This window comes from Mytilus galloprovincialis, chromosome 8 (genome assembly GCF_965363235.1).
Source record: "Mytilus galloprovincialis chromosome 8, xbMytGall1.hap1.1, whole genome shotgun sequence".
Lineage (NCBI taxonomy): Eukaryota > Metazoa > Mollusca > Bivalvia > Mytilida > Mytilidae > Mytilus > Mytilus galloprovincialis.
This window is the reverse complement of record NC_134845.1, coordinates 1,925,574-1,997,662: the sequence shown is the minus strand read 5'-3', so window position 1 is coordinate 1,997,662 and position 72,089 is coordinate 1,925,574. Positions and strand designations below refer to the sequence as shown.

At 33.0% G+C, this 72,089-nt stretch overlaps 3 protein-coding genes and 2 long non-coding RNA genes across 5 annotated transcripts; 3 read left to right on the top strand and 2 right to left on the bottom strand.

The window, feature by feature from the left end:
- Positions 1 to 18,800: 18,800 nt before the first annotated feature.
- LOC143084850 (endoplasmic reticulum membrane protein complex subunit 7-like) lies at positions 18,801 to 26,271 on the bottom strand. Its single transcript, XM_076260904.1, has 4 exons — positions 26,010 to 26,271; positions 21,682 to 21,940; positions 19,369 to 19,449; positions 18,801 to 18,933 (listed from the first exon to the last, which is right to left on the bottom strand). Exons 1-4 carry the CDS (start codon positions 26,246 to 26,248, stop codon positions 18,805 to 18,807), a joined length of 708 nt encoding a protein of 235 aa, XP_076117019.1. The 5' UTR covers positions 26,249 to 26,271; the 3' UTR covers positions 18,801 to 18,804.
- A 29-nt stretch (positions 26,272 to 26,300) lies between these two features.
- On the top strand, positions 26,301 to 49,029 carry LOC143084849 (MIT domain-containing protein 1-like). Its single transcript, XM_076260903.1, has 7 exons — positions 26,301 to 26,409; positions 31,764 to 31,971; positions 37,076 to 37,177; positions 37,532 to 37,668; positions 40,045 to 40,131; positions 47,823 to 47,941; positions 48,820 to 49,029. Exons 2-7 carry the CDS (start codon positions 31,830 to 31,832, stop codon positions 48,989 to 48,991), a joined length of 759 nt encoding a protein of 252 aa, XP_076117018.1. The 5' UTR covers positions 26,301 to 26,409; positions 31,764 to 31,829; the 3' UTR covers positions 48,992 to 49,029.
- LOC143084851 (uncharacterized) lies at positions 33,002 to 37,017 on the top strand. Its single transcript, XR_012981187.1, has 2 exons — positions 33,002 to 33,950; positions 33,994 to 37,017. It is a non-coding gene; the product is annotated as an uncharacterized LOC143084851 (long non-coding RNA).
- Positions 40,524 to 42,770, top strand: LOC143084852 (uncharacterized). Its single transcript, XR_012981188.1, has 2 exons — positions 40,524 to 41,908; positions 42,348 to 42,770. It is a non-coding gene; the product is annotated as an uncharacterized LOC143084852 (long non-coding RNA).
- A 4,516-nt stretch (positions 49,030 to 53,545) lies between the features above and the next one.
- LOC143084839 (TRPM8 channel-associated factor 3-like) lies at positions 53,546 to 58,862 on the bottom strand. The gene is made up of 4 exons (XM_076260897.1): positions 58,689 to 58,862; positions 56,139 to 57,568; positions 54,487 to 54,732; positions 53,546 to 54,129 (listed from the first exon to the last, which is right to left on the bottom strand). The coding sequence occupies exons 1-4, from the start codon at positions 58,828 to 58,830 to the stop codon at positions 53,620 to 53,622; spliced, it is 2,328 nt and encodes a 775-aa protein (XP_076117012.1). The 5' UTR covers positions 58,831 to 58,862; the 3' UTR covers positions 53,546 to 53,619.
- Between the last annotated feature and the right edge of the window lie 13,227 nt (positions 58,863 to 72,089).

Genomic DNA, 72,089 nt, shown 5'->3' with positions numbered 1-72,089 from the left:
AAACTCAGATATGTTAAAGAAGTACGGGAACATTATACAAGAACAGGAACGAAGAGGATTCATAGAGAAGGTAGATGAAACAGATGAACTTAAGAAAAGTATCACTACATTCCTTATCATCCTGTACAAAAGGAATCAAGCACTATGCCTATCAAAATTGTTTACGACTGCATTTGTCGACATCGCATAATTCGCAAAGTTTGAATGACTGATTTGTATGTGGACAACATTTTGTTAAGTTTACAGAACGAGGGTGGGCTGACTATAAAGAAGGGAGATCAATGATGGAGGAAACTGGATTCTATCTACGATCCTGGACGTCAAACCGTGTGGATATACGTAAGCTAGCTAAAACGGAAAAAGTACTACTATATGCGGACAAAATACAAAAGTACTTGGTATGTTATGGAATAGCTGATTCGATGATCTGATGTACCAGAAATTAATACGGCCGCTTTGTGAAAAATTGTGCAAATCATGCTACAGGAATAAAATTTGGCATAGACTCAGCTCAGCTGTTACTCTTTTATTCAAGATAAGGAGGCATTTGAAAAAATGTCTCACATCCGGTAAAAATCTTAAATGGCCGACATCATACTTAAATCATCCAAATATCAGAGGCTAGTGTAAGTGTGTGAAAAGCGGTTTTTATCATGCTGATATAATAATATTTGGAACAAACCTTTGTTATGTACTACTTTTGGATATTTTATATAGATTAGATGTCTTTTAAAACCCTACTTTCGGTAAAATCCGACATGGCGGACATTGTACTAAAATAAGATTATTTTTAAAGGGGGGTATTGCTACTATCATTAAATTGTTCAGGAACCTTTCTTTGATGCTGCTGATGGATACAATACATAAGACATATGTCTTTAAAAGCATTACTTCCGGTTATAGTCAAACTGGCGGACATGAAACATCATTATTTTACTTTAATATTCAACTTTATTTCAAAATGTAAAGAAACTGGTTTTTTTTTTGTGCTGGTCAGTTACCATTTGGTTTTGGCTTTAAGTTATCTTCTAAACCACCTATTGTATTCTATAGATAATGATTAAATACAAAGCTAACACTTCCGGTATATAAAACCAATTTGGAGTAAATTTCAAAGATGAGTCCTCAGTCCATATCTTCGAAATAGAGGTTTTATTTGGATAGATTGATGAAAATAAGATAAAATCACTGTAGTACTAAAACATCTTTAAAAGTACAGATCATTTATGGCCGCAAATATTCACAATGGGAAAGCTGATTTTCCTCATTTACTAAGACAGCGGCGGTATTGGTTTTTTTATATCAATAATGTACAAAAAATAATCATATGGGGTTAGCATGGTTAACAAAGCAAGAAATATCTATTTACGCAAAAGGGTAGGTTAATTGAGGTTATCAACTTAGTCTAGTCTTTTCCAGCATGCAAACTGTACAATATACTAAGACACGTGTTTAGGGGACGAGCCTGAAATTGGCTCGTATGCTACCAAGTCCAGGCGCTAATGGATGACGACGGGACAAAGAGGATCACTTTTAAAAAACTCTTTCTGAGGGCTCATCATGTTGTCAGAAGCTTGCACATTGTGGATGTAAGAAAGGTTGTCGCGGTTGTTTTTATGAGGTAAATCAAGTCTCCCGTGCCCTGCGTCGTGTGCATGTGGTGGTGACTGGGAATTTACAAGTTTTTTTTGCCAAATAGTGGTAATTTTTAAAAGGTTTAGTACTTAAGTGATTTTATTTTGATTAAATCAATCTATCCAAAGCTCTACATCGAACATATGGAGTGAGGACTCATCTTTGACATTTACGCCATATTGTTTTTTTTTTACCGGAAGTGTTAACTTTGTATTTAAATATTAACTACAGAATATTATAAGTGGTTTAGAGGATAAATTAAAGCCTAAAGTTGATGACCACCACAAAAAAAAACCACTTTCTTCACATTTTGAAAAAAAAGATAAATATCAAAATAAAAAAATTACATATTTATGTCCTCCATATTGAATATTACCGGAAGAAAGGATTTTTAAGACATATATCTTATACATTGTTTCCCTTGGAAGCATCAAAGAAATGTTCCTGTACAATTTAATGATAGTAACAATACGTTAAAACACATTTCAATCCCCCTCCCTAAAAAATAAGCTTATTTTAGTCAATGTCCGCCATATTGGATTCTACCGAAAGTAGGGTTTTTAGAGACATTTTATCTATATAATATATCCAAAAGTATTACATAACAAAGGTTTGTATCAAATATTATTATAGCAGCATGCTAATAGATCCTTTTCACACACTGTGGATTCATTATTATTCGTGGGATACCAATTTTTCGTGGATTTCGTTGGTACAGGCAAACCACGAAATTTGATGTTCAACGAATGACAAATTTTACAAAGGCTTGTACTAGTATGCAGGCTTCGGTAAAACCACGAAGTTAAATATCCACGAATATGTAAGTTTCCCTGAATCCACGAAAATTGGTACCCACGAAAATAAATGAATCCACAGTACTAGCCTTCTATATTGAGCCGATTAAAGTATGATGTCCGCTATTTTTTATTTAACCGGCACTGAGACATTTTTTTCAAATGCCTTCTTATCTGAAATAAAAGAGTAATATTTCAGGAAGGTCTATGCCAATGTTCATGCTTATATCAGGATGTGCACAACTCGTCTGAAATATACTTGTGGCCGCCGGACTAAATGTGATATTCCAATACTAGACATTGTAACAAAAAGTGAGATTTTGAAAATTCTTCGAAAAAATACGATCCACTTAGAATACTTAGCCCGGTCACAATACGAACAAAGAAGCTCATACAGGATCTATGGAAAAGTGGATTGAATTGGGATAAACACGTTTCGGAAAACTCTAAGGATTACTGTAGCAAGCGACTTTGAGAAAGCGACACACAACGTATTTCCGAGATATTATTTCTCCGGTAATTCTATTTCGGAATAGTCTGGTAACAGCGCTTCTGTCTTCTGTTCTACGATCTGACTGATTTCATTTTTTCGAGATCCGGGTCACGGTATCATAAATAAAGATGATAGTTAAGGCAATATGTTCTACAACAACTGTTCAGCCAGTACATTAAATATACATATTCGTATTCCAAGGCGAAGTCACTGACAGTACGACGTCGACAATGGACAAGTACAATAAATCGGACGTTATGTTCCCGCGATAGGTTAACCAATAATGGCTAACGTGGAGAATCTCTTAGTATGGCCAGTCAACAATAGTTAATTTCCATTTTTAACCCTCTTTTGAAAAATCTTACGGGTCTAAGGCATCAGTGCTTTTATCCATTTTTAAAGGTAATAACTACCTTTGTCCCTGTTATCGTGGCCCTAGTGGAGAATCTTTTAGTTTTGCGAGTCGGCAACAGTTCAATAAACCCCATTCCCTTTGCTGACTGACTCGTACGGGTCTAGGGCATAAGTGCTATGGGTCATTTTAAAGTCAATAAGTACCTCTTCCTCTGGTATCATTGCCTACGGGGACAGTCTCTTCGTTTGGCCAGCCGGCAATAGTTCATTTCGAATTTGTGATATACTTGGGTACCCCCTCCTTATCCTTTTCTGACTAACTTGTACGGGTCTAGGGCATAAGTGCTATGGGCCATTTTAGAGGCAATACCAACCTCTACCTCTGGTATAATGGTCGATGTGGAGAATCTCTTAGTTTGGCCAGCCGGCAATAGTTCAGTTCGAATTCGTTGTATCCGGGATACCATATCCCCCCTTTGAACCCTCTACTGACAAACTCGTACGGGTCTAGGGTATAAGTGCTATGGGCCATTTTAAAGGCAATAAGTATCTCTTCCTCTGGTATCATTGCCCACGTGGAGAATCTCTTCGTTTGGCCAGCCGGCAATAGTTCATTTTCGAATTTGTGATATACCAGGGTTCCCCCCCTTATCCTTTTCTGACTAACTCGTACGGGTCTAGGGCATAAGTGCTATGGGCCATTTTAGAGGCAATACCAACCTCTACCTCTGGTATAATGGTCGATGTGGAGAATCTCTTAGTTTGGCCAGCCGGCAATAGTTCAGTTCGAATTCGTTGTATCCGGGATACCATATCCCCCCTTTGAACCCTCTACTGACAAACTCGTACGGGTCTAGGGTATAAGTGCTATGGGCCATTTTAAAGGCAATAAGTATCTCTTCCTCTGGTATCATTGCCCACGTGGAGAATCTCTTCGTTTGGCCAGCCGGCAATAGTTCATTTTCGAATTTGTGATATACCAGGGTTCCCCCCCTTATCCTTTTCTGACTAACTCGTACGGGTCTAGGGCATAAGTGCTATGGGCCATTTTAGAGGCAATACCAACCTCTACCTCTGGTATAATGGTCGATGTGGAGAATCTCTTAGTTTGGCCAGCCGGCAATAGTTCAGTTCGAATTCGTTGTATCCGGGATACCATATCCCCCCTTTGAACCCTCTACTGACAAACTCGTACGGGTCTAGGGTATAAGTGCTATGGGCCATTTTAAAGGCAATAAGTATCTCTTCCTCTGGTATCATTGCCCACGTGGAGAATCTCTTCGTTTGGCCAGCCGGCAATAGTTCATTTTCGAATTTGTGATATACCAGGGTTCCCCCCCTTATCCTTTTCTGACTAACTCGTACGGGTCTAGGGCATAAGTGCTATGGGCCATTTTAGAGGCAATACCAACCTCTACCTCTGGTATAATGGTCGATGTGGAGAATCTCTTAGTTTGGCCAGCCGGCAATAGTTCAGTTCGAATTCGTTGTATCCGGGATACCATATCCCCCCTTTGAACCCTCTACTGACAAACTCGTACGGGTCTAGGGTATAAGTGCTATGGGCCATTTTAAAGGCAATAAGTATCTCTTCCTCTGGTATCATTGCCCACGTGGAGAATCTCTTCGTTTGGCCAGCCGGCAATAGTTCATTTTCGAATTTGTGATATACCAGGGTTCCCCCCCTTATCCTTTTCTGACTAACTCGTACGGGTCTAGGGCATAAGTGCTATGGGCCATTTTAGAGGCAATACCAACCTCTACCTCTGGTATAATGGTCGATGTGGAGAATCTCTTAGTTTGGCCAGCCGGCAATAGTTCAGTTCGAATTCGTTGTATCCGGGATACCATATCCCCCCTTTGAACCCTCTACTGACAAACTCGTACGGGTCTAGGGTATAAGTGCTATGGGCCATTTTAAAGGCAATAAGTATCTCTTCCTCTGGTATCATTGCCCACGTGGAGAATCTCTTCGTTTGGCCAGCCGGCAATAGTTCATTTTCGAATTTGTGATATACCAGGGTTCCCCCCCTTATCCTTTTCTGACTAACTCGTACGGGTCTAGGGCATAAGTGCTATGGGCCATTTTAGAGGCAATACCAACCTCTACCTCTGGTATAATGGTCGATGTGGAGAATCTCTTAGTTTGGCCAGCCGGCAATAGTTCAGTTCGAATTCGTTGTATCCGGGATACCATATCCCCCCTTTGAACCCTCTACTGACAAACTCGTACGGGTCTAGGGTATAAGTGCTATGGGCCATTTTAAAGGCAATAAGTATCTCTTCCTCTGGTATCATTGCCCACGTGGAGAATCTCTTCGTTTGGCCAGCCGGCAATAGTTCATTTTCGAATTTGTGATATACCAGGGTTCCCCCCCTTATCCTTTTCTGACTAACTCGTACGGGTCTAGGGCATAAGTGCTATGGGCCATTTTAGAGGCAATACCAACCTCTACCTCTGGTATAATGGTCGATGTGGAGAATCTCTTAGTTTGGCCAGCCGGCAATAGTTCAGTTCGAATTCGTTGTATCCGGGATACCATATCCCCCCTTTGAACCCTCTACTGACAAACTCGTACGGGTCTAGGGTATAAGTGCTATGGGCCATTTTAAAGGCAATAAGTATCTCTTCCTCTGGTATCATTGCCCACGTGGAGAATCTCTTCGTTTGGCCAGCCGGCAATAGTTCATTTTCGAATTTGTGATATACCAGGGTTCCCCCCCTTATCCTTTTCTGACTAACTCGTACGGGTCTAGGGCATAAGTGCTATGGGCCATTTTAGAGGCAATACCAACCTCTACCTCTGGTATAATGGTCGATGTGGAGAATCTCTTAGTTTGGCCAGCCGGCAATAGTTCAGTTCGAATTCGTTGTATCCGGGATACCATATCCCCCCTTTGAACCCTCTACTGACAAACTCGTACGGGTCTAGGGTATAAGTGCTATGGGCCATTTTAAAGGCAATAAGTATCTCTTCCTCTGGTATCATTGCCCACGTGGAGAATCTCTTCGTTTGGCCAGCCGGCAATAGTTCATTTTCGAATTTGTGATATACCAGGGTTCCCCCCCTTATCCTTTTCTGACTAACTCGTACGGGTCTAGGGCATAAGTGCTATGGGCCATTTTAGAGGCAATACCAACCTCTACCTCTGGTATAATGGTCGATGTGGAGAATCTCTTAGTTTGGCCAGCCGGCAATAGTTCAGTTCGAATTCGTTGTATCCGGGATACCATATCCCCCCTTTGAACCCTCTACTGACAAACTCGTACGGGTCTAGGGTATAAGTGCTATGGGCCATTTTAAAGGCAATAAGTATCTCTTCCTCTGGTATCATTGCCCACGTGGAGAATCTCTTCGTTTGGCCAGCCGGCAATAGTTCATTTTCGAATTTGTGATATACCAGGGTTCCCCCCCTTATCCTTTTCTGACTAACTCGTACGGGTCTAGGGCATAAGTGCTATGGGCCATTTTAGAGGCAATACCAACCTCTACCTCTGGTATAATGGTCGATGTGGAGAATCTCTTAGTTTGGCCAGCCGGCAATAGTTCAGTTCGAATTCGTTGTATCCGGGATACCATATCCCCCCTTTGAACCCTCTACTGACAAACTCGTACGGGTCTAGGGTATAAGTGCTATGGGCCATTTTAAAGGCAATAAGTATCTCTTCCTCTGGTATCATTGCCCACGTGGAGAATCTCTTCGTTTGGCCAGCCGGCAATAGTTCATTTTCGAATTTGTGATATACCAGGGTTCCCCCCCTTATCCTTTTCTGACTAACTCGTACGGGTCTAGGGCATAAGTGCTATGGGCCATTTTAGAGGCAATACCAACCTCTACCTCTGGTATAATGGTCGATGTGGAGAATCTCTTAGTTTGGCCAGCCGGCAATAGTTCAGTTCGAATTCGTTGTATCCGGGATACCATATCCCCCCTTTGAACCCTCTACTGACAAACTCGTACGGGTCTAGGGTATAAGTGCTATGGGCCATTTTAAAGGCAATAAGTATCTCTTCCTCTGGTATCATTGCCCACGTGGAGAATCTCTTCGTTTGGCCAGCCGGCAATAGTTCATTTTCGAATTTGTGATATACCAGGGTTCCCCCCCTTATCCTTTTCTGACTAACTCGTACGGGTCTAGGGCATAAGTGCTATGGGCCATTTTAGAGGCAATACCAACCTCTACCTCTGGTATAATGGTCGATGTGGAGAATCTCTTAGTTTGGCCAGCCGGCAATAGTTCAGTTCGAATTCGTTGTATCCGGGATACCATATCCCCCCTTTGAACCCTCTACTGACAAACTCGTACGGGTCTAGGGTATAAGTGCTATGGGCCATTTTAAAGGCAATAAGTATCTCTTCCTCTGGTATCATTGCCCACGTGGAGAATCTCTTCGTTTGGCCAGCCGGCAATAGTTCATTTTCGAATTTGTGATATACCAGGGTTCCCCCCCTTATCCTTTTCTGACTAACTCGTACGGGTCTAGGGCATAAGTGCTATGGGCCATTTTAGAGGCAATTAAATGGACTGGTAATGTTGAGATTAAAGACTCTTATTGATCTCCGTAATTTTGAAGAATTATGTCATTGAAATAGTAATTGACAGTTTCTATTTTTCTGTTTATTATATTCCTTCAATAAACTATGTTTCTTGTTTTTCTGATCTTTTTAATTGTGTGATACTATCGTATGTATTGTATATTTTAGTTTTAGAATTGGACTATATTTGTAGACAACGAACATATTATGGAATGCCCATATGACAATTAATTCCATTTAATTACCCTATATTTAATCATCTTGTTTTAATTACTATAGTTTACATTGATTCAATAATAACAACATTTTAATGTTCATAATTTTTTTTGTGTTGTGTGAGGCAATGCAATTAAACTTTTCATTTACTTTCATTTTAAATGACGCGGACCTTGCAGAAGACACCTATTGGCTTACTATTTCCTAATTACTTTATATTGCTATAAATAGCATAACCATAATGGATATTAACAGCAAAAGTTATTTTATTGTCACAATCTAATAACTACCCAAAACATTTCATCGAACGCGGTTTTGATCTCATGAATATTATTGACGGCTAGCCTCATGAATATTAACGCCGGCTAGATCCACACTAGTCCATACCTATAGTATTGATCTTGTTCTATTCCGATGTTATCTTTGCTTGTGAATACAACATGCGATGGTTGTCCGTTTATCTATAAAGATAAACCCTTTGGTGTTTTCTACACCATCCTTTAAAGTGGCTTGATTGATTCAAAACTGATTTTCAGAATATTCAGATTTGATGTCAAATTTAAGTACAATTTTGACAGCTAGTATATTGAAAAAAAGAAAACATTAGTTTTTAACAATAATTGCTCTCCCATCTAAAGGCGTCTGATATCTGTTTTAAAGACAGAACTTCTTAATGTGTAATGTAACCATGGGGTTTAACTGGCTATCATACTTTCAACTTGACGTAGATAATAAGAAAATTGTAAAAATTCACAATTGACTTAGAACCTAGTATAATATGAAGCCAATCTGTACTGAATTTAAAACAAGAGTGCACAAATGTCTCGCCTTCTTTACTAACAATTGATTTCGTATTGATAGTCCTAAATATAAAGCTTTACTCCAAAAGAGGGGCGAAAGATACCAGAGGAACATTCAAACTGATAGATCGGAAATCAACTGGCTATAAAAAGAATAAAACAAACAGACTAATAAAACTACACAAGACACAACATACAAAACTAAAGATTAAGCAACACGAACCCAACCAAAAAATGGGGGTGGTCTTAGGTGCTCCGCAAGGGTAAGCAAATGTTATTACAATCTCGGCAAAGTCTAATTCGGTAGGTCACATTCGTGAAAAGGAAATGGGATTGCAGTTACGACATAAGGAACATATCCAATATCATCATTATCAGATATTCCATAACGGACAACCAACTCGTGAAAGCGTAAAATTAACATAGAATGATACAAGCAAGGGAATGTCGTATCGATTGGGAGATATATACTCCGTATACAGCCCCCCCCCCCCCCCCCCCAGAAATGGTGCTACATAATAATGGAGAGTTCACAATTGGGAAGCTGTCGTAAAGTTTTGTTTTCAACAGACCCTCATTGTCAATTTCTCGATGTTAGTCAAGATATGGGACAAACTTTACTGTATCGTATGTATCCTTCATCTTTAGTTCGATGGGATAGATGCGTTCACCATAGTCACAAAATTTTTAATAATTTAATGAGATAACATCATCTATATAACGTAAAGTAAAGTTTAAGAATATTGATAACTTCTTTTCTTTTTTCCTTCTTCAGAAGGATCTGTATGAAATCACCCTCTGACCCTCATTATAATAAGCGAACCAGTCTGCAAGAAGAATAGGACAATTGGTTCCTATAGGAATGCCGATAGTGTGTTGAAAAACACGTCCTACAAATATCACATAAACTTGACATGATCCAAGAAAATGAGGTAAAGGTCAGATAAACCTAACTGGAAATATATAAACAACTTATAATCATTCCATACACCAAATATGCTTTAAATATAGTTGGCCTATTGGTTATATTATCTAAGAAACAAACTTAACCAGCAAAACTTTGAATAATAAACCATGAAAATGTGGTCAGGATTAGGGCAACCCTGTCAGACAAACATGTTTACCTTAAAATCGTTCCATACGACAATTATAGTTAACCTATTGCTAAAAGTATTGGAAAACACAGACCAGAAAAAAATACCAATATACCGTTAACATGAGGTCATGGTCAAATAAAACATACCAGACTGATGTGTACATCTTAAAATATTTTCATACACCAAATATAGTTGACCTTTTGTATACAGTATTAGAAAACAGACCCCAAAACACCAAAACTTTAACCTCTGAACAATGAAAATAAGGTCTAGGTCAGATGACATCTGCCAGTTGGATATGTACACCTTACCATTATCCCATACATCAAATATAAACTATTTCTTACATTATCCGAGATATAGACTTCACCAAGAAAATCTTTACCTTGTTCACTGATCCATGAATGAGGACACTGCAAAGTACGCACATACAAAAGCTAGTTATCCTATTATTCATAATAAGAGAGAAATTAGGAATACTAAAAATCTTTTATTTTTTTCAAGTAAGCACTGAATCCTGAAAATATGGTCAAGGACAATGGACATATGACAGATGGAAATTTCAACAAAATAAATCATTTTTAAACAAAGTATGAATGATCCAAGTCTTCTTACCTTTTGAGCTTTTAAGAAGTTTGTTAACGATGCAGCTGCCGCATCACTATCCATATGTCAAGCTTTCTTAGACATGCGTCCAAGGCTAAACAAAAAGGATCCAAGATCACGTTTTATTCCCTGTTGTATGTATTTTTCCTCATATTCAATCCAGCCGGCTATCTTTTTGATCTGGTTGTCTCTTTAACACATTTCCTATTTTTATTCTCTGTTCTAAACTATTTCTAAATCATAAAAAAACAAGAGTGTATTCTCTGAAATGTTTCGCCTTCTTTACCAACTGATTACTTTTATGTTGTAAGTCTTAAAGGTACAAGTATCTTATTAAACTTTTCATTATCAATAATCTATGACAACGAAGTCAAAGTAAGAAAAAAAAACCTTGCCAGACACACATGTACATATAACACACTTAAATGTCTAGCCTTCTTTACTAATCATTGATATTATGTTGATAGTCCTAAATATAAAGCTTTATTACAACTGTTACATAAGATTACCTTAGCTGAATTTGGCAAAACTTTTGGGAAATTTGGTCCTCACTGCTCTTCAACTTCGTACTTTATTTGTTCTTTTTAACTTTTTTGGATTCGAGCGTCACTGATGAGTCTTTTGTAGACGAAACGGGCGTCTGGCGTATATACAAAATTTAGTCCTGGTATCTATGGTGAGTTTATATACACTTAATATTAACCAAGAAAACTAAAAATTTACCAATAAACAATGAGGTCAAGGTTAGATGAACCATATCAGGCAGATGTGTGTTTACAGCTAACAATTCTTTCATGTAACAAATATAGTTGACCTTTTGTTTATAGTTTAAGAAAAACAGACCAAAACACAAAAACTTAACACTGAGCAATGACCGATGAAAATGAGGTCAAGGTCAAATTTAATCTGAGCATCTGATATATAAATCATAAAATATTTCCATACACCAAATATAGTTGATGTATTGCATATAGTATTAGATAAAAATACCAAAACTCAACTTTACTTTGACCACTGAACCATGAAAACCAGCTAGACATGTACACCTTACAATCATTCCATTCACCATACATAGTGGACCTATTGCATTCGGATATATGAAAAGCAGACAATACACAAAAACTTAACTAAAATCACTGAACCATGAAATAAGGTCAAGATCAGAGGACACCTGCCAGTTGGACATGTACACATTACAGTCCTTCCAAATACCGAATATACTAGACCTATTGCTTATAGTATCTGAGATATGGTCTTGACCACCAAAACTTAACCTTGTTCCCTGATCCATGAAATGAGGTCAAGGTCGCATAAAAATGAAAACTGTCCGACAGGCATGAGGACCTTGCAAGGTACGCACCAACCAAATATACATTACTCATAAGAGAGAAAAAAGTATAATCACAAAAATACTGAACTCAGAGGAAAATCTAATCGGAAAGACCATAATCACATGGCAAAATCAAATGTCAAAACACATAAAACAAGAGGCTCTCAAGAGCCTGAATCGCTCACCTTAATTCTTTTGGTTAAATCTCTCATCAATGATTATTTTGGCTTTTCAATTTATTTAAATGTTTTTTGGATCGTCCTATTTTCTTCAAAAGCCAAAAAAAATAATCATTTTCTCCTATGTTCTATTTTAGCCATAGGAGCTATGTTTCTTGACATACAAGGAAATAAAATATAAAATTTATACTCTAGAGATACTCTGAAACTCATTTAGCCTAAGTTTGGCTGAAACTGATACAGCAGTTTCAAAGGAGAAGATTTTTAAAAGTAAGTCAACATGATGAACAAATTGTGAAAAAAGTCTTTAAAGGGCAATAACTCCTTAAGGGGTCAATTGACAATTTTGGTCAAATTGACTTACTTGAAGATCTTACTTTGCTGCACATTATTGCTGTTTACAGTTTATTTCTATCTATAATTATATTCAAGATAATAAACAAAAACAGCAAAATTTCCTTAAAATTATCAATTCAGGGGCAGCAACCCAACAACAGGTTGTCTGATTCATCTGAAAATTTCAGGGCAGATAGATCTTGACCTGATAAACAATATTACCCGGCGTCAGATTTGCTCTAAATGCTTTGGTTTTTGAGTTATAAGCCAAAAACTGTAGTTGACCCCTATGTTCTATTTTTAGCAATGGCAACCATGTTTGTTGATAGATCACAACTTCGGATACAATTTACAAACTAGATACCTTAAGGAACATTCAGTTAAAATTTGGAAGTATTTGGCCCAGTAGTTTCAGAGAAGAAGGTTTTTGTAAAAGATTACTAAGATTTACGAAAAATGGTTAAAAATTGACTATAAAGGGCAATAACTCCTAAAGGGGTCAACTGACCATTTCCGTCATGTTGACTTATTTGTAAATCTTACTTTGCTGAACATTATTCCTGTTTACAGTTTATCTCTATCTATAATAATATTCAAGATAATAACCAAAAACAGCAAAATTTCCTTAAAATTACCAATTCAGGGGCAGAAACCCAACAACAGGTTGTCTGATTCATCTGAAAATCTCAGGGCAGATAGATCTTGACCTGATAAACAATATTACACATGTCAGATTTGCTCTAAATGCTTTGGTTTTTGAGTTATAAGCCAAAAACTGCATTTGACCCCTATGTTCTATTTTTAGCAATGGCGACCATGTTTGTTGATAGATCATAACTTCGGATACAATTTACAAACTAGATACCCTAAGGAACATTCAATTAAAGTTTGGAAGTATTTGGCCCAGTAGTTTCAGAGGAGAAGATTTTTGTAAAAGATTACTAAGATTTACGAAAAATGGTTAAAAATTGACTATAAAGGGCAATAACTCCTAAAGGGGTCAACTGACCATTTCCGTCATGTGGACTTATTTGTAAATCTTACTTTGCTGAACATTATTGCTGTTTACAGTTTATCTCTATCTATAATAATATTCAAGATAATAACCAAAAACAGCAAAATTTCCTTAAAATTATCAATTCATGGGCAGCAACCCAACAACATGTTGTCTGATTCATCTGAAAATTTCAGGGCAGATAGATCTTGACCTGATAAACAATATTACCCAAGTCAGATTTGCTCTAAATGCTTTGGTTTTTGAGTTATAAGCCAAAAACTGCATTTGACCCCTATGTTCTATTTTTAGCAATGGCGACCATGTTTGTTGATAGATCATAACTTCGGATACAATTTACAAACTAGATACCCTAAGGAACATTCAATTAAAGTTTGGAAGTATTTGGCCCAGTAGTTTCAGAGGAGAAGATTTTTGTAAAAGATTACTAAGATTTACAAAAAATGGTTAAAAATTGACTATAAAGGGCAATAACTCCTAAAGGGGTCAACTGACCATTTCCGTCATGTTGACTTATTTGTAAATCTTACTTTGCTGAACATTATTGCTGTTTACAGTTTATCTCTATCTATAATAATATTCAAGATAATAACCAAAAACAGCAAAATTTCCTTAAAATTATCAATTCAGGGGCAGCAACCCAACAACAGGTTGTCTGATTCATCTGAAAATTTCAGGGCAGATAGATCTTGACCTGATAAACAATATTACCCAAGTCAGATTTGCTCTAAATTCTTTGGTTTTTGAGTTATAAGCCAAAAACTGCATTTGACCCCTATGTTCTATTTTTAGCAATGGCGACCATGTTTGTTGATAGATCAAAACTTCGGATACAATTTATAAATTAGATACCCTAAGGAACATTCAGTTAAAGTTTGAAAGTATTTGGCCCAGTAGTTTCAGAGGAGAAGATTCTTGAAATAGTTAACGACGACAGACGACAGACGACGACGGACGCCAAGTGATGGCATAAGCTCACTTGTCCCTTCGGGACAGGTGAGCTAAAAAACGAATGGACAAAAACTGTCATATTCCTGACTTGGTACAGGCATTTTCAAATGTAGAAAAATAGTGGATTAAACCTGGTTTTATAGCGCAAAACCTCTCCCTTTGATGACAGTCTCATCAAATTCTATTATACTTACAATGATACGTGAACTAAACAGACATAATAAATAAAATAGTCAAAATTAACATTACAAAAAATCATAACTTTTTTCAAGTAGTCACTGAACCATGAAAATGAGGTCAAGGACAATAGACATGCGACCTACAGACACTTAGTAACATGAGGCATCTATAAACAAAGTATAAAGCATCCAGGTCTTCCATCTTCTAAAATATAAAGCTTTTAAGAAGTAAGCTAACACCACTGCCACTGCCACTGCCGGATCACTATCCTTATGTTGAGCTTTCTGTGACAAAAGTTGCAGGCTCGACAAAAATCATTCCATACTCAATATATGATTGACTTATTGTGTATGGAAACTGACAAAACTACCTAATTAGGGAAATTTAACATTTAACAATGAATCATTTAAGAGGTCAAGGTCAGATGACACCTGCAAGAAAGATGTGTGCACCTTGCAATCATACACAAATATACTAATTGCCATAATGCTTTTAGTATTGGAGAAATTGACCAAAAACTTAATGCTTTCTCTGTTTAAATTTTATTACAAAAGTTTAGTTTACAAACAGGACATAATTTACACATAGTAATTGTACAGTGGTGTACAAATAAGTTGTTCTAATTAAATAATAACAATAGGTACAGGATACAAGTATAAAACAGTAACTCTGGGAGATAAAATCACAATCCTTGATATAATGAGCAGGTGGAAAAATCTGTACATCAAATTTGTAAACTCTCTTTTAAAACTATAGGCAATATTATGACTGATGTGTTTTTATATACATTTTACTTTGATTTTCCTTCTGCAATGTGTTTTGTATTTGAAGTTCAGAAAAGAACTTGATTTTAATATTTCCTACTTGTCATTGTCAAATCTTTATACTACTATGTATAAAGCTGTTTAAATTAACCTAATTTGCCAAAATACATAAATGCATGATAAATTCTTTATATACATAACAGACAAGAAAATTTACACGTCTTAAAAATTAACAAACATCCACATATTGTCTGCAGTTCAATATAACTGTAATCACATGTCTAATGTTATATTAGTAAAGAACTATAATTAAAGAAAACATACGACCTGAGTATATTTTTAACCTACATGCATGAAAGTTTTGCAAACAGCATTTAATAAACTAATTATAACATTTTTCTTTATTGTACAAATCTGCACGGATTTTGAGATTTTCTGTAATAACAAATTTTCCCATTTTTAGCATTTGTTTTTAAGAAATAAAAATTAACAATGCACATGATATACATTAGCTAATAAATAAAACTATTTGGAATAAACAAGAACTCATTAACTTAAATCTGAAGTGAAATTAATGAAGACAGATAGTTAAATTAATTTATATATCACAGTTAAATACATCATTTGAAAGAAAAAAAATATCCAATCCTTCCTTCATTAATGTTACAAATTATATCTTGATATTCCATATGTATGGTGAACATACTATTATGTATAAGCAACTGAATCTATTTTTAAAATATATTATTCTTAATGTCTCCAATGAATAAATAGAAAATTAACCAAATACATTTATCTATTTATTTTATTAAAAAAAACCAACACCCAACATATTTACATGTACAACACATAAATATGCTGTAATTGTGTGCAGTTATCTCCCCTGAAAGTGTTTTTTACATACAGATTATGCACATAAATGACATTGAAATATATCAAACATATTAAAAGGTCAATAAGAATCAGAGATAGAGAGGATGTGGTGCTAAATAAAAAGTAGGAAAGACAATATATAACTAACAGGCTATTATTTGAACTTTTAATAAATTATTTGAAATTATTCAGAATTATGGAATTTGCATAATTTCTTGTACTTAGTATTTAATTGCAGGTATTCCAGGTTTTAATTTGAATTATATTGTTTTGAGCAGTTCATTACACTTTCTATATTTCTGTACAATGTATTTTGTATAGATAGTGTTGATCGTACATTCTATTGAAAAATATACTATATATTTGTAATAGAAAGTGTTGTGTGCAGCCCAGACATAACAGAACATTAAAGTACAGAATAAACATGGATTTTATTAAAAATTTCAAGCACAAGAAATTATGCAAATTCCATACATAAAAATAAATCCAAGTTCAAATAATAGCCTGTTAACTGTTAATAGATGTATATGTATTGCACATTTCATTTTTTTCAATCCATTCCAACATGCTGACAGAAAGTACAGAAATATTTCTAGTTTAACATTAACAGTCTGACTGGATGGAAAATCTTAAACTATACTGTTCCCATGTGTACTTTGAATTAATTGACATCAGGATAAAATAAGGACAACAAATTCAAACAATTGAAACAATTACAATTAAACAGAAAGAAACTTGAAACATGATACAAAAAATTAGAATAGCTGTTTTTGTTATTCAATCTTTAAATTTGAAGACAGCATGTCACTAACAGTTGTAAAGGAAAAACATATTGGTGTTGGGATAAAGTGAAAACTACAATATAGAATTTCAGTCTTGTTTTGATTCATGTCGAAATATCAAACTGGGCTTAAATGATAAGAATGCTTTATCATATACTTGTATAAAATATTACTAAAATTTTACAGTTCAATAACATTTGAAAATATCACAAGGCTATGAAAGGATTACTAGCTTTATTGACCAGATTCTTAAGAATTTCCATAGCGGGCTGATAAAGGTACCTTTATTGACGGCTTCCGGAATGTTATCACATGCCTTTCCGTTAATTTCCGTGACGTTTATCACATGCAACTTCGTGCATTTCCGGAAATTTGATTGAAAACGACAACAGAACGCGGAAAACAGCAAGTGATAAGACTTTTCCCAAAATAGTTGAGGAGCAAAAATTAATTAAGTTTAACATGTTTTGAAAGACATAATTGAGGTGGCAATATTATTGAAGAACATGATAGGTGTTGTGTCAAAACATATTAAATGCTTACTATATTAATAAAACAATTAAAAAAAAAGTAAAGAATTTGTTTTGGTTGTCTGTAAATATTTTCTGAAAGTGCAAAGACAAACAAAATTAAATTTTAATAGTTCTTGTCTGTATATCTTCTGCTGAAGTATATGATAAAAAGATAATTACATGTCATTTTTCATATCAGACCCTTTATCGGCCCTCGTTCATGATATCAGCCCTCGAGCCTGTGGCTCTTGGGCTGATATCACAACCTTGGGCCGATAAAGGGTTTGATATGAAAAATGCCATGTAATAATCTATACTTATTATATCATTAACTGTAAATATCATGTTCCTTTAGGTACCATCAAGCATGTCAAGTAGGCTTATCTGATTTGGTGGGTATAATTCATTACACAATTTAAAATCTATGATGTATTATCAACATTTATGCATCTGGATAAAAACAATCTTATCATGCTTACAGCGAATCCATTGCCTAAGAACAACAAAATAATTTGGAATTTGTTTGTGTTTTAAATCATCGATATATTAAATTTATCATGTTTATCAAAACAAAAATTAAAACATAGCATTATAATTTTACATTATTTGAACTGAAAATTGTATTTTTGTACCAGGTACATAAAATTAGGACATTTTTTTGTAAAAAGAAAGAAAATGTGTAATATATGCATATTGTCCAATACAAAATGAAGATAAATTAGTAAAAAAACATCTGTAGGTATATACATCATTATGAATAAAAAAATCTTCAATGTACATTCATTACATTGTCCAATTGTTTGCACAAAGTTATTAAGGTATTTAAACAAATAAAGTCAATACTTTATAATCTACTTTAGTCCATTCTGAGGGAATTTAAAACATCATATTTACACTGTACCTTTATTTACATGAGCAATATTTATAACAATTAAAAAATGACTATCATTGCTGAACCTTGAGGAATGTCAAATACTTTCACTATGGACCAAACAATAACTAAAAGCTTGAGTTGTACAGTCATTTCCTGACTAAGTGTGACTGTTCATACGAATGATAGCGACTGTCTTTTACAACTTATACCTTGACTGTCAATTTCTGTCAGTTAGTGTGATTTACATACAGTGAACATTTTGAGGGCTGTTAAGAACTGTGTTGTGTAAATCAATACACAAAATTGCAGTTCTTAACCGTTTTGTTTTTAAAAAGCAGACCCGTAGGTTAACAGATCATGAATAACTGCCATTAACAGTCCAGATAAAACTTTTAAAAGATTGTCAATACCACTCACAGTTGTGGCAAGATAATGACTGACCCTTTAACAGGTCCATAGTGTGTTTATGTGGACTTATCTCCTCTTTACTGCCTTAGCCTTTGCTTGTTTCTTTGAACCTCCGCCAAAAAGTCCAGCAAACATTTCTGATAAGTCAGGTAAATTGGATTTATCATTTAATGCTTTCATCTGGTTCTGCATTTCCTAAAATTACAAATAACATTAATCATCAACAATATTCAAATGTTGGTTCTGATGTAAGCTAATTGATTATTTCTACTTAATTGATTCATATCTTACTTATCTTAACCAGTCTAATTATTGGATATTTTTTGAGACTGTAAATGGACCAATATTAATGAATGTGCATCAATTTGTGCCTTACTTCTGACTTTATAAAACAAACTATCGTTACGTCGAAGGTACCAATTCTAGCTATAAAACAAGATTTAATCCACCATTTTTTACATAGACATTTTGTACTTGTACCAAGTCAGGAGTTGAGTACTTTTCTATTCATTTGGTGTTTTTGACTTTTGATTTTGCTATTTTATAAGGGATTTTACATTTGGAATTTTCATCTGTTCATTATTTTACTTTTTATTTGTCTTCATCCCTTGTCTTTTGTTTTAAACATACCTGTTGAGCCTCAGGATCTGCTGCATTCATTAACTTGGGTAATACCATAATCAGTAATAGAGGTAATACCATTGTTAATACCTAAAAATAGAACAAATCTAATAATAGTCCAAACTTACAAAGGTACCTAAAAATAGTTACAATAATAATATTATCATAAAAATGATTCTCTGATCATTGATGATGTATACTTTGTTAGTCTTGTATTATTTCAATTTTAGTTTCTTGTGTACAATTTGGAAATTAGTATGGCGTTCATTATCACTGAACTAGTAGTATATATTTGTTTAGGGGCCAGCTGAAGGACGACTCTTGGTGCAGGAATTTCTCGCTACATTGAAGACCTGTTGGTGACCTTCTGCAGTTGTTTTTTCTATTGTCGGGTTGTTGTCTCTTTGACACATTCCCCATTTCCATTCTCAATTCTTTTATTTGTGTTCTAAGGTTAAAAAGACATCTCTTCATAGTCACTGGTGTATAACTGAATCGTGGGAAAGTAAGAAGTTTTTTACTGTCAATTCACTGAAGTATGTCTACAAAAGTCAGTATTCTCTCCTTTATAAAACATCTGAACAAAAGTTTAGAAACCAGGTTTATGTCAAAGAACCTCTTATCCTTTCTCTTAACAAGATCCTCAGAAGACGTTTTAACTTCACACAAATAACACATGATGGTCTTGAATTATAGATTCTAGGTACTGACATTGTTTATCATCTTGAAGTATAGATTCTAGGTACTGACATTGTTTATCATCTTGAAGTATAGATTCTAGGTACTGACATTGTTTATCATCTTGAAGTATAGATTCTAGGTACTGACATTGTTTATCATCTTGAAGTATAGATTCTAGGTACTGACATTGTTTATCATCTTGAAGCATAGATTCTAGGTACTGACATTGTTTATCATCTTGAAGTATAGATTCTAGGTACTGACATTGTTTATCATCTTGAAGTATAGATTCTAGGTACTGACATTGTTTATCATCTTGAAGTATAGATTCTAGGTACTGACATTGTTTATCATCTTGAAGCATAGATTCTAGGTACTGACATTGTTTATCATTGCTTGACACTTATACATGTACACATCCCAATATTGTGTTATTGCGCTAGTCAGTTTTTGTCATGTTTGTATTCTTGTCTTTCATTTTTGCTTATGTGCTTTGTTTATTTGCCATTTTGTATTTCTTTGTTGACATACTTGTTTTATAGTGATTAAGATTATAAAATATTGTTTGACTGCTGTACTCCTAATTTTTAGATTTTTACATACAAAATGTTTTATGTCTGTTTGTTTTGTTCAAACATTGATGTCAATATAATGGAATCCATGCAACTGTCATACAAGTGTTAGGTTTAGTTTAAATTAGATAGCTATTAAACCATGTTTAATACACAATTTTCTACATACATTTTGACACAAGGAAATGCCTGTACCAAGTCAGGAATATTTTTTTTAAATGTGTTTGCGCTTTTAATTTTGCCATTTGATAATCATGATAACGTAATTTCTGTTTGGAAGTTTAACTTTTTTTGTTTTTAACCTTCTACAACATTAAGTCTTACCATTGGATTAAATAAGAAGTCTGTTACTTTCTACAACATTAAGTCTTACCATTGGATTAAATAAGAAGTCTGCTACTTTCTACAACATTAAGTCTTACCATTGGATTAAATAAGAAGTCTGCTACTTTCTACAACATTAAGTCTTACCATTGGATTAAATAAGAAGTCTGTTACTTTCTACAACATTAAGTCTTACCATTGGATTAAATAAGAAGTCTGCTACTTTCTACAACATTAAGTCTTACCATTGGATTAAATAAGAAGTCTGTTACTTTCTACAACATTAAGTCTTACCATTGGATTAAATAAGAAGTCTGTTACTTTCTACAACATTTAGTCTTACCATTGGATTAAATAAGAAGTCTGCTACTTTCTACAACATTAAGTCTTACCATTGGATTAAATAAGAAGTCTGCTACTTTCTACAACATTAAGTCTTACCATTGGATTAAATAAGAAGTCTGTTACTTTCTACAACATTTAGTCTTACCATTGGATTAAATAAGAAGTCTGTTACTTTCTACAACATTAAGTCTTACCATTGGATTAAATAAGATTAAATAAGAAGTCTGTTACTTTCTACAACATTAAGTCTTACCATTGGATTAAATAAGAAGTCTGTTACTTTCTACAACATTAAGTCTTACCATTGGATTAAATAAGAAGTCTGTTACTTTCTACAACATTTAGTCTTACCATTGGATTAAATAAGAAGTCTGTTACTTTCTACAACATTAAGTCTTACCATTGGATTAAATAAGAAGTCTGTTACTTTCCATTGTTCTCTATCTTGGAAATATTTAGTTTTCTGTCTTTCCTGTATAAACAATGGATATGTCTGTGATTTTACTTGACTTGGCTGTAAATAATTGACTTTTCTTGCTCGTATCTTCCCTTTCGATGTTATATCTACTCTGGCTGCATCAAATATAAAGGCTGGATGAGACACTTCTACCACGTAAGATCCTGACGGTAAACCACTTATAACAAAAGATCCATCGCTTCTGTAAAACAAATATATATCAAATTTAAGAAAAGAACAGATTACAGGATTAAGCAAATTATGTATGAAGGACATTGAATGAAGGAGGTCAAGAAATTATTTCTACATCTACATCATACGACGATCCATCAGCAAATTGATGACTATCAGGGTTCTCACTAGGGCGAGTTCATGAGTCCAGGACTCATAAAAATCTGTCTTGGCTCACTATTTTCAAATTTGGTGAGTCCAAAGATGCATCAAAATTGAAATATTTTGTATAAAATGAACACACATATCATTTATAGCAATAGAACAAAAGAAATCTGAATTTCATGTCATTTCATTCCTCTTTTAGGTCATGGAGCCTTAAAATGATATATCATATTGCAATAAAAAATCTTCTTACTGTTGGGACTCACCATGGACATAAATGATGAGTCCATGGACTCGCCTTCAAAAATCCTTAGTTAGAACCTTGACTATACGTCAGTGCATTGCAAACAGACACTTAATAAAACATGTAAAACATAACAATTTATGAGTGCAATAAATCCAAAATAATTTTGTGCAAACACAAAAAAACAAAAAAAGAATTTATAAGCTTATTGGGTTCTCTCTTTCATGTCTTTAAACACTGAAGTTATTAAAAACTTGTACTATGCTGAAGTTAAAATCTAAACATCCATATACACATGATATAAATTTCTATGTGCATCATTTCTAGATATCTATGTGCATCCTTTTTAAGTTTAAGTCGATAATCAATATAATCAATATAAATATGTCGGTTAAAAGCTCATTAGAGCGTATGTTGTCTCTGTTGTATATTTGCTGACTCTAAATAAAGCTTATCTATTATTCATAAAGAAAGACGTCTCCAGATTCATCACTATTTTTCCGGATTACATGTGTGTGAATATATATATATGTATATTTATTTCATCTAAACATCAGCCCAACAATGTTATGTATGTTAAATCTGCTTTAGTTTTTGTTAGAATTGAAACTTGCTAAGTACTGATATATCGTGGCACCAAACCCATTGCAATGTGACCAATGCACTAAACCACTCGACCACCTAGCTTAAAATTGAAATATATTCATAATTAGTAATCAGTTTAAATATCCTCAATCTGTTGATTACTCATTAGATTTCAAGTATCCTCAATCTGTTTATTGATTAGATTTTGATATTTGTCTCTTTTCTTGTTATTGGTACAAACATGACAAATATTTTATATAAGAAGAAAAAAATGAAGAAAAAAAAAATGATTTACAGCTGAAAACAGATATATTCATTAAAACTTTTAAAATTTAGTGTGTACATCCAATATATTGACCACGGAAATCACAATGACCGCCATGTTCGATGTACAAACTAAATTCAACATGTTCAAAATGATCTTTATGAACTTCTCTGCTTGCAGGGATCTCCATGGATGAAAATTGAATGATGGAGGAACTTTCACCATCATAAACCGTATCTACGCCGTACAGTGTAGGGCGATTGAAAGTATTTCATCCCTCCACATAAGGATAGGTGAACATGCTAATTCATTGCTTCTTTAAATTATATTTATTTGAATTTTCATTATAAATACTATATAAAAGTATATTTATTTTCAATAATTGCTGTTTGTAACCCTTCAAAGGCCAAGCCCTCATGCCCCCTCCCTTTCCCTTAGTCGAGAATGACCAATAGCTATCACGAAGGTCCCAATGTAGTTTTCTTGCTATATTTGGTAATTGTAATGGGGGTTAAAATTCATGTGGAGGTTATTTTTCATGGACATCGTCAAATTGTCAAATTCAGAATTCATGAACCCATTACCGGTATGGCTGGTTTGCAGCAACGTCAAAACGAGTTGTACGGGTTATGTAAAAGGTTAAAAAGATTTGTAAAGCGAACGTTGTCAAATGAAAAGGTTTTTAATTACTTTAAGTAGCAAATCGATGCTATAGCAACATGCATCTTTCGAGTCTGAATAAAAACAGGAAACGCGGATGTATCAATTTGATTGTAAACTACGCAATGAATTCGGAATTACGATACGATATTTATTTACAGGAAATATTAAAAGTTTTTACTTTTTAACTTTTAAAGTAATTCTATATTATCGTTACAATACAGCAGTACTCGAGTTATTTGCGATGAAATAATAATTACTGTTTTACGTCTTATTTTGTTCTTCTTAAAAAGGGGGATGCTGATTGCGTAAGTCAAAATAAAAGCACGTGTTATACTTGTTAAACTTTGTAACTGCACTATTAATTTATTTATCTAATCTGAATTATCATAAGCATTTGCGGAAACTTAATTAAATAATTCGACAAATGAATCGTCTATCTTCAGATAATATTCTCCTGTCTGCTTTGTTGATCTACTTGTACAAGCTCAGGTACAAGTGATTAGCGAACTTAATCTGGATATCCCTCAGGCGTTAGAACTGGATTATACTATAAAGAAAGCCTGAAGGTTTTGCAATTACATGCATTTGATTATAATTGCTAAAAAAATGGCATCAGGCTATAAAAACGATCACAGTTTTGAACGATGGCGCAAGACATTTGAACGGTGGTGCAAGTCATTTGACGATGGGGCAAAACATTTGTACGATGGCTGGGCTCCATCGTTAAACAGATCATGGAGATCCCTGGCTTGTTCAATGTATTCAGCTATGTTGATAAGTCGTTCACCTATGGACATTTTTTTCTTATTTTTTCTGTAGACTTAGCCTTAATTTTTTATTACCATGTATTATCAAGCTTGGTTACTCATAATTATTTCTCAGTCACTCAATGTACGATGATGTCCCATTCTGAACCTACTGACCTTGTTTGTTTACATTTAAATTCCAATGGCGTCAAAATTACATGATGTAACAAATCGATCCATCTAATCAAAATGCTCTATTGTCAATCAGGTTATTTTTTTCAGTTAAGACAATTTTGATATTTGTTTGTGGGATATTGCCTTAAAATAGTTTGTTTCAACAGGAAACCTCATTTGCCGTCCCTTTCAACATCAATGGAATTTTGTATGAATATTAACCTAGTCATGATCATGATGATGGTCAGAAAATTAATCTATTTAAAAATGAATCACTTTTTTTTTCTATGAAAAATTAATGTAAATTGTTTTTTATTAACCTACTCTATATTCCTGAACAAAATTATGGCATGAACATCGTTTTTTCATGTAGTTTTCCTTTAATTTTGGATGGACTTATTTCACAGGAAGTCTGGTTTGAAACGGCCATTAGAAAAATGAGCAATACATGTACTATAGAATAACAATGAAAACTTACCTTTAAAAGATGTTTTTTTATTCAAAAGAGTAGAAAAAAAAACGTATTTTACCCTAATTGTGTACGCTGTAAGTAGCGTAGTGAGGTCAATGCAAAGTTTCTCTGTGTGATAAGTCCAAACACAAATATCGAACGAACTAACAAGATGACCGATTTTAGACTACAGTAGGATATAGATACATGTATTTGGTCTCTCCGAGTACTTCGGCTTCCTCCACCATAATAACAGACTTCCCGGTGTCCTACACGCTCCCTTGGGCGGTGTTGGGTGGGGATTGTTCTGGTGGTGGGATAATATTGTAAAGGACACATCTCCATTAATCCTTAGGGAGTGTACATGGATCCGCTGTACCCTTGCAGTCAATCAAGGGGTGCGTCTACATTGGCGGAATCTCAAGTACATACATATGGTGTCTTAATTTTACTATTTGTTGAATTAATTACTTACATTTAGGACACAATCATAACGATAAGAGATAAAAAAAAAATGTTTTTGGGGTGTTCTGAGGTAGAAAAATCTACCATACGACTGACAGAGTAAAGCACTCAAAATATCTTTTAACGAACATGACAAAGGGAATCTGAGTAAACAGAACCCTCCCCCTTTTCAAACTACAAGAAAAACTATTTATATATATATATATATATATATATATATACAACTCGTCTAAACATCAACCCAACAATGTTAGATCTGTAAATTTGCTTTATATATATATTTATTGTTTAAATCAAGGTTTCATCAGTTACCACCTGTTTTAAAGAAATAACATTAATTACTTCAATAATCCCACGTAGTCCCCGCCATCAACAAACACGCGTGCATGTACAACCCAATCTTTGTTTTTGCCAGCTGAAAACAGATCAATTTTTCCTTCTAACTTAAATCTGTCTATGGATTCTGTTTCTTCTAGATCTGAACTGTCACACAGGACACAACTAAGGCTCATCAAAAGGACATAAATTGCACAAAAACCAACAGATTTCAGCACGTCATCCATCGTAATTTGAGGCAACATTTTGACTTTGACCGGAAATCGATTTTTAGACTGTTATCTGAGATAGATAATACGTAGAGAGTCGAGCAGAAAAAGAAATCTTTAAGTCGGTAACCAGATTAAAGGATTTTTTTATAATTTTAGAAGCAATCTGGAAAATATGCCTGCTGAGATAAGTTCAGGTAAAACATCATGTTTTCTCAATAACATAGATCTTACAAAATATACATGAAAAAGGAATATGGTAATAGAAACACACAATAGAATATATACTTTTTTTCAAAATTACACAAGCTCACAAGCATAACACTTGAGGAAAACAACAACAAAGAAAGTTAATATTATTAGGGGGTCTCATTGGGGGGTTCCGATCCCGGATCCCGCTTACTGTTTTGTCAGATTCCCGTATCCCGCTTACACTATGTACGTAAGCAATTCTCATTTTTTTGTCATTTCCCGGGTCCCGCAAGACCTCATTTCCCGTTTTCACGCCACAATGACTTTCACGTGTCACGCTTACAAAAAATTGACAATCCCGCATCACGCTTAGACCCCAATGAGACCCACTTATTAGTCCAAATAATTATGACATCTTGAAAGGCTATTAGATTTTTTTTCTTTGACGCCTTACATCGCAGGAAAGCAAAAATTTAAAATAGCTTTCCAAGACGTCATAATTATTTGGAATAAATAGTCGAAACACATGAAATATACAATGAATAAATAAAAGGTAACAATCTAGATGTCAATTGATCTTTGACTGCTAAAAATATAGGTTTATTGATAAACACACAAAGGTGCGGATAGAAACATTCAGTGGTTGACCTGGAACTTAATTCTAGAACTTTTCATAAAAGGGGGCCAACAGAAGGAAGCAAGTTAACTTGTAACATTGCAAACACAAACTTCGTCAACTTATACTACTAGCATGACTAGCTAAAAGTCAACTCGGATCGACCAACATAAAATCATACTGTAACGTGTAACCGGGCGGGGACGTTTAGATATTTTTATCCTCGGGTTCGTACCAGTTTCCTGGGATTTGAAAAGCAATTCAAAAGTATAAGAGTCAATAAAAAGTTTACACTATCACTATCAAATATGAAACAAATACTATACTACATAAAACGAATTTCAACACCTATCAACTTAACCCGAACTTGTTGAATTGAAAACTGTTTAAAACCCTTTCAGTCCAATACTGTTTAAAACCAACTGTTTGAAACTATAGTCTGAAACCTAAATGTATGGAACTGGTTTAAACCACAAATGTATGAAACTGGTCTGAAACATAAATGTATGAAACTGGTCCGAAACATAAATGTATGGAACGGGTCTGAAACCTAAATGTATGGAACTGGTTTGAAACACAAATGTATGAAACTGGTCTGAAACATAAATGTATGAAACTGGTCCGAAACATAAATGTATGGAACGGGTCTGAAACCTAAATGTATGAAACTGGTCTGACGGTTTGGAACTATTGTCTGAAACCTAAATGTTTGGAACTGGTCTGAAACCTAAATATTTGGAACTGGTCTGAAACCGAAATTTATCAAACGGGCTGAAACCTAAATGTATAAAACGGGACTGAACCTAAAAGGTATAAAACTTTATTTAATAAACATGTCTATAACTGTCGGAACAACAGGGTAGCACTAAGGCATGGTATGTCAGCAAACACTCACTGCAATAGTGAGAGATGTGGAACGCAAAACCTTAGCACCAGCCCTGTTTGGACAATCTGTACCGAACCAACAGTCTCAGCCCATTCTCTATTCTGTCCGCAGGTTCCAAGCACTTCACTTTACTTAAACTAAACCTTCTGCCTGCTATATACTACTTCCTTTCCGATGTTTACTGTCTGCTGTCTTCGGTACAAATGACGATTTGAACTGATTAGCTACCCACTATTTATACTTCGAACACGGACCTCGAAGAGAGCACCCTAGCAACAATTATACAGGTAAAGCGTCTGATAGCAACCAAGGATAAAGGGATGATTTTTAATGCTGTTTTCAACGATAAAGAGATCAAATGGAAAATTCAAAGAGGTTTTGATAAATACACAACTGTAGAAATATTATAACCTTCTTAAACTGTAAATTCGTAACAATACCATTGTAAGTTGCAACATTCAGAACTTGTACCACTGCAAACTCCTACCATTAAATAAACTCATCATAGATACCATCGTTTGATAAGATGTCTGCATGAACAAGATAAGTTTAGTTTCATTTTGAAAAGTAATGATACAGACATTTACTAAGTACTGTATGTGTAGCTGGATTAAGCGATATATGTATGATTCTAACATTCATTTAAAGCAAACATAATTGTATGACCTTCATTATATTATCACTGTACTAGTATACATACTTTTAAAGGGGCCAGCTGAAGGGCGCTTACGGGTGTGGGAGTTCTTGCTACTTTGAAGACCCATTGGTGGCCTTCGGCTGTTGTCTACTCTATTGTCAGGTTGTTGTCGCTTTGACATTCCCCATTTCCTTTCTCAATTTTATTATAATGTTGTTAAGAACTGTAATACATGTAGTATTAAAGCTTATTGTAATAGCTTGAATTAATATAATATGAATAACACCTCCACACAATGTACATGTAGATATAAAATATGTGTCTCTTATCATCAGTCAAGGGTCTACATGGTTTAACTTAAACATGTTAAATAAGTTATTAGAGAAAAATAACATACATGTTGTATTGTGGGCTAAAATAAAAAAAACCCAGAGATAACATATGTACATGTACATGATCATGATGTATGTTACATGACGTTTCACAGGGACAATAAAGAATCTTTATTTTGTTAAATTTTTCACAAGTTCTATTGATATTATAACTTATGTTTACTAAACTTTGCAAAGATATATAACAGTTCATAGTACACCTATGTTATGAGAGAAAATATATTACTGCAATAACTAAAGGGTGTTAATACAGCTTTTATACATCTCTTTAAAGCCTTTGCTCAGACATTGAGACATACATGTATTATATCACAATGTACATTTCAATTTATTGTAAGAAAGATAAGATAAGATAACTTTATTAGCACATGTAGCACTAACGCATTGACAATAAATGGTTATGGCAACAAATTAAAGACATTTACAATAACACATATTTAATAAAGGAGTGACAGTGGATAATTATGAGAGAAATTTGTAAAAATAAAAGAGAAGCATATATACATTATTACAGAAATCAAGTACTACCTTTTAATAATGAGTTTCTCACCAACAAGCATTCATTCAAATAGTTGACAGAAATGATGGACAGAGCTTGTAATGAGGCACTGCGCAAGATTCCAAGTAATTCCCAAGTGTCTCATTAACTCTCATATAATAAGTTACATGCCTGTAATAACTAAGCCTTGTTATTACAGCTTAGTTTTCCCTTAAAGGCCTTGTCTCATGGATTAACCATGGTTGATTTTCTTTTTAGAGAATGAATGTGTAGTGGGTAGAGCTTATTTATATATTAGGTGCAATAAAACAATATATATATATTATAGTGCCGCCACCATTTATGTTAATTGCTACCTAATTAGTCTCAACCCTCTATACATTAGAAAATCCAAATTTCTAAGCCAAAACCGTTCACCTTAAACATCATGAACATGTTAAAGGGTAATTTTTTATTGAGAATATATATGAATAAATAGTTTGAATCACGTTTCTCTATGTTTTATTTTATAAGAGAACAAGCAGTCTTAAGCTTTCTTTTAGCTTTTTATTCTCAAAGTTAGTTCTGAATGTCAAGACCAAGCCCAGATAAACAAAAGGTTTTCATTGTATTTCTCTTGTTGTCTCATGGTACTGAAAGATTGTTCTAATTTTCGTTGCTGTCTAGACATGCATACATATGTTAAGTATATTAAAGATTCCTGGATACAAATCTTTGTTTATAACATCATAGTTTGGAAATCTTGAACTATATATATAAATACTTCTGAAGTCCCGTAAACTACAAGTAAAAGAATCAAATTATTTCCCAGTTCTTTTTATCAACTTCCAAAACGAGTCTTTTAAATTATTTTTACCAAGCAAGGTGAACAAGCCGATTTATTTTGAACATCGAGAATAAGCACTTTTAATCTCGACATCTATAATTTAATAAGAGGAACACATTGAACGAGGCACCCATTTAAATAAAATAAAAAAGTAAAATACGTTGATCATGTGTACGCAACTGAGTTTTTGCGTACATGTTGCTACACGCCTGTTTACAAATGTTTTAAACATTTTTGTTTAAATCTTTTAAAAAAAGTTGAATTTTTTTAAATTTATACAAAAATTTAACGAAAATTTAAACAATATACAATTTTGTTTTCATTAAATTTTTACTTTAATAAAGAAAATAATTTCTTAAATTTAATACCAGATTTTAATGAAAACCTTGACAACAGACAAAAATACAACTGTTTTATAAAAATGTTTTCACAAATCATTATAAAAAAAATATGAATATATCCTTATTACCATTTATATGACCATGATGACATGTATGAGTGAAATTTAAATATTTATTCTTCATTAAACATGTTGAACACCATTTGAAATCATTTAAATACATGAAATAAGTTGGTAGGAGTTTGCAATGGTACAAGTTTACCGTGGTACGAGTTAGCAGTGGTATGAGTTTGCAATGGTATGAGATAACTTTAATTCTCACTGACTGATCTTAGGGGATTGGGGGCTCCAGTCATGCTCAAGTAGTTCCCTATATAATCAACAAAATTTTTCCCACGTAAGGGTATCAATTACAATTCCCAAATATGATTGGGGACCAAAGTTTTAGACCAGGACCAGTTTCAAGTTATAATCTCTGTCTTTCCCAAATGATAGCACAACTTATTGTCAGTTAAATACTGATGGTATGACTCTAATTTTCTGGATATAAGTCAGAGAGATAAACCAAAGACGGATATATATACACTCCCGACAAGATGATTTCCGCAAAGTCCATCTAAAGACGCAGACTATTGCGACGGAGAAAATAAAATTACAGGTACATTGTATCACCTTGATCATCTGCATATACATACATGTATATATATATCAAAACTTAACAATCCAAGTCATTGCTAGTCATGCTAGTTGGAGCAACATTGACATGGATATTAAACAATCGTGGATCAAATAAGCCCCTTTAAGGGACACCACATGTGATATAAAGAAGTTACCCTATTTATACCCACATTCTGTTTTCTGCTTGTCAAATAGGACTTAAAACAAGATATAGATCTTACCCCAATAACATCTAATTTTTCACATAAAATCTGTTTCACTTTATTAGATATGATAGAAAACTTGCTTTGGCTAGTGTCAATGCATAACAACAAAGGAGATCTTTCCAAACTTTTTGAATTTCCAGAAACATTTATAGGTACATTGTATATAGCTTCAGCTATAGCTATTATCAATTATTTTAAACAGGAGATCTCATTATCTCATCAGCACTATTATCATGATTCTATTAAGTATGTTAATAAACTTTAGTTTTCTCATTTTAGGTAGTTTTCAGAAAAATGTATCAACCTGAGTATTATATAAAATGAAGATGTCACAGTAAATATCAAATGGCTGATGTGGTAACAGGGGTAGAAGCCTCAGCTATCAGTGTCCTAAAGAGAGCTGTGGAAATGGATACAGCTCGACGGTTTGACGAATCACTAGTGTGCTACCAAGAGGGCATTAATTTACTGTTACAGGTGTTAAAAGGTAAGGATATATAGTGTTCAGGTGTAAAAATGGACACAGCTAGATGTCATTTAGGTAAGGATATATATATGTATAGTGTTACATATAAGAAGATGTGATATTAGAACGGATGTTATAGTACTGAAGACAGCAGCCATATGTAAGTCTAACATGTCTATAGGGTTTCTAATTAGGTGGGTTTTCAGTAAGGCATTTATTAGCTCTGTAGATCTAAATGTTAATAGGATATATATGTCATGTATATGGTAATAGGCTTGCAATTGGCAGTTGGTTTCATTGTGTGTTTAAAGTAATCATTTCACCAGATAAATAAGAAACAAGGGAGATAACACAAAACATACAAACAAAATACATTTAAGTGAAAGAAAAACAGGCATAGGTCAAATAATAAAGGACTGAAAAGAGAAAAGTTCATAGAATAACTGTTACAAAGACGAACAGCAGTAATACAAATGTGCTTCATTTACTGGCACAGTTAAGATTATTTTGGAACTAGATTGATATCCCTTAAACATTTAGAATTGTATGCCTGTAGCACTAACAATGACTAGGTGAAGGGGCTGTAAAGTTTTATTCTTGACTGTCCTTTTGCTGTCACATTTTTGTTTCAACACACTTAACTTTATTCATTGTTATTTGTTCTCTTAAACAGTTTATGAAAGTTATACACAAGGTAAGAATCAACACTAGTGGGTCATTTATTGTTCTAGAGTTTTACCCCTTTATTACTTGGAAAATTGCAAAGCTTGAACCATGGCATTCCTATCTGACTCAGACTCACACTTCTTTTATTTTAAAACTAGTTATCATGACTAACCTACAGACAACTAAAAGATTGAGGATCTGGAACTCCACTAAAAACATATCTAGGGTAAAATCATTTATTTTAGATTGGTAAGCTCTACACTAGTAAATGTGTTTCTGTATTTCTGTCAGTTTGTTATGACTTTCTTTCTTATGCACTAGGATCTAGAGAGATTAAACAGAAAATAAAGCTTGTTGTTTTACAGATTGACTGAAGGTTATAATGTTACACAATTGGTAACATTAATTAATTATCAAGGAGTATTAATTAGGAAATTTATTAAAAAGGAAATAAACAATTCAATGACAATCATGTACGCTTTGGACATTTAATAACGATCTGTTTTATGTACCATTCATTAATCATCAGGAAGTTATTAATACGACAAATCCGAAACGAATATATAACCTTTAGACATTAATAACAATCCGTGTGCATATTATAGACATATATAGCCTGAAGCCAATAAATGACCAAGGTTACTATGAAATAACATGTATCCTTCAGGGTTTGACAATTAACCATAGACTAGAATTATTTAACATCCAGACGAATACGTAACCGGCCATTAGCTATGGGCCAATGTTTATGGACAACTGGACTATATAAGATCCAGCTTTGGACTTGAAGGAGGACAGCTTGGTACAAGAGATTGGTACCGGAGATTCCGCCAAGGTCTCCCCCTTGTGGGTAGGCTGCATGGAACTAATGTGCTTACTATCCGAAGTACTCTAACATGAACGAACAGTTATACTATACGATCACGTGCCCGTGTGAGATACTGAACATTCGAACAATTTAACTTTAAAGACAGTTGTGAACATTTGAACTTTAGAAACATTCTTGACTTTGTAATTACGTAATAAAATATATTTATCCTATTAATGACTTCGTCACATAAGTCACGATTTGATGCCGTTTGACCACGATCGACTTGGATTGTCTAAAATAACGCGAAGGAATATAAAAGGTAAGAACTCAGTTACTTTCATTTTTCTTAATGGACAATCAAGATATTTCTATGTCAGTACAACAAATAGAAATGGCTTTTCAAGGGATGGCACACATATTCAGTAAAGTTTTTAATGTTAAAGGAAGTCAGGCCGTATTTTTAAAATGCTTAAAATCAGAAGTTTTGTCACGAGTTGTGGTAGGAACAAATTGTTTTTATTAGGTATATGTCACGAGTTGTGGTAGGAACAAATTGTTTTTATTAGGTATATTTTAAGGTATTATAGGTCGATTAAAAAACTATGAATATTATACACATTTTTTTTTTATTAGAGAACAAGGTTATTTTTTAAGTGTAATTTTTATCGGCTGTTATTTAATAGATAGGATAAATTATATAATATGATTCTTAAAAAATATATTTTTTTTTAAGTTTGAAGAAGCTAGTTTTTCGTTTAGAGTAATATGTAAAAAAAAAACAAGTAAATATGTCTTGATACAATATCATTTTTTGGAGGTATTTTTTTTTTTTTTTTGTTTTGATCATATTATGGGTTATTTTTTTGAAGATACATTCAATTATTCTGGAAAACATATGTTTTACGTAAATTTAGTAGTGCACCGGTGTAAATTAAGGTTGATTTAGAACCTTTGGTAGATGAAGTTAAGGGTACTTTGAGGATACATTGTTTGCGTGTTAGAGCCATTGGGTGATGGTTTCGCAGTTGGGTAGTGTTTACACACATTTGTTTAGAGAAAACAAATAGTCTATAATTTTAGATTCCAAACCCTTCTTCGGATGATTAACATAAGTGATGTTAAGTTATTAAATGGTGCAAGTTTTTTTTTATGGTGTTAGATTACGCCATATTTACATATTGTTAATAGATTAAGAGAAGTATCTTCATAAAGTAGCACATTAAAGAAAAACATGGATATGTTTGCCCTTAGGGATTTACTAGTAATGTTGTAGAAGACTGATATTTGTAAAGAAAAAAGAGACATATGAACTTCAGAACTTAATGACAAATCTTAAGTGAAATAGATATTTGATATTAAAGGAAAACTAGCATTCAAATAAAATTAAAATTGAAAAGTAAAAGTAAACAATTATGAGGATTATTATCAGAAATTAAAATAAGAATAAAGAAATAATTAATTAAGGTGTAAAAAAAAAAAAAGAAAAAAAGAAAAGAATCTTAACGATGTGTTTAGTTCATAAGTAGGCATAGATTTTTTTTTAATTGTTTTATTGAAATGTATAAAAGGGATAGGCAGTAGGTTTGAAATTTTAAAACAAATGAAAAATAGATATATAAAAAAGAAAGGAAATAGTATAAGGAAATTATATACTAATTTAAGAAAAATGTAATACATTACAGAGAACGACATTTTTTTTTCGCAATAAGGTGTTTTTGTTGTCAAATATGAAATGTAGAGTCAGTAACAAATTGCGCAAGAGGTAGTTAAAATTCTATTAATGGAATCTTAAACGTTTTTTTTTTAGAGTAAGGAGATAAATTTGTGGTCTATATTTAACGTTAAGATTAATTAATGAAACACAATTTCAAACTGTAAAAGTATTACAATTGGGAAAAAAGAAACACATATAATTTTTAGTATATTATATTTTGTTTGTTATAGGTATCATGTACATGTAGGTGTAGGGGTTATATAACATGATCGAATTGAATTTTTTTTATTGTAAATTAATGAATTTTTTTACGTCTTGTGTAAATACACATATTTTTGTTTTTATTATGTAGGATTTTTAAACTTGTAGAAGTTGTATACGACAGATTCCCTCTTTTATTATTTTTTTTTTGTTTTAACGGATAATTCGATAAAAAAAAAAAAAAAAAAGGTATTGATTTATATATAGAAATTGTTTTACAAAATATTGCTAGGCTCAGATAATCCTGCGAACTCAAGGCGAATGAACGAACTATCAATAATCTGATAGATGAATTAAAAAAAAAATGAAATAAAAAAAGAAATAAGGGGAAGTAAACAATTTTTAGTTTTTTCCAATTGAGATAAGTTTATCAGTGGGGTTTAGGTGCGATCTTCATTGGAATAGCCATATTTTTGTACTGTTAATTAATTCAGAATATATCTTGGTTAGCCAAAAAGAATGTTGTGAGTTCTGGTTCTAATGCCACGAACAATTGGGTAAAAACAAATGGTGTCTTCGCAATTGGTTGGAATAGATGCTACTGATAACAGAGAGATGTCTTCCTCCGCGCCATTGGTCAAGGACAAAACTTAACCGAATGCCGATGTTAACAGCCTCTTAAGAAGGACGAACCAAATAGCTAGATGCGTCAAATACTACGTAATGGAGATGATGATGACGACACTTGTACAAAGATGTGCGCCCTTTCCAGCAGTTGATGAACTTTATACTTTGATGGTGACGGAAATAAAACATGAACTATGTATATCGAACTATTTTCAAATGAACTATGTGTAAATATATTCAAATGTTGGACTTGCCGAATTTTATGAACTATATATGTGGTGATGGTTACCAAAAAACTTAACAATGGAACTACTGGATTTACAATAGCATAAATGAAGAAGGATTATCGTATTTTCCGAACTTTCGTTCTTATTGCGAGGGAAGGAATAATGTTACACAATTGGTAACATTAATTAATTATCAAGGAGTATTAATTAGGAAATTTATTAAAAAGGAAATAAACAATTCAATGACAATCATGTACGCTTTGGACATTTAATAACGATCTGTTTTATGTACCATTCATTAATCATCAGGAAGTTATTAATACGACAAATCCGAAACGAATATATAACCTTTAGACATTAATAACAATCCGTGTGCATATTATAGACATATATAGCCTGAAGCCAATAAATGACCAAGGTTACTATGAAATAACATGTATCCTTCAGGGTTTGACAATTAACCATAGACTAGAATTATTTAACATCCAGACGAATACGTAACCGGCCATTAGCTATGGGCCAATGTTTATGGACAACTGGACTATATAAGATCCAGCTTTGGACTTGAAGGAGGACAGCTTGGTACAAGAGATTGGTACCGGAGATTCCGCCAAGGTCTCCCCCTTGTGGGTAGGCTGCATGGAACTAATGTGCTTACTATCCGAAGTACTCTAACATGAACGAACAGTTATACTATACGATCACGTGCCCGTGTGAGATACTGAACATTCGAACAATTTAACTTTAAAGACAGTTGTGAACATTTGAACTTTAGAAACATTCTTGACTTTGTAATTACGTAATAAAATATATTTATCCTATTAATGACTTCGTCACATAAAACATAAGAATTAATACAGACTTTGCATTATATTACAGCTACAAGTGACCAAAGTAAGAAGGAAAGATACAGGAAGAAAATATCAGAATATATGGACAGGGCAGAGCAACTCAAATCATTCGTTATAGAAACAAAAAATGGTAAATTGAAGTAAAAATTGATAAAATCTATAATTATATACTGGAATTAATTATGCAACCAATATGCCATTTGATTGTGATTTGCCATTTATGTTTGCCAGAACTCATGGTACTATGTAAAAAAACATATTCATTTAGATTTGCTGAAAAGATTATTATATATGCTGATATGCTAAAAAATGAATGTGAGACGTATGAATTACTATCTAGTGTTGTACATGTGATGTTGTCTGTCAGGGTTCATCTGACTTTAACCTCATTTTCCTTGTTCATTTGTAAATGAAGGAATGGTTTTTAGCAATGAGCAAAACCAATACTGTATTAATAAATATTAGTTTTCCAATTTTTATATAGCTGGAGGATCCCATGAACAGATCCAGATAGATGACAATGCTACAGGGTTTGGAATGGAGAAATTATTTTCACGTTTCATGACAGAATTTTTGACAGAAATAGAAATAGAAGATCCCTACATTAGAGCTCACCATCAAGTAAGTTATTAATAGAAATAGAGGATCCTTACATCAGAGCACTTTATCATCAAGTAAGTTATTAATAGATATAGAAGATCGTTACATCACAGCACACCATCAAGTAAGTTATTAATATAAATAAAAGATCCTAACATCAGAGCTCACCATCAAGTAAGTTATTAATAGAAATAGAAGATCTTTACATCAGAGCACACCATCAAGTAAGTTATTAATAGAAATAGAAGATCCCTACATTAGAGCACATCATCAAGTAAGTTATTAATAGAAATAGAATATCCTTACATTAGAGCACATCATCAAGTAAGTTATTAATAGAAATAGAATATCCTTACATCAGAGCACTTTATCATCAAGTAAGTTATTAATAGAAATAGAAGATCTTTACATCAGAGCACACCATCAAGTAAGTTGTTAATAGAAAATAGAAGATCCTTACATCAGAGCACTTCATCATCAAGTAAGTTATTAATAGAAATAGAAGATCCTTAGATCACAGCACACCATCATCAAGTAAGTTATTAATAGAAATAGAAGATCCTTACATCAGAGCACTTCATCATCAAGTAAGTTATTAATAGAAATAGAAGATCCTTAGATCACAGCACACCATCATCAAGTAAGTTATTAATAGAAATAGAAGATCCTTACATCACAGCACACCATCATCAAGTAAGTTATTAATAGAAATAGAAGATCCTTACATCAGAGCACTTCATCATCAAGTAAGTTATTAATAGAAATAGAAGATCCTTAGATCACAGCACATCATCAAGTAAGTTATTAATAGAAATAGAAGATCCTTAGATCACAGCACACCATCATCAAGTAAGTTATTAATAGAAATAGAAGATCCTTACATCACAGCACACCATCATCAAGTAAGTTATTAATAGAAATAGAAGATCCTTACATCAGAGCACTTCATCATCAAGTAAGTTATTAATAGAAATAGAAGATCCTTAGATCACAGCACATCATCAAGTAAGTTATTAATAGAAATAGAAGATCCTTAGATCACAGCACATCATCAAGTAAGTTATTAATAAAAATAGAAGATCCCTACATTAGAGCACATCATCAAGTAAGTTATTAATAGAAATAGAAGATCCTTAGATCACAGCACATCATCAAGTAAGTCATTAATAGAAATAGAAGATCCCTACATTAGAGCACATCATCAAGTAAAGTTATAAATGTCAATGTAATTAAACCTGATAGGGGTTTTACTCATTGTTAAAGGTTGTTGGGTGCATATCAAACTCCTTGTTACTAGTATTATAATCTTTCATAATCTGACAATTTTCTATCACAGATTTTCCAATGTTTCTTAATTTGTGCCATATAAATGGCCTTCTTTTACTTTAAGGGTCCCTATACTTGAGATTTAATGTTCATTCATGGTTATGGTTAGGTTAGGCGATGTTTTAGTTAAGGTTTAGGTTTTATGGTTAGGGCTAGTGTTAGGTTTATGTATGGGTTAGGGTAAGGTTTGGGGTTAAGAATAGTGTAGTATATCCCTTTATTGGTTGAAACCCCTAAAGTAAAAGAAGGCCTTTAAATTAAATAAATTAAAATAAGATTATAGATTGATTATAAATATTATAGGTCGGTCTTACTTTAATTCTTCTCAAGTTGTCTCGCAGTAGTTTTTTTGTTGAGTTCTTCAAACTTAATTTTCTGCTTGCTGCTTGACAAATAGCATTTAAGAGTAAGAGCACAAAGACTGGTAATTTTAAAGTACTTCTAGCTCTAGGGGGTGTTTAACGACATTGACTACTCATGACGGTCTCACAAGGTCAAGAGTAAGAGCACAAAGACTGGTAATTTTAAAGTACTTCTAGCTCTAGGGGGTGTTTAACGACATTGACTATTCATGACGGTCTCACAAGGTCAAGTAAAAATAGTGTGTCATGGTAGTTTGACCAGTTTAACCCTGGAAACCTTAAAAAAAGATAATGTGGTATGATTGACAAGAGACAACTCTTCACAAATGACCAAAAGACACAGAAATTAACAATTTATTAGCTAAATTAAAAGCATGTTTAAAATCTTGGTCACTATGTGGGTCTTGTACAAAGCAGGTTTCTTACTCATATGATATTTTCATACTCATATCAAGTTAATGTGCTTTCATTTGAATATATATGTAAAACTTGCAGCTAGACATTGGCTAGCCATGTTTCAAAAATAAATTCAGTTTTTGTTTAGATATTTCATTCAGGATGTTTAAAACTATCCTTCAGATTGGGTTTAGTACAATAAACATGAACATCTAATTCTCACAGGATCTTCAAGACATTATATGAATTCATAAGTTTATTGCCAACAGTTACATTATCAATAAAGGGCAATGAAATGTTGGTTTTTTTTCAGATATGTAATTTGCTGAGATTTTGTGAAGTTGTTGTAAAAAGTCAGTGTCCAGTAAAGGAGATAAGATTACTGACCGGCAGAGACGAGGTAGGTTCATAATACATTTACTTTTTACTTTACTGTTTATACAAGAAATTTGAACACATTAAATCATATTTAAATTATTTAAGATTGTGTTAGTAAATGGAGGCACTTTGTATTTGGTTTTCATATGATAATGTTGACAGTTACTGGATATGAGAATCAAAATGAAATGCTGTAATTCAGAAATTATTGCGTGCATTTATTATTGCGATTTTATCATTTGAGACTAAAATTTTAATTTTTGCAATATTCATTGATATTCAGAAAAATCCTGTTTGATTCATTTAAGAAAATTCAAAATACAAGTTTTAATTTTTTATATGAGAAATCTTTTACATTTTTCGCAAAAATAAACACATTGCAATAATTTCTGAATTTACAGTAATATGTTTTTAAAGGCAGTGCTTTAAGGCCTGACTTTCAAGTCATGAGGTTCATCTTTTCTTACTCAAATCTTTGCTGGGGGTCATTTTGCAAGAAATAGATCCGGAAATGTTTAAATTTCTCCTCTACTTTTAGTGGTATGAAATGGTTTTTGTTCCCTTCATTTACATTGGGAAATAAAGAAACGATCAGTGTGTATTGTTCGTTTTAAAAATCTGTTTATTAATGTGTCTTTTGCATTATAAGCAGTCAATCTGATTACAAACTATCATTATTAGAATTCCGTGTGGAAAGAGGTCCGTTCAATTTCGAGAACTATTTGCGATGTAAAGATATATTAAAATCATTTCACTCGTTGATATAACATGATATTACAATTAAAAGTCGACTGACCGTGAATTATATTGCATTATATACAATTTAAAGTATTTCTGTACGTGAAGCCCTATGACGTTATAGTTATTTCGGTCTCATTTATGTAAAGTATGAAATTATCGTTCCTGAATAGGGTTCCACTAATTAAAGACAAGAAGCGTCAAAAAGTGATAAGTCGCGACAATAAAAATTAATATAGGGATAAGAAGCGACTATACAATTAATTTAGCGAGAAGAAGCGTCAAAAAGACTATATAGGGACTATACTTAAATAAAAAAAAACTTCATTACAACAACTTATTCCCAATAGACATTAAAAAAAAACATGCATTATTTTTTATTATAGGGCTATTATAAAAAAAAAATTGTATTACTGTACGTACATTGATAGATAAAAACATGTTTTTATTAAGAAGAAAGGGATTGTCTAGTTTTATTAGATATAAAAAAAAAAATATGTTTTATGCACACGCTAAAAATTGGCCATCAAAACACAAAAAAAACAATTTCCTTTTAAAGAATTTATTGAATCAAAACCATCCAATATCATTTCCTTTCTAACAGTGAAATTCTTCTTTTTCATAGGGACATATTTGATAGGTGTAGCTTCACCCTATCACAACAAATGAGAATAGCCTCGTGAGAGAATTACGATTCGCTTGTCCCTTGTTAGTTATTGTCGCTTCGTCACTAAATTAATCTTCTTGTCGCTGTTTGTCTCTAAAATTCTTCTTGTCTCTTATTAGTGAGACCATTCAGTTCCGTCCTTTACTTCCGGTTTTGCACTGCAAAACAACCACACACTATTAACGATGCCTAGTCCTTGTTTGTGTGTAACTGAGTGTCATTTAAGAGGAGGACATGCATTTCTAAATGACTTAATAAGAAGGAAAAGTTGGATCAACGCCATGGCTCAAACGTAGATTGTCACGTGCGATGCATTCGTAGAGCCCATATCAATCAGCTGTTGTTTGCAAGGCACATTTTACTGAAAACGACTACGTTCAGGAAACTATTCATGGTAAAACTTTATTTTCTTTAAGAAATATATACTGTTATTTATATAATCGCCATGCAAGTAAACCAAAGTATGTTTGCAACCGCAATTATCGTTTTAGAATAAAAAGGGGGTGAATTCAAGACGTCATAATTTTTGGGATTACGATTCAATATCATCGGTTTGACATTTTTTGTTTATTACTACAATTGTATGGTTTTCCTACAAGAGATATATTATACTGAAAATTATTTTGGCAGTAATTATGTTAATTTAGGTTGTAATGACAAGAATTCATGAGCTATGCCTCTGGCTTTCTTGAAAAATATCAATGACAATGTAAACAGGAACAAAACATTGACATGAATGATGCTCTCCACCTATGTTATAGTTATTTAGGTATGTGTGTTGCACAAGTCTTTCACAAGTTTCAAAAAAGCTAATGTTATAAAACTTTTTTCAGGGCACAAACCCACTTTAAAGAGACTTGTCTACTGCCATTCCCATTCTATTTTCATGCCGCGTGACCATTTGTAAGCAAGAGACTGAATGGTTTGCAAAATTAAAAATCAGGACAGTGTCCCGCTAAACCAAAAGAACTAAACTGGATGAATATTGTAGGAGAAATCTAGGAAAAGTTTTGATTTGTGAAATTGGTTTTCCTGAACAGACATTCATCCTGCAGGAAAGATTTATAACTGTCTACCACCAACTGACGAGCTAATGTTGAGCTTCACAGATGGAATTACTCAAACACCATCAATGCATATGTTTTCAGCACAGATTTCACAAATCATGACACAGCTGTGCATTTTTTATACCTGTTAAAAGTCGAAAACTAAATTTCATTTTTATATAAATAAACATATATTGTGTCATTTGAGAACTAACTTGTATTTTGCCAAAGGAAGCATGAATGAAAGTTTTGAAATTCATTTTGCTTTGATATATAGATTACAATTGTTCATGTTATTGTAATGCATATAAAAATAAGGAGATGTGGCACAATGTAAATATATGATATTCTGTGAGTTTATCAAACTAAAGGGAATAAGAAATGGGTGTAAGCAGTTACAGGTACTACTGTACAATCTCCAACAATGAGAAAAACTCATACTGTAAAGAGAATTTCATATTTAAGAATTGAATGCTTCTTTTTGTAAAGGAGTAGGTTCAGTAAGACCCCTTTTTGGCCCCAAAATATAGCAGTTTTACAAAATTGTGAAAATGAAATATATTAGATAATTACTGGAAAGAAGAATGCTTCTGCTACATAGATATGGGCGGTTTTTTACAATACAATGTACATATATCGGGTACTAGCATCATTAAATCATGCTAAATTACTGAAATCTTCACAATTTTAGCATTTTAGTTAAATTTTAGACGGTTTCCGTCTTAACTGAAAGTGGCCGCATTCGTGTTCATTCATAATATTGAAATGTAAGTTGTATTTGGTGATAATACATAACATATATAAAGGTTGAGGATGAACACGGATGCGGCCACTTTCATTTTTGACAAAAACCATCTGAAAAGTGACGTTTTTTTGGGATACGATTGCTTTTAAGCAATCTGTAGACTTTTACCGTTGACTCAGGGCTCATTCCCTCACGTCAACTGTTTTATTCTAAACATTCAGCAACATCTCAGATTCTTATGATTGTCTTGCTTTAAAAGGTAAAAACAAGCAAAAGGATTGAACATAACTCAACTTTCCTGTAATGTTCTTCTCATAATCTTCATGTTTGATTTTTCCCTTGACTTATATGCGTGTTTTTAACAACACGGAAAATCAGAATTAAGCAGTATTTATATTTAGTGTTTTTATAAATTTAGAAACACGTCAGAGGGAATTCCCCAGTTTTGATAAATGCGAGAGTTCTTTGAATTCCGATAATTCTATTTCTGTCATAAGAACTGAAGTGAAGTTTTCTATATTTTATCGTTATGAAACTGATACTGTACTCTCATAAAGAAATTGAGACTCATTTATCATATCATAAATTAAATAAACGTTCTTGTTCCAAATCGCAAGTCGCGGGTTTGTTTATGTATTAATGCGCATGCATATAGTTTTCTTGATATCAAGGGGTATCAGATTGAGTGGTTGTTCTGGATTCCCCGCTTATTAATTAATTTGAAACTGATTGGATTCTTTCTATGTCTGCCTGCTATTGAGGGTTTAATATTGTTGTTGCATAATTTAAAATCATATGCATCATTTAAATTAAAATCAATGAAGTTTTACCTATAACACCCCTTTAGCCGAAATGGAGTCTTCCATATTATCGTTTCGAGTTGTCTCCCTTTCAGAAGTATTTCCCGTCAAAATCGGGTCAAGAAAAAACTAACTCGTTAGATGTCGTTAAACGTCGTATTATATTAAGAACGATCTCAATTTAAACAGAGGAGTGTGTACAGAAGGATTCATGCCCACTGACCCAAAGGAAATTAATAATTAAAGAGTTAGAAATGGGATTCCTCCTAGAATTAACGGTGATAAGATACGAAGTGAATAGTCCGAGATTACTGGGTACAAGCAGAGACATATATACACATGTGTATATATGTCTCTGGTACAAGTCAAATCAGCACCCATAGAAAAAGTCAAATCGGCACTTGGTTAAATCGGCATCTAGTCAAATCGGCACCTATTTAAAAGTCAATTCGGCATCCAATAATATTTGATATAATATATGGGACTGGGAAATGGGGTTCCTCCTAGAATTAACGGTGATAAGATACGAAGTGAATAGTCCGAGATTACTGGGTACAAGTCAAATCGGCACCCATAGAAAAAGTCAAATCGGCACCTGGTTAAATCGGCATCTAGTCAAATCGGCATTTATTTAAAATTCAATTCGGCATCCAATAATACTTGATATAATATATGGGACTGGGACTATTTAAGTTTGAAATTTAAGTATACTAGCATAAAAGTCCCCCACGGTCCTAGCTTGTCTGGCAAATCAGCCGTCGGACATCAGAGTAATCTCGAACTATGAAGTGAAATACCTTCTCTCTCTCTCTCAGTGACTGCTGTGGAAAGTAAACTTGGGATTGATAGCACACAAATAAAACACAATAAGTACATTGCTCGTACACTTGTATCCGGGATTAGCTATATTTTTAAAGTTGAGTGACTATTCAAATTTATATTACCTTTACATGTGCAGTTGAATTAGTTTTGAAAATAACACTATTCAGCTGTACCTTACTTTGAAGAAAAAAAAATATAATAGCCTTTCAAGACGTCATAATTATTTGGACTATCAAGGCCAGGGCTGCCAAAAATGCCTGAGACTCACGCATGTTCATGCTTTTTAGCAGCAGTATCCTTGGATCAATTTTTTCCTCTTTGATCTTTTCTATTTTGGCCAAATCTCACGAATTTGCTTAATGAAAAGTTGGCAGAACTGCTATACATGTGTCAATGAAAACTATATGGCAATCGTATCCCTCAGAGCATTCTGCTCTTTGATTGGCATATTTGATGGATTTTTCATATTTAAGCTTGAATTGGAGCGTTTTTAATGACTAAATCAGTTAAAATCTTTCCCAAAAAATGATTGAATCAATTGAAATAGACACTTAAGTGTTTAAAAAATGTCCAAAATCTTTCGTTAGATGAACTTGAAATTTGAGGCCGAAATCGGCCCTTACCGGACCTACTCCTTTATTGGGGGTGTAAAAGCGTTGACCGAAGTACATTTTTCCGCGCTTCATACTAAAAATGTGCGCACGGTCAACGCTTTTACAACCCTATAAAGTTACAAAAAGAAGCATTCAATACTTATAATTACATTCTTTAGCTATGATCATGAAAAAACGAATTTTATAAATTTTGTATATTATTCACCTGTGCACTTTATTGTGGGACCACGTGCTATCATGAATAAAAAGTTTTATTGAGTGATGCAATTGCTTACGGAATAACAAGTGATGTGCCGTTAGCCAATCAAAATAAAGTATTATAATGAAATATACATCTAATGTAATTATTTACAAGTAAGTTTTGTTTTTGCATTGAATAATTTTCTTCTATTGTCTTAAAAGCAAATATGGGAAGTGGTTAAAATGCTAATGAGACAGCTATTATGGCCACCAGGCCTTGAAGGCATAAAACTTTGCTCAGTGCTCGGAGCACAAAAATCATGCTCAAAACATGAAATCCAGCAATTTAATTGGTTGATTTTTGAGTCTGAGTACAAAAATCATGCTCGAAAGTTTTATGACCGTGAGGCCAGATGTCATTGCTACCTTGATTAAAAACTCCTTTTTAGCTCACCTGACCTGACTCATCACTTGATTTCGTTGTCCTTAAACTTTTACCAAAAATCTTCTCTGAAACTACTGTGCCAAATTTAACCAAACTTAGCCAAAATCATCATTGCGGTATCTAATTTAAAAAATGTGTGGTTTGAACCGGTCAACCAACCAAGATGACCACCATGGCTAAAATAGAACATACGGGTAAAATGTAGATTTTGGCTTATAACTCTGAAACCAAAGCCTTTAGAGCAAATCTGACATAGGGTGAAATTGTCTCTTGAGTGAAGATCTATATCTGCCCAGGAATTTTCAGACAAATCTGACAACCCGTTGATGGATTGCTGCCCCCAAATTAGTAATTTGAAGGAAATTTTGCAGAGTTTGGTTATTATCTTAAATATTATTATAGATAGAGATAAACTGTAAACAGCACTAATGTTCTGCAAAGTAAGATCTACAAATAAGTCAACATGACCAAAATTGTAAGTTGACCCCTTTAAGAGTTATTGTCCTTTATAGTCAATTTTTAACAATTTTCATAAATTTTTGTATTTTTTGCTAATTTTTAAAAAATATTTTCAATTGTAAATACTGGGCCATGTTTATTATAGATAGAGATAATTGTAGCACCAAGAATGTTCAGTAAAGAAAGATCTACAAACACATCCCCATCACCAAAAACACAATTTTGTCATTTTATATGTGTCCATTGTTTAGTATGCACATAGACCGTCCAAGGTGAGCGACACAGGCTCTTGTGAGTCTCTAGGTCATTAATACCGGTAGATTACTTTATCATGTTTATACTGAAAAATAATTTTGCTTGGAGGGAGAATTTAAAAAAAGTTCTGTCTTCAAAAGAGTTGATATAATATGTTACTATGTACATTTACCATTATGTTACTTGATGTTCTAGTAATACACACAGTACGGAGACTAGTCAATCTTTGAAAATTATTTTTCATAGGATAGGAGTAATTGAATATGTGTATATAATCAATAATTAAAAATAGTTTTATTTACATTAAAAAGGGAAAGTTCTTATGTCTTAAAAATGCATTTCATGGCGAGGTACAGAAAATATACTGTAAACAGTAGACTATAGATATAGGTGAACTAGGTACAAGAGAACTCTAAATCTTAATTACTACAAACCACCTCTGTTCTATGGAAGATAATGATATAACTGGACTAGAAATACACACAATCTGTAATTAACTGCCTTTACAGCGCTTTCGCGCTTTGATTCTTATTTTCTTCTCAAATTTCACTTAGCGTATAAAAGTAAATTGAAGTACAAATGAAGTAATTACTGTAGTGTCCGTTAGTGAAAAGATGTTAGTATAAAATATTTGACATACAAGAAAATAAAACAACAAAAATTATAAACTCTGAGGAAAATTTAAAACAGAAAGTCCCTTATCAAATGGCAAAATCAATAGATCAAACGAATGGATTACAACAGTCATATTCATGACTTGGAAAATGCATTTTCGGATGTAGAAAATGGTGGATTAAACCTGGTTTTATAGGTAGCTAAACCTCTCATTTTCTCTCAATAGATACAAAAGATAATGAACTCTCAATAAGTAGATGTGATATTTCAGGAAGTTTTGTGTGTATCAATGTACATCTTGCCAAACTAACAAAATATATTTTTTAGTATCCTGATGCTCAAATGCAACAACAGCAGAAACTGAACCAACTAAAGAAAAGTTTACACAATCATGAAATAGAATTCAACTGGTCCTTTCACGATTCTCTACATGACAGGGAGATAAGGTAGGTAGTAAACTGAGTGAGGGATACAGTTCATATGGATGAATAAAGGATCTTCATTACCTGTTTTTTACAGGAATACTGCTATCACTGGTTATCTATATATATAGCTATGATCATCGTCAAATAATCTTAGCCAATTGACCTGTCATCTTTAAAATAATATCGGTTTAATTCATAGGAGAAGTCAAAATGTAGTTTTGATGTTCTGTTTCGCCCATTCTTGTTTTCCGTTAAAATTAATCAACTGTAACTGCTTAATCCCTCTTTTATTGTAACCTAAATTGTCCTCCTTGTTACAGTTTTAATGCAATATTATTCTAATGAGTATTTATCACTTGTACAGATAGTTGGAGACACTTAACATTGACTAATGGGAGATTACACTTATTGGATGATTGACTGCAAAATTACTTTTCAGCAAATGCTTATGCTATTTAAAAAATAAATTAACTTAATTTTCAATTTAAAAGGAAGAACAAAGTTTTATCAAGTTAAATGGGTGCTCATATTAGACTTGCTTAATACGTAAAGCAGTTTTAAATGACTGCAATGTTGGACTCGTAGTAGAAAAACTTACCACTATTTTATCCAAAGTAACAATCCTGCATATGGAGTCTATCTCAAAGTTTATGCTATATTCCAGAGCTTCCAAATATCAGTCTGACACTGTCCACTATTTCTTACAACAAAATTAGGAAATGAAATAATTTTCATCATTTTTGGTTTAGTTCTGGTGAAAGTTCATCCATGATTGAATTTTCATTCATCTTAGTTATTCTCCATGATTTTATGAACTTTTATCTTTTTATTATAATCAAAGAAAAAAATATTTCAGCAAAAATTGATTTATATGTTTAACATGTAGTCTTCTATTTTAGGTTTAACACTGGATGGATCGTAAAGATAGGAAGAGGATTAGATATATATAAAGCTTCAGACAATAAATTCTCTATAGGATCCATTGACCTTGACCTACGACCTTGTCATAAAACTACTGTAGATATATTTCATACTAAATCCATAAATAAAACTAAAGATGATACATCATGACAAATGTTAGATCATAATTAAGGTATTTCTTACTGAAGGTTAATTAAGAAATAATTCATGGGGGCTTGAATATATCGTTATTTTACCACGGGTTGGCCCTTTATGACAAATATTTTACCCTGAGCGATAGCGAGGGGTAAAATATCGGCATAAAGGGACAACCCGTGGTAAAATCTAGATATATTCAAGCCCCCATAAATTATTTCGATTCTAATAGGACAAATACAGCAACTTTTTTGGATCGAAGCGCTCTAGGTGGAGTCCATTATTTGCCGTTCCCATAAATTAACGCACTTTTAGATTGGCGTAAAAGAACGGAGCAAACAGAATAAGTGACATGCTCAAACTATTCACAAAACTTATTAAGATAGATTTGGATGAATTTTAATGATAACTTACTTATATGTCTTCTAAAAAAAATGGGCTTATACCACATTTTAGCATCGTTTGTTTACGCTTCCTTGTTGTGATGATTTTCGGTATCAAAACCGTGTATTTTCCCGTAAAATGCTTAAATTATAACGTCATCATTCTATGACGTCGGGTACTTCATTCATTAAAAAACATATGACGTGGGAGTACGATCAGAACAGCCAATGCAATATATTCATATTTTACCACGGGTGTGTACTCAAAGCGTTTAAAGGACGTCATGTTAGAATATATAATATAAATATATTAGTAACATTAATATTCTCCTACATTTGAAATATCTTAATTCAGGTATTTTATGTTTAAATACTATTTAGAAGTAGATGGTTAAGACTGATATGGAATACAATTTAATTTAGTGAACATGTTTCTCTTTTTAAATTCTTTAGAAGTTTTATCCTGTGAAATGCAAATCCTAATTAACTGAAACTTAAAAGTTAAATTTTTAACCTTTTATACGTGAATTTTTTAAGATGAAATATAATTTTGTTCATTTATATCATTTAACACATTAAAAAGACTGAAAAAAGCACAATGGTAGAGGGGGAGGGGGAAATTTTTCCATACCAAATATCACACTGAAAACTTTCACAGCATGAGCAAATAATTGCTGTTTATTTCACTGTGCATTTAATTGAAAAAGGCATGGACAAATTCATAATACTTTAATGTTAACAAGAAGGTCTTAGTTTGGACATTTCCTAGCATAAAGAATAAAAAAACATTGAAACTTAACAAGACTTTAATATTCAGTTATTTTTACATTTTGCCTGTTTCATTGCCATTATTTCATGAAGATCTACATGTAGTGGGGTGAAAATCTTCAGAAATTTTTTCAGATCATTTACTTTTATAATATAAGTAATCAATTTTTAAAATGATATATATCAGGTATTTAATGCAGCTACTTTTTACATGTACATGTATTAATCTTCCACCAGTTACATTTTGTAGCATTTACCTCATGTACTACATGGGATTGTACTTCCACCTTATCTTTACAAGATTGTTTATATAATAGTTTATGATGAATTATTTTTATTGTTTTTATACGACCATTATTTTTTTTTGCATCATATAATGGTATCATGTCGTTGTCTACGTCGTCTGCATCATCCGAAGACACATTTAGTTTCCGGAAAATAACTAAGGATTAAGTGAAGAGTCTCTATAAATTTTTACCAGGAGGTTCAACACCACCAAAGGAAGGTTAGGATTGATTTAGAAATTAGGGGCCAAAAAGGGGACCAAAATAAGCATTTTTGTAGTTTTCAAACAGTAACTTGTGTTTGAAGTGTATGAATCTCTCTGAAATTATACCACAAATTTTCATACCATGAAGGGATGGTTAGTTATGGCTTTGGGTTGTTATGACTCAAAATGTTTTGGAATTGGGGACTAAAAAAGGGGAACAAGGGACAAAAAAGGGGGGAAATAGATTTTCTGGACAATAATTTTTGATTAAGTGAATGGATCTCTATAATTTTTTACCAGAAGGTTCAATACCTCTAAAGGAAGGTTGGGATTGATTTTGGGGGTTATGGTCTCAATAGTTTAGGAATTAGGGGCCAAAAAGGGAGCCCAAATTAAGCATTTTTGTAGTTTTCAAACAATAACTTGTGTTTAAATGTATGAATATCTCTGAAATTATACCACAAGTTTCCATTCCATGAAGGGATGGTTATTAATGACTTTGGGGGTTTATGGCTCAAAATATTTGAAATTAGGGGCAAAAAAGGGTAAAACAAGGTTTTTCTGGTCAATGGACAATTAAGACAATTTAAAAGCAGTGTGCTGGGGGAGGTAATTCAAAAACAGTTAATATACAATGTTGGGTATGTTCTGATATACCTCCCTTACACTAATGGTAAATTATGTGTAAACAAATGTCTGGTTTTGGACTTATTGCCAAAAAAAGGGGGGTAGTAGTAGTTTTCAATTGTTTTCCCCAAATTTCTCAAATTCCAAATTTTTGAAAATATTGCATAATAGATTAGTGATCTTGACATTTGTTTTGTGTCAGAAACTCATATTGTGTCAATAATATGATCACAATCCCAATTTAGAGCTGTATCAAGTTTCAATGCTGTGTCCATACTTGCCCCAACTGTTCAGGGTTCGACCTCTGCGGTTGTATAAAGCTGCGCCCTGCGGGCACCTGGTTGTCCATTCATAAAATTACATTGTATATATATTATTAATAAAAATCTTAAATAATTACTAAGACTTATATAAAATGTTATTTAACTGTCATGATGCTGTAACATGTCAGAAATTATGAGAGTGGGTTGCTTTTTTTTTTGCCGTCTGCATTTCAGCTTTTATCTAAGCTTTATTGGTCAAGTGGTCCAAGTTGATGGTTTATTTGATAATTAACGTGTGAAAACTGAGGTCTGTGAGGTTGTCTCCAATCTTTGTTAACTAGGATTGCCATAATTACCTATCACTGGAAAATTGAAGAAATATTTAACCGTTCAGTGCTTAAAAGCACTTTGATTAAATATCATGCCTCTTAAGCAATTTTCTGGAGTTAACCATCATTAACATTCTTCAAGTCAAATATTGCAAAGCCATGGACGTCTAAGAAACAAAACAGTTAAAAAGTATATGACTAAAACGGGCCTAAAATAAAGGCAACAGTGGTAGACCGCTGTTCAAAAGTCATAAGTTGAGAAAGCAAATGCTGGTAACAAACTTCAAAAGGGAAACACAGCAAATATAAGAGAAAACAGAAACAAAAGCAAACGTCAACATACATAGAAACGAACTGTTTGATAACAACTGCCATATTCCTCACTCGGTACAGAACATTTTAAGAAAAAAATGGTGGATTGAACCTGTTTTTATGGCTAGCCAACCTCTTGCTTTTACGGCAATGTTAAAATATTACGCTAAATGACAACAATACTTGACAGCACAAACAAATGCAATAACACTCGTCACAGAGAACGCACAAACACATAATATAAAAGTCAACACAGCATGCAAACCGCAGATCAACAAGGAACACCTACATCAACGACAGACGCCACAGGAACATAAGCAGTGACGCTCTTATGTAACAAATATGTAATCTTGAACTTCACACAATCATTTTCATAACACCAGTCCAAACGATTTTCACGATAATAATGGTATTTTAAAATTATTTGGACTACAAAATGGACAAATCGTCCGTCGTTAGCTTTTACAAATATCTTCTCTGAAACTACTGAGCCTAAATAAACTAAACTTGGCCATAATCATCATTGAGGTTCTAGTTTAAAAAATGTGTGCGGTGACCCTGCCAACCAACCAAGATGGCCGCAATGAATAAAAATAGAACGTAGGGGTAACATGTAGATTTTGGCTTATAACTCTGAAACCAAAGCATTAAGAGTAATTCAGACATGGGGGTTAAATTGTTTTGCAAGTCAAGATCTATCTGCCCTGAAATTTTCAGATGAATCCGACAACTGGTTGTTGGGTTGCTGCCCCTGAATTGGAAATTTTTAAGGAAATTTTGCTGTTTTTGGTTATTATCTTGAATATTATTATAGATAGAGATAAACTGTAAACAGCAATTATGTTCAGCAAAGTAAGATCCACAAATAAGTCAACATGACCAAAAAGGTCAGTTGACCCCTAAGGAGTTATTGCCCTTTATAGTAAATTTTTAATAATTTTGTAAATTTTGTAAATTTTTGTAAATGTTTTCCTCTGTAACTAATTGGTCAAGTTCATTATAAATTGAGATAATGAGATAAATGTTAGAAGCAAGAATGTTCAGTAAAGTAAAGATCTACAAATCATCCCCATCACCAAAACACAATTTTGTCATGAATCCATCTGTGTCCTTAGTTTAATATGCACATAGACCGAGGTGAGCGACACAGGCTCTTTTATTGATATTTATAAACATACACTTCTAGAAAGGTTTAATACAAATCATGTCATTACCTAATTACTAACCACTAAGCTGATGACACTCTCTTGGTACTCATAGTAAAATCAACAGAGGTATCGACCCAGTGCTATCAAGAAAAAGGGCACCAAAGCACTCTGTTCCACATTGCTTAAAATAAAAGTTATTCCAGACATTAAATTGAATCTTATGTTATATGAGAAATGATGAATAAAAAGTAGAACTTCACTTTTATTTCAGCATTTACTTGCGTTATAAATACTAAATATCTAAGTCCGTGTGTTTAAAATACTCATAAAACAGAACATGAACTTGAACTGTTGTCATTGTCATCCTCCTTTACACTGTTACCTTTTACATCACATTGATCAATCTTATAATAACCCCCTTTACCGGGACAATAAGCATTGTCCGTGTGTGCTGGTTTCTGAGTAGGACAGGCACCAGAAGAATTATTTTCGTACTTTTTAAGTATTGTTGTCGCTCTGTCTTTTGCAAATTCACGTGTTGTCACGTCACCAGGGAGGTATGGAGGAAACTTTTTCAAATCGTCCAAGCCCCGAATCGGCCATCCCCAAAATTCGAAAACGAGGCTTAGATTCCTCTTGACTACATTGGAAAACGTCTGTATCCACATGTTTTCTTTTTCCTGCTGGTTTGATGGTCGTTTGTCTTTTGGAAGTTTATCATAAGTTCTGAATACAGATTTGTAAGCAGCCCAGCCAAAATCCCTCGCCAACTGTGCGTACACTAACAACGCTATACCAGGATTAGAACACAATTTGTCATACTTTGTTCCTTCCTGTAAACACAAGTGTGTATATGTCTATACAAATTAAAACCTTTGAAATTATGGATTTTCGAATATGGTAATAATGGTGGTAATAACAGAATAATTTTGCTCATCGTCGCCATATTTAAACAATATATAGTAATGATTTTGACATGAAGTTAAGTGTATTTTTTTGTTAGTTGACAAAAATCAATCAAGTTTTTTTTTATACGATAAATTAATTAGCTGCTGGTATGTATACGTAGCCATATAAACACGTTTTAAACACTGATTATTTGTTTTGCATTAAAAAGTGATGAAAGAAGAAGAAGGATTGTGTATAAATTTGAGAAAACACTCATAGATATAACTTATGATATATCTTACCCGGAGATAGTTGCTGGCATTTTCGAACTTTTCTCTAACCCAGAGATGATCCCATGGTTTCACATTGCAAACTACGTCCATAGCATGCAAAGTAAATATATTACAAGTCACCTCCTTCGTTCCAGCCCACGTCCACATAGAATCCTGGAAATTATGTCCCAGTTCATGGAACATTCCCCAACTTCCTTTCCTGTTGTTTACGTTTAGAATATGGTCCCTGGACAATAGGAAGCAGTCCTCGTTGATCTAATTACAAATGTAAAATGGTTCATGTAATGATAAAACCTTTTCTTTGAATAAATCCTACACCGTATATACATATTGGTATTTGATAAAAATTCTAAGACGTTTGAGGCATAGGCAAAATATCTTCATACCATTTGCAAATCAGGATTTTCGTTAATGAGAATGATAATAAGATTGAAAATGAATGAAAATGGGGAATGTGTCAAAGAGACAACATTTTGTCATATGTGTTAGGAATGTAGTTTGAAATTATGATGCCTGGTTTGTATGGAAATACAACTATAAGAGATAAATAAAGGCAACAGTAGTATACCGCTGTTCAAAACTCATAAATCCATGGACAAAAAACAAAGTCGGGGTAACAAACCAAAACCGGGGGAAACGCATTAAATATAAGAGGGGAACAACGACACAACACCGAAACGCAACACACACAGAAACGGACCAAGAATCAGACAAAACACCACGAGAATAACAAATATAACATGAAAACCAAATACATGAATTTGAGATAGACAAGTACCGTGCCACGTCTTATCTCAATATCTCAAAAATAAGAGAAAACACAAACGACTCAACGTTAAAATGCAAGACACACAGAAACGAACAATAATATAACAATGGCAATCTTCCTGACTTGGTACAGGACACTTTTAAAGGGGAATAAAAGTGGTGGCTTGAACCTGGTTTTATTGCATGCCAAACCTCGCACTTTAATGGCAAAGTTAAATATAACATTGAAATGACAACATAATATTACAGGACTACAATACAATTAAATAGGAGAACATATTAGACAAAGAAAAACATGATTAATAGATAACAAAAAGCATCAGGTTTAAAATTCAATACGCCAAAAAACGCGCCTTGTCCACACAAGACTCACCAGTGACGCCAAGATATAAAAGATCGAAAGTGAAAAAAGTACAAAGTTGTACAGCACTGAAGATCAAAAGTTGAAAAGGTTTCGCCAAATAATGCATTGTTTTTATGCCCGGAATAAGAACATTCTTATAATATAGAACAATTCATGCTATTGCAAACAGTAAATTTTATCAAATGAATATGAAAGAGATATACACAAAGAAACTGATAAAATATACCTAAAACTTCATGTGTGTAAAAAGAAAGGATCAACAGACAAACAGACAAACATAAGTGCCCAACCAAAACATGGACAACATAGAAAAATAAAAACTGAGCAACACAAACCCCTTCAAACCTGAGAATGATTACATGTAGCCAGACGTTTGAGCAGATAAAAAAGTGACACTCTTCAATATAACTTCCTATTTTTGAATCACACTGAATTAAAAAAAGGATAAAAAAGTACAGAGTATAAAAAAAGGTTCTAACACATTTTCCTTGTCAATTTTTAAAACGAACCTATTATGTCTGAAACGAACCTTATTAGGATCTGCCATGTCTAGATGGGTGACGATTGGATAACCAGAATGCATGTAACCAATGGACGGCTGTTCATCTGTTACCACCCATTGTCCTCTACCATTGGATGGATCCTTCCCAAGTAGGTCAATGTGGGCAGATACTACAGAATCCCAAACTTTCATCGTCATTGTTGGATCTGAGAGCTGTCTTACTGACGCAGATGGTAAGGTCAAGGCTATCTTGTCACCAATGATATCACACCATAACCCTGGCTTGTAACGTTCTACAGTTTCCCATGTATCTGCTGTTTTGTAGGTAAATATTGGAGCAGGTACGACATTGTGTAGTTTTAACTGCAATTTATCCTTTGTACTTTTAGGCGACTGTAAATAAATCAGTCCTCCAAATGGACTGCAAATGTTAAGTAGTGTTGAAGAAAAATTTCCCAATTCGTTTGTTTTAAGCTCTTTCTTTATTCTGATCTTAGGCCATCGTCTTAGCCTAGAATCAGTATTGGAAAGCTCGTCACCATGCAGACCAATTATGATATTCCATGGTTTTTTCATTTTGCTCCACGACAATTCCATAACAGTACCAGCGGGAAGATAACATCCCGTTGAATGAAATTTGTGTGTCAGTGAGGAAAATTCTAATTCGATAGATTGAACTTCCGGTGTATTCACAAATGTTCCAGGAAATTCATGAATTCCTTCTGCTAATACTACATTCCCTTCTAAGCCATCTCGTATCATGATATCGCACATCAGCATCGCAGCTTTTTTGGCGCCATGTGACTCAACGGGTTTACTCCGTGTTGGTATATGGTCGTTATCTGGTGATAATTTCTGAATCATTTCCACAACATGTGGTTTGTGTTTGATATAAAGTTCCTCTGGTAAGTGTACTACATTGTGTATTAATCCTCCTAATCTGTTAATCTTTTCTGGGTGCTTGTTAATTGCTGAAACTAGATCACTGGGCTTTGCATAATCCGCCATATTGTCTTTTACTAAAAGTTCCGCTAAATCGCTATCATTCTTGTATATCAATTTCCCAGCATAAGCGATACCTATTGCCCTGAAGATGATGTTAAGTGGTATACTCTCCACGTCTATTTTATAAACCTCTGCAAATCCCCATGGGCACACTCCACATATCAACCCACCTCCTCTCTCTACCCAATCAAGTAATTTCAGTAGACTGTTATCGTCTGTCCGAACCGGAAGTCCATTCCATGTTATTATCCTACATTCGGGAGGAAGCTCATCGAAGTTATTCAAGTAATCAGAAAAAAAAAGTATCTCATTTCCCTTGTCTGTGTTTTTCGTTATCCAATTTCTGATATTTTCGTTGAATCGCTTATTTTTACGTTTCGTCTCTTTCATTCCAAAACTGTTAACAAATACATTGTGCGAAAATACAATTATTCTTCCTTTGCCATATTCAGCTGAAAAAAATGCACAGTCTTTTATGATAATTGGTTAATGTTTACATTTACAAAAACCATTCAAATAGGAAATACAACGGTCTAATCTATTTAAATAAAGAAGAATCACTTATAATAGTTATCAATTATAATTTTGTACGCTAGACGCGCGTTTCGTCTACATAAAACTCAGCAAATATTTGTAAAGCCAAACGAGTACAAAGTTGAAGAGCATTGAGGATCCAAAATTCCAAAAAGTAGTGCCAAATACGGCTAAGGTAATCTATGCCTGGGATCAGAAATTCCTTAGTTTTTCGAAAAATTCAACGTTTTGTAAACAGGAAATTTATAAAAAAGACCACATCATTGATATTCATGTCAACACAGAAGTGTTGACTACTGGGCTGGCGATACCCTCGGGGACGAAACGTCCACCACCAGTGGCATCGACCCAGTGGTTTAAATAGTTATCAATGGTACCAGGATTATAATTTTGTACGCCAGACGCGCGTTTCGTCTACATAAGACCCATAAGTGACGCTCATATCAAATATTTGTAAAGCCATAAACCACACAAACAAACGACAACCACTGAACATCAGGTCCCTGACTTAGGACATGTGCATTAGTGAAACATCACAACATGCATGTGCCATAGAAAGATACACTATAAAATATGAATGTATTATTGTTCTTATCAAACTCAAATAAAAAAAAATTTAGTACAATAATTATTAAATATCAACAAAAATAGCGATGTCGTTTTGTATCAGTATTTTCAGAAAAATCATTGATGATAACAGAGGAACATATGTTATTGATAATCAGTGTTGATTTTATCATATTCCTCCTCGCTTTTGATTGGTTTAATGATTTATTGTTATCTGTATTGTTCCCTATGCCAGCATCACACATCGACTTAACGTTGAACAAACTAAAAATAATCTAAAAAAAAATCAAAACAAATGTGACAATTACATAGGGAAAATATAATTGTAAAACCCTTTTAAAATGAATTTTGTATAATACTGATAGAAATAAAACCAGATACAGAAACACTCAGTTATATACTTATCGGGTTCATTGTTCAATAGAGAACATGTAGAAGAATCAGCGCAATGTACATTTTAAGATTACAAACCTGCCGCACATAAAACGTGTCCTCTCTTATTTGCAAGGATTGCTTGTGAATTCTCTCCGTAAACAAAAATGACTCCCGGGACACAGCCTGGAAATGATACCATGTCAACACCGTCCAGAATCTCTCTTTTCCAGTCCTTCATTTCAATTGTCCTTTTACCAAAAATAATAAATATTATAAAAATACTATTATGAAATCAGGATATTTATAATCGAGAGGTTATTGGCTAACATGTTTTACTTTTAAACATTCTTTTAGGTTTACAAATACTATTATTCCTTATAATCATTATTCCCAAGTTTTCGAAATACAGATGAAGTTTCAATTTATACGAATATATTCATACATATGTAATTAATTCTTCTATTTTGGTGGTCAACATAAAAACAAAATGTGAAAAAGCCTGAAGACCAAATACATAATAATTTGTTTTTGTAAGAAATGATACGGTTGAAATCTCTGCAGTTTTCGTCGTTTTCAGTAAAATGGTACGTATTTCACGATATTGTGACACAAATGTTATAGAAATTAATCTAACTTTCTTGATTAATTTCATAACAATATGAGCACATATGAAGTATTTTTTTTTATATAAATTAAAAAAAAACAGGTCTTGATACTACTGTGTGTAGACTTTATAATTAAATTAAAAACATTCTATTAACAACCCTTGTATCATATTTGTCTTGCAATTGAGAACAGTTCACCACGTTAACTTATCTTATGCACTAAACAATACTTTTACTTAGCAATTTCCGTAACATTTATAAAGGTTAAATCCCATGAACAGTAATGCAGAAAACCTTTTCATGAATTTTTACCCCTATTGTAACTTCGCCCATTGCGGTAATATATTGAGTTCCCCCTTGAGTATTACAACAAAAGCAACTATAGTAATGGAATCGCTACCTACATGTATCAGCAGTACTGTCACCCTTAGTTTGTGGCTTGTGCTATTTAATATTCAATAATTTATGCTTGGTCTTTGCGAACTTCTCATTTTTACCATTTTAATTATAAATAACTTTCTGTTAGGAACACATTTTATCGTGATGTACGTTACCAGTAATTATATTCATCCATGATTATCACAAAGATGTGAAACCGGTTGCAGAAAAATGTAGAGAATTTAAGGACTTTAAGATTATTTTGAAATGTAATTCTATTTATATATACATGTATAAATATATATATGTAACTCACCTAAACATCAACCATACAATGTTAGATCTGTAAATTTGCTTTAACAAATATATATATAATCACCGACACCAGTAGATAAAACTATAACATACCTTACAAAAGTCTTATACAGATAATACACAGTAAACTGAATGTTTACATGAAATGATGATATCAACAGCTGTTGGATTATGATGTCAATTTTATTGTGTGATTTTGTCAATATCAAGAACGTCGAGTTCAATATTGAAAACGATGTATCTGACAAAGTTATTTATTATATCGAGTAACCTGAACTATACACATATCTTTCATACTATTATATGGCACTCAGATATATATATTTACTTACGGAACAATGCACAATCGATTCTAAAAAATAAAAACGTGTACTGATTTGTGACAAGTGTGTCACTTTTTAGCAATCCGATATATGTGTGGTGAACAAATTAAAACCTTGAAGTTCAACTCGTCCTATTATTAATGACAGTAAAGTTATCAAAAATTAGGTATGTACAACTTCCGTTTATCATTATTTGTTCTCTTATCGTCAAAAAATCCAGTTGTGCAATTGGCAGGAATATTACAAGATGTACCGAAGCATTTATAACGCTTATACATCAATAAAGAAATTTAAGTCTAAACGGAATGTCCCTAAGCAGGTTGCTAAATGAAAAGCTCAAACATAATATACGAATGCATAACAATTGTCATGCTCCTAACATTTTCTAAAGTTACACAGCTCGATTTTTGACGATAAGAGGACCCAAAATGACAAACGGAATGTTTACTTAAATATTTAAGCTAATGAGTGGCTAAAAGAATAGACACACCAGGATAACAATTCGTGATGATGACCGTAAACCTTATGTAGTGTCCATTAATTTATACTCGTTTGTCCTCATACAAATGGTTTAGCAGATATTGTATAAAAAGTACATACTTGTTAAGAAGTCCGTATACAAATGTAGTTCAAAGTTCGTCTTTTCTTGAATTTTATAAAACCTGAGTTTTTATATTTTAAACAGTCAAACAGACCACGAAGTTGTTACAATTAAAAAAATTCAAATTGCACATATGACCTTCTGATATTGTACTAAACAAAGGGGGTTATTCAAACTCATATAAACTGACAGTGCGATTGGTATTACAAAATACAAATAGAAAAACAAAAGAACACAATACAAAACATAGAAAACTAAATAATAAGCAACAGGAACCCCACCACTTCTCCACATGTTTCACCCGTTGTGTTGCGTATGCTAGTACAAACTCGGTAACAAGTCGCATTCGGTATGTCACATTCGTGAAAAAAATCAGGATTATATTTACGACATTTCGATATTATACAAATATAGCCTTTGTATGAGGTCAATACAAGGATATATTGACCTGAAAGAAGTATATTGACTGAGGACGAAGTCAATAAACAATATTGTTTTAATCTGAGGATGCCAATTGAAGATTACGTTATATATTTTACATTAAATATATTTGCAGAATAAAAACTTTGGTAATGAGAATCCCAGGCAATGTATTAGTTGACTGTTTTCCCACTAATTCCACGTGTTTTATGTAGTAGTTTACTCGTAGTAGCCCACAATGCATTGTAGTTCATTGAGTCGATTGGTCAGTTATTCAAGGCTTGTGTTTTGGAAATTACTATGCAAATATATTCTGACGTCAGAAAATCTAGATTTCTCGACCTGTTAAATGGACTGAAATAAAACTAGGTATTATAATCATATACATTCTTATGACACAATAAACTGCAAACGACCGTAGTTACTGTAAGCACTTTCGATAAAATGACAGCCACAAATTTTCTTTATCTAATATAACGGGATCCCACCTTTTAAACCGTAAAAGTATACCACGGGCATATTTTACCTATTTATATTTATAACCAAAACAAGAACTCGTTATACAACTACTCTCGCTTATCTGTTTTGAATTTATAACATGTATAAATAGCTTAACTATAATAAAACTTAACCACAGGGGAAAATCCAAGTCTCAACGAAAAGATTACATTATTAACCATGAGACAAAATGTATTGTATTGAAAATTGTTATCTCCCAGAAAGAAAAAGAGAAAGTCGTTCTTAACTTTGTCTTTAAATCAATCTATAAATTTCCAATTTTCACACCAAATATTTTCTCTTCAAAAAACTACTATTTGCTGATATACACATTTCCGTTTAAATGATATAAAATAAATATCGGAACACCGATTTTGTTTTTACGGTATACCCCAAAGATAGTGGTGTACTTCGTGAAACAATACACAAAAAACGTTAAAATAATCGTAATATCAAAGCGTTGGAGACCCTAAATCGTCGGTTTTCGATGTTAACTACATATAATGAAACGTATGGGTTAATATAAAGAATTCGGTGACCATAATGTTATTTTGTATCATTAAAACAGAAATTTACAAATCAAAAAGATTTTTTTTTTTATGAAAAATCTATGGAGTAGAAGACATCTTGATGATGGACGGAATTGAAATGAAATTAAAGCAAGCATTTTTTCAACAATCCGAAAGCTTAGGTGGATCCCACATTCTATCATGTGAAAACAGTAACTTGTACAGTGATTTTGTTTAATTCAAATTTATGCTGCCAGCATTATTCATTGATGAACTATTGAAACACGAGATTCTACGACAATTCGATGTTGAGTTAACTTTAATGAAATATTTTTGTCTCTTATTCGATGCTTTCGGATTTAAAGGGAACATTTCTAATAGCAAAATAATTATAATTCACTGTAAAGGTATAGTCTCATATTTTGTTTTGACTGAACATGAATTGTTCGTGCAGAAATAATTATTTCAATTGTTCTGAGATAAGAACTTATTCCATGTGTATACATTCCCCTTCTATTTTGGTTTTGAACTTTTCACTAGTATCATCTTCGTTCATTTTTAAATTCATCAAAACTGTATCAGATGATACAGTGTTGACCGATTTGTACTCATGAGTATCAATTTCTGATTGGAGATCTTGATAAGAATGTGCAACGATTTCTTTTGTACACTTGACTGAAATCTCTGAACCTGATTCGTCTGAACACTCGTGGACAGATTTGTAATCATGTAAATCCAAGTCTGGAACCATTGATTGATATGGATTCAGATAACCAGATTCCCGCGTAATTGTTTCTGATCCCAATGAATCTGATTCATTCATGTTGTGTGTAGATGAATATTCATGGATATCTGCTGAATGAACGATTGGCTGGTATGGATTTAGATAGCTGGATCTTCTTTTATGTGCCTCCGAGCTTGACGAAGTTGATTCGCTATCACCAGTGATTTGATCATTTGAACCCATTAACTCTGAGGATTCTGACTTAGTGTCCTTCAAAGCAGTTGTATTCAAATCGTCATCGACAGGTTGGTAAGGAGTAAGATAACCGTTACTGTTAGGCTCAACATAACTTTCATCGTTGTTAGAAACTAAACTTCTTCTTTTTCTGATTAGTTCAAAGTTATCTATCATATTTGATTCATCTATAATTTCATATATCCCCTCACTTGCTTCTAGAGGAATAGCTGGTAATGACACCTCTGGGATATTTCTACGTCTTTTCTTCCCAGTCTTGTACCGTCTAAAGTTGCCGTACATCTGTTTGTACCGGCGCTGACACACAGTGCATAGAAGTATGACACAAGCAAACCCACCGGCACAAATTGAATAAACAATTATTTCTCTGTTGCTGAATCCTGAAACTAATCATAATGAAAACATGCAATGACCCCATAAAAGTTGACTGTATTATTTGTCAATATTTTGAGACATGCACGAAATTAAGGTACTAGTATATCCAAAATTAGTTATTAATAAAAAAAAAACAATAGAAAGAGGTATATGTGTAAATTGCAAAAACAATAATTATTGTGTCAGAAAAATTAATCAAGGAAACATTAGTTTGGTGATGTAGCTAAGCAAACGAATATTAATCGTATGTAATCATTATGGTCTTTAATTCATCTGAAAAGTCTAAACCAAAATCATAAGGTCGTGTTAATAGTTTTATGTATTTTTCATATATTTTTTTTATAGATCCAGTACTGGTTATACATTTTTGGGCATTCAATTCAGTCAACGGCTCCGTGTTGAAGCCATACCTTGACATCTAATGGTTTACTTTTATTAATTGTTATTTGGATGAAGAGTTGTCTTATGGCACTCATACCACATTTTCCTTTTTTTTGTTAAATAGGTTTCAGATAGTTCGATTTTTTTGTTGGATTTTGCCAGCTGTGACTGACAAATTATTCAAATGACTGAACATATCTAGCTTCAACGCAAGCATATTGTCTGAACAGTAGTGAATGTACCGCAGTGCGTGAAATTGAAAAAAAACAACCCTAAAAGATGGACATAATAGAAAAAAATATTGTCTTTTAAGTTTTCCTCAGACCTACATGTTCGCTTCAGTTAACGATTAGCTTGTCAGTTCATTCGAGATAGCCATAAAAAACATTAATTGTTTTGCTGAAATTTTAGAATATAAATTTATGAAAAAGTGAACGACTGATCAGTGACGCTCCAAAAGGACCAATGAAGTACTTACTAATGTTGAATATACATCACTATTCTTCATGTGAAATTATCTTTTTTTGGAAAAAACTTTGAACGACAAAATTATTTTATATTTCTTCCTGTGTGACGTTTATATTTTCTGACTTCATACACGCGAAGCAATGAATGTGATTTTTAAATTTGATAGATGTGTTAGTCCTTTTTTGTTAAATATTTGTTTGTTTTCAGATTAAGACACAATGATGACTGCTGTACTCATACTATGACTTTTTGTCCTATATGTCTGTTTTGTTCACACATCGTTTTAAATATAATGGAATTCGATGCGACTGTCATACAAGTCTCAGTTTTAGCGCTATAAAACCAGGTTATATCCACAATTTGCAACCTATACTAAGTGAGGAATATGACAGTTGTTCTCAATTCGTTTGATGTGTTTTATCATTTGATTTTACCATTTGATTAGAAACTTTCCGTTTTGAATTTTTTCTCGGAGTTCATTATTTTTGTGATTTTAATTTTCTTTAAGAGCATTGAGGAATTAATACTCAAATTGAGAACTAAACACTAAGTAAACACAAACAGAGCGTCCTCTGACTCAATTGTTTGAACATATATCTCGAATAAGAATCCAGCATTCGTCTCATCCCCAGAAACTATGATTAACCAGGCGATAATAATACTATCGAATTATAAATTGCCCTCGCTTTAGCACAATAAACCAACTTTATCCATGTATGGGACATACATTTCTCAATTCATATGATATTCTAGAGCTTACAGCTGGTACTCATACTTTGTAAAACATTATCGTTGTATATGCACAGAATTAGCAATGGGTATTATCTAAGAACGTCCATGTAATAGTTATAATTTAATTGTGTACCCTCGTATTTTTATCTAACTTAATGTGTATGTCATTGTGTTTTACTATATTATTTTATACTATTGTTGGTAAAAAATTAATTTTGGTTGGTTGCTCATATAAGTATATGAATATAACCAAACTTCAACTGTCATACAAGTGAGAGGTTTTACAAGCTATTAATCAAGGTTTGACCAACCCTTCAATTCGAAAAATTGCACAGGAAAATGTTAGTGGTTTTCAGCTTAGTCGCTGTTTAAAATAGTCGAGCAATCGGTTTTGTCAGTGATTATGGAGTAAGGGAATTTAGAAAATAAACATTTATAGATGTACTGTTTCAATTTTGTCGAGCTGCTCAATTTTCAATTTAAATATGCCAAAAATCTGATAATCAATTATCGGGCTGTATTTGGGTCTTTTGGAAGTGTTTCCATTTTAAACCGGAAGATGACTTGATAAGTTCGGCTCAAACTTTTCAACGTCGGTTCAAACATTATGACGTTTACAAGAAACCAAATTTCAACGCAGATGTTACCTCAAATAATAGGTAAAAATTACTCAAATCACTCCAAAAATGAGTTACAAACTATTACTGGTCACATAATAACATAAACATCCCTCTGCGTACCACATGATAATCTTGACATCTTCTACAACTAGCAGGTAAAAAACACATACTGTCCGCAACTATCTGGTACTTACATGATATATGAATATGATATATATTATTTATAAAACCTTTTAAATTATTCGAACGGCATAAGTTTTTCTTCTATATACATAAATAGACTAAACAAGTATTTGAACAATGATTCCCTTTCTTTGAACTTTGTAGTTAATTTTTCCATACAACGATTTTTGATTCGAATCGTAACCTTATATATATAGATGAAACGCGCGTTTTGAATTTTCCCCGGAGTTAGATTTTTGTGATTTTACTTTTTGTTGGCATATTTGATTATAATCCTACTTTAAACTTCCATGCCATCAATCGTTAAAATACCTGTAAATTATGTCATTCTCGGAAATCATTACACACATTGTTTTAGCTATTAATGAATGCGTTCATTAGAAAAAGAAAGGCTCACATGTAAATCATGGTATTGTAAGATGTACGGTCCATGATGTACAACTGAATATGAACCTCACATAATTAAGTATATGCATCTAGTCTTTACCTGAGTTGTTTTCTGTAGGCTTTGTAGTTGTGGTTATTATTTGTCTTGTAGTGATCCCTACTGTAGTGTATTTTTCTGTAAAAGTCCTCATGGAATCTTTGAATGTAGGCGGTAACACTGTAATGAGCGAGGTAATGTCGATGTCTATCTCTGTCATAGTTGATGTATATTGCACTGTTACTGTAGATTCTGAAATAAAAACTGTCATGAATAAATAGAAAACTACGCATCAATATATATGCTTTATATGTAAAGACCAAATTGGTTTGCCGATGTGTAGACAAGAACTGTTAACAAAATAAGTTTTTTCGATATAAACATTTATCTGAAATCACGCATTACACATTTTCGTTATAATGACAGATATTCGTGTATCAATTTAATGAATCAACTATGACAAAGAATAAACACGGACAGTAAGATATTGATTATCAAAACTCGTTGTTATAACATTCAGTATATATTTTTATTTCAAAAAAATAAATACCGAACTCCAAGAAAAATTAATCCCTTATTAAATAGCATCATCAAAAGTTTCAACACATCAAACGAATGATATATAGCAGCTATATTAGTGACTTGGAATTGTAATTTCAGTACTTAGAAAGAGGGACGAAAGATACCAAAGGACAGTCAAACTCATAAATTTAAAACAAACTGACAACGCCATGGCTAAAAATGAAAAAGACAAACAGAAAAACAATAATACACATGACACAACATAGAAAACCAAAGAATAAACAACACGAACCCTACCAAAAACTAGGGGTGATCTCAGTTGCTCCGGAAGAGTAAGCAGATCCTGCTCCACAAAATCCGGTAAATAGTATAATTCGGTAGGTCACATTCATGAAAGGGAAGGGGATTATAGTTACGACGTAAGGAACATTTCTGATATCATTTGTGAAACGGTTATTCCATAACGGTCCACCAACTCGTAATGGCGTCCGTAAAATTTACGAAGGGATGATTTCAACTTCACCATTTTGAACTCTTGGTTCAATAGCTTCCTTGTGAGCAGGAAACCTCTATCAAGAAAACCTTTAGAAAATGGTAGATTGAAACTATTTTTTTACCTTAACAAGAATTCATGTTCGACTTTGACCATACTTGGGATATCTCTGGTCTATTAGACAAAACACGTTTGAATAAGGTTATAAATCTTTAAATACGTGTACTTGTGCCTCGAGCATCACAGAATCGATATCATTATAATCATGGACAATTTGAACAGAAATAATGATGCCGTAAATATTATCACACACTCATACTCATGATACTTTTTATTATGTTTTCTCTAAAAACTTAAACATTAACAAAAAGTAAACATGGTTCATTAACTTTATTTCTTTTAGTTCTCAGTGCATTGAAAAAATATAGAAATAAATGTATATTTTTCTTGTTCTTGTCTATAAATTTGTTTACATATTACTTCAAAATAAAATGTGATGTTGACGAAAAATCTGTTTCTGGAGGATTATTGAAAAAAACCAAAATGAAATAATCAACACACGAGTTTCACGGTCATTATCAAGGGTTTATCGATGGAATATTTGTTTCTGTTTATTCACGAGAGGCAAAATAAGTGGAATAACATCTTTAGACACTATATTGGACGTCTGCTATGTATAGTTTGCGATTGTGTCATTCCTCTATTTAACAATTTGCATAATGTGTTTGCTCAATTAAAGTTCCTCAGGTTTTGTTTTTCCCTGCATTTAAATATTCTAACTGAATAAGAACATTGATAATTTCAATGTCTCTAACGTGTGAATATAAAAGGAGACTTAAGAATAAATATGATCGCTAAAATTTTACCTGCAACTTCTTCTGTCCTATTTTGTTGTTTCATGATGCATCCCATTATGTTATCACATCTAGAACAACCGTGGTAAACATGATAACAAAATCATTCCGTATGATATCATAATGAACTAATAAGTTTATTATTTGTATATATATGTTTTTCGAAAGAAAATAATATCATCATAGCAGTAATAGAGGTCTGGTAGGTGATAATTGAAACATATCAGTAGCAGTTTGCAACACTTATTTCATGATGACCACCCAGCTCCTGATGCCATTGCAGCTCCTTATAATAACGAAGCATTAAGTTTTAAGAACATGCCTCTCGTGAGTAAATACTTCTGCTCCTGATATCGTTGTAATATAACTCATATTTATGCATCCGCAACAAATGTACAACGCAATAGTAGGTAATTTAATACATGTAGGTTTTTTCTGTATATCTTATTTCCACTTAGGTGTTGCCAGAATTAAACGATATATATATTATACAAGTAAGAACGAAATCATGGGTTGGTGGTTTAAGCATATCTTAAACAGATAACCACGGATATGTCCAAATTGTTTACGTCGAAATACCAATCCAGCCCTCTACTCTTTGATTGTGACAACGGAGAATGAGAATTGTCGCAAAATTAAACTTGCTAAGAGCAACTCAATGGGTGCCGCGTGTGAATCAGGAACTGATTAATCAAATGTATTCAAATGAGGTTCGTGTTGCTAAACCCCTGTTTCTTTCAATGATATGTTTTATGGGCTTGTTGTTCTTTTTGTCAAATTGTTTTTGGCATGGTGTTGTCATTTTTTTTTAGCTTTGAATGTCCCTTTTGTATCTTCTGACTATTTTTGTCAATTGAATGCATGTACTAAGAAGGATCGTGCCACCAAAATCGTACAGAAACGGCAAAAAAAAGGAAGGTATACTTACAATTGGGTGTCTTTGCATTTGCATTGGAAGGCACAGTCCTTGCCATAAAATTCATTTGGACAAGGTTTACAAGGACTGCCATCTACTGATTCAAAGCCGTCCACACATTCTGTTAACAACAAACACATTTATTTGATACTGAATATGATACTTCAGTTACTATATGCATACATTACTGGTATATCGCTACTAAAGAAAAGAATGCTTTATTAAGAAAGTATAATAATAACATTTGTTATGAAGTTGTACGGTTTTGAATTTGGTCAGACTATTATCTACTGCTATTGCAAAAGGACAACTGTTTATTGCGTCTTTACTCGTGATTTGTCAGTTGATGGATAGTTTTTGTTCTGGGAAATCCTGATCATCATCTTTGAAACTATATCTAGCAGAATAACCATGTTTTTTTTCAACAGCACTATCATTCGGGCATCTCGGTAAATATCCCCTCAAATCAGATTAAATACAAAACCAGAAAGAATCACGAACCACAAAAATAGGGATACTGGATGCATCACTATACATACGAAGCCAAACCATTACAATATGTCACCGTTCCAATCGGAGAGAGTCATAATTTTTTTCTGATATCTAAAGATCTTTAACTGCGACAAAATTTCCCAAGTAAGTAGTCACATTGGCATAGTATATCAATCAACCAATGCGTGCTGGTGTTCGTAACAAAAATCAATTGATATAGTGTGAAGGTTCTTGATTGTAAAGTTTTAATTAAAAGTGTAAACGACACACAACAGGACAAAAACTGTCAAGATTACGCCACACCATTTTCAAAAATGAAAGGAGAAGGACCAGTCAGGGCCGATCTTAACCTCAAATTTCAGGTCTACCTGACGAAAGATTTAGGACACTTTTTAAACTCTTTAGTGTCTATTTCAGCTGATTCAAGTAGTTTAGGTGAAAGATTTTGACTGATATAGTCATGAAAAACGCTCAGATTCAAGCGTAAATATGAAAATCTATCAAGTATACCAAAAACGTAATTTTCAGATAGTTTTTGTCAAAAATGAAAGTGGCCGCATCCGTGTTCACCCTCAACCTTTATAAATGTTATGTAGTATTATTAAATTCAACTTAAATTTCTATATAACGAATGAACACGAATGCGGCCACATTCATTTATGACGGAAACCGTACAAAATTGTACTAAAACGTTTAAATTGTGAAGATTTCAGTAAATAAGCATTAATTATTGATGCTAGTACCAACTCTATGTGCATTCTATTGTAAAAACAGCCCATACTATGGAGCAGAAGCATTTTACTTTCCAATAAATAACTAAGAGACTACATTTTAACAATTGTGTAAAACTGCTATATGTTTAGGGCCAAAAAGGGGTCTTACTGAACCTACTCCTTTAGCCCTGAAACAGGTGCTTTAGATTGGTAATGATTCCAGCGTCACAAAGTTTATGATGTACGTACCATCCGTTTTTAGACTTGGGCCGGAGTCATAATGAGATTTTTAGTAATATCTCTTAATATGTTTATATTTTATGTCATTATTCTGCGTTCTGAATGATTTTCTCACATCGCTCCTTTTATTAATTATCTAGTTTATGTATTTTAAACCTTTTTTTTTGTATACACAATATTAAATGGTGGTATGATTGTCAGCCCTGTCACAGTCTAAATAATAAAGGCTTGTTTGGGTCTAGGTGACCGAACGGAATACTACATTGTGCAAAAACTGTGCGGAATAGTCAGCGGCTAAAAGCTTAGAAATGGAAAAACGTAAAACAAATTAAACGAACAATTTTATATAATAGTATCATTAACTAAAACATATGTATATAATTGCAAGTAAAGTGTATAACGAGTTCACAAATTACTGGTTTCAAAGAAGCTGGACAAATATATTCAACAAAACATGTTAATTTCGAACAATTATTTAGACTATTTTGAATTACGATTCGGGTCTCTCAATCAGTTAAAAATCCCTTTGATTTCTCACTCAGCAAACTAAAGTCAATGCATTAGAAGGAAATAAATAATGTTCTAGTACATTCTAGTAAACAATTGATGATGTCAAACAGTATGCACTTAGAATGTTGAAAATACAAGGCATCACACTTTATATTAACTAGTCATGCCCTGTGCAGTTGGTCAGACAAATTTGGAAGATTCAGCTTTCCCATTTTTATCGAAAGTCTTACAAATCAGCGTATATATCCATGTAATCGTTTGATTCTTAAATCGATGTTATTCAAAACAGTCAATGCATGCCCGGTGATTTTAAGACTTGACCATATTTTATGCAATTTGATGTTTGACACTTGTTATGTATATGCCTTGAAAGACAGATTATTATCATTGGATTTAAAAAGTTTTTTTTTAAACAGAAGCTCAAGCCTTTTCTTATCTTGAAATTTTTTAATTAAGATCTATGCTTTCTAGCTTAACGAACGAAAGTACTTTCAAATATGACATTGGAGCATAAATCAAGCTAGGCATTTGAAGACCTGTTGGTGACCTTCTGCTGTTGTTTTTTTATTTGGTCGGGTTATTGTCTCTTTGACACATTCCCCATTTCCATTCTCAATTGTATTAACATTTATGCAATAAAATACAAGAATGTCTGAACCAGTGACACCAAATAGCCTTGCACTATATCTGAAACACCTTATATATATGTACACATTGTAAATACGGATATTCTTTTATTATTGTTTACTGTGTTATAAAATTGGAATTCAATTAAAAGTAAAGCATGTTTCTCTCTCGTGAATTGCTCTGCATCCTTGTTTTGGTTTGGTGTGTTTGGTGGTCTGTTCGATTTTTTCAGCTCCTCAACGTTAGCATAAAGTTGTGGATTCTCATATATTTTAGTCTCACGTCCTTTCCAGAAATAGATTATCGAAATGCGCATCCA

Excerpts from the sequence above, each read along its gene's own strand:
- LOC143084850 (XM_076260904.1), bottom strand. The coding sequence starts at position 26,248 with ATGTTGCCTCAAATTACGATGGATGACGTGCTGAAATCTGTTGGTTTT. Across the intron at positions 21,941-26,009 it reads GACTACGTGGGATTATTGAA|AAGCGATGGATCTTTTGTTA; the intron begins GTAATTAATGTT and ends TTTGTTTTACAG. Across the intron at positions 19,450-21,681 it reads ACTTCTTATTTAATCCAATG|GTATTAACAATGGTATTACC; the intron begins GTAAGACTTAAT and ends TTCTATTTTTAG.
- LOC143084849 (XM_076260903.1), top strand. The coding sequence starts at position 31,830 with ATGGCTGATGTGGTAACAGGGGTAGAAGCCTCAGCTATCAGTGTCCTA. Across the intron at positions 31,972-37,075 it reads ACTGTTACAGGTGTTAAAAG|CTACAAGTGACCAAAGTAAG; the intron begins GTAAGGATATAT and ends ATTATATTACAG. Across the intron at positions 37,669-40,044 it reads ACATTAGAGCTCACCATCAA|ATATGTAATTTGCTGAGATT; the intron begins GTAAGTTATTAA and ends GTTTTTTTTCAG.
- LOC143084839 (XM_076260897.1), bottom strand. The coding sequence starts at position 58,830 with ATGAAGGACTGGAAAAGAGAGATTCTGGACGGTGTTGACATGGTATCA. Across the intron at positions 54,733-56,138 it reads ACATGGCAGATCCTAATAAG|ATCAACGAGGACTGCTTCCT; the intron begins GTTCGTTTCAGA and ends ATTTGTAATTAG. Across the intron at positions 54,130-54,486 it reads ATGCCAGCAACTATCTCCGG|GAAGGAACAAAGTATGACAA; the intron begins GTAAGATATATC and ends TTGTGTTTACAG.